This window comes from Eptatretus burgeri, chromosome 14 (genome assembly GCF_056783735.1).
Source record: "Eptatretus burgeri isolate ZD-2024b chromosome 14, Ebu_testis_v1, whole genome shotgun sequence".
NCBI classification, from domain to species: domain Eukaryota; kingdom Metazoa; phylum Chordata; class Myxini; order Myxiniformes; family Myxinidae; genus Eptatretus; species Eptatretus burgeri.
Window position 1 is genome coordinate 39616045 of NC_140974.1, and position 72089 is coordinate 39688133.

The following is a 72089-nucleotide window of genomic DNA, read 5'->3' on the forward strand; positions in this document are numbered from 1 at the left end:
GATCGAAATATTGGTCTAATTATCCAATTTTTGATAATAAAAAAACATGGGTGATTTCTTCATGAGGAAGGTCAAGTTAATATATAAATAACCAGAAAGTTTTGGGTGTCATGGGACCTTTAATGTTGAGGGTGGTGGGCTTGGAATCCTTGAATCCTGAGTTCAAATCCCCCTTGCTGTTGAATTAATACCAGGTGGGGTTGACTCTGCCTGTCATCCTTCCGAGGTCAGCAAAAATGAGTGCCAGCATGCTGCTGCTATACTGTGTCGGAGTGGTGACCCGTCCAGGATTGTGTCGAATAGCCAAGGAGACTGCTTCGGCAGCACCAACGTTCTGCAGAGTATGGTCCCAATGGATGAAAAGGCCAATTTGGGCCAAAATTTCTAAAATCCTCAATTTTCAACCGATTGACTTGAAATTTGAAGACCATTTGCACATGAGGTCGCTGAACTCAACCACCTATTAATTTTGAGGTCAACTTAAACCAAAAGATCAATGTAGGCCAAATATATAAAATCCTGAATTTTAATCCGATTAACTTGAAATTTGAAGAGCATTTGCACATCAGGTCACCAAATTCAACCATCTTTTAATTTTGAGATAAACAAATGTCAAAAGGTCAACAAAGTCCAAAAGGTCAACAGAGGCCAAATTTGTAATATCCTCAATTTTACTCCAATTCACTTGAAATTTGAAGAGCATTTTCATATCAGGTCACTGAATTCAGACACCTATTAATTTAGAAGTAAACACAGGCCAAAGGGTCAAAATAGGCCAAAAGGCCAATTTGGGCCACATTTTCTAAAATCCTCAATTTTCATCCGATTGACTTGAAATTTGAAGAGTATTTTCATGTCACGTCGCTGAATTCAAACACCTATTAATTTTGAGGTAAACATCGGCGAAGAGGTCAATATAGATCAAAATGTCCACAGCAGCCAAATTTCTAAAATCCTCAATTTTAATCCAATTAACTTGAAATTTGAAGAGTATTTGCACATCAGGTCAGTGAATTCCACCACTTATGAAGTTGGAGGTAAACATAGACCATAATGTGAAAATAGGCCAAAAGGCCAATTTGGGCCAAATTTTCTAAAATCCTCAATTTTCATCCAATTGACTTGAAATTTGAAGAGCATTTTCATTTCAGGTCACTGAATTCAACTATCAATTAATTTTAAGATCAAAAGGTCAAAACAGGCCTGATTTCTAAAACTGATAGGGCCAAAAGCTAAACATATCTCAAAAAGTTGTGGATGAGTTATGACAAAACAAGGTGGATGAGTTGAATAGGTGACAAGAACAAGCGGATTAGATTTTGGTTCAGATCCAGCCCATCAGTGGCATACAAAATCTGAACAATTCCACCTGGCAAGGTATGTGCTCTACCGAGTGCCATTCTACTTTGTGCTGTTTTGCCAAGTTGTCACTCCATGAGTGATTTTTCATTTGTTTGTTTCTCTGTCTGTCTGTTTCTTTGTCCGCACAGAACTTGTGTTTTTCTCCACAACTGCTTGGCGGATTGAGACAAATTTTTCACCATAATTTTCACTTACGTTGAGTGTTTTAGTGATAATTATGATGTCATAGCTCATGTGGTGTGGCAGCCATGTTCGGAAAACTTTGGACCTCTGTACCTGAAACTACACCAAGGAAAAATTGAACATTGGCATACCGCAAGTACTCCTCATCGGGAATAAGTGTGATTTTTTATGATGTCATAAGTGTCTTCGTTATGATGTCATAATTGCATATGTACAACGCCACATCTGATCAGTATGAAAACTTTTGAGGGTCATCTTGGGATAAAATGGTCCACAGAAAAAAAAAAATTGATGACATTGCTCATGTGATTCAGCAGCCATATTGTTTTTTTTGAAAACTTCAAATTTCTTCCTCTCTGAAGTGGCACAACAGATTGAGGTGAAACTTTACAAGTACAACTGCCTATCTATGATGAACAAAATATGCCCAAACATGATATCATGGGTCACATGGTTTGGCAGCCATATTGGATTGAAGAAAAATATTAAATAATGTTTTCTCTGGAACCGCTTAATCATTCGATGTGAAACTTAAAAATTATGATCAAGTGAGGATGTGGAATAAACGTTTTAAATTTTATCCTGATTGACACATGGACTGTCAACCAGAATTATTTCATTTTTATCTGGGTTCTTTTTGATTGTTTTTTTTTTTTAATTCAATAAGGCTCACTTGGCTGTTCCTGGATTGGTTTAAGCAGTTATCTTCACTATTTTTTAGAGGGGGGGGGCACTTTTGCCAATAGAAAATCAGTGTGGGAGCCGCCACACCACCTGCAGGACTCCATAATGGCTGCTATTAGACCCTGTCTTCACATACTCTTCTTCGCTGTGGTTAACTGGGCTGCAAGCAGAATTGTTTGAATACTGCAACTATATCCTGAGTAGTTATGTTACTTTTATGCTTCACGTTGGAACACTCATATGAAACTATTGGGTAAATTTGAAAGTATTTTTGGTGGATTATGATGGGGTGATTATGATTATGATGGATCAGCTGCACATCAGTGGGCAACACTTTAGGCCACCATGAGGCACCAGTGGCTCGTGGGCCATGCAAAGAAGAACATGGGGCTTGAGGGTAGAGGAGTAGCAGCTAAAATGCGATTCCTATCCAGGTTCCTCCTGATGACTTCATTTTTGTTTTTTGCTTGGTTGGGTTCCTTCCGATTACTCCAATGCAGGACTGGACCTATTTGATCTTCCATTTCATATGAATTGAATATATTTTAATTGGTGCACGAGGAAGTGACCACTATATTCGTTATGGGTGTGTGTCTGTCTGTCTATACCGAGCATAGCTCCGTGGGTTGTGATCCGATCTTGATAAAATTTGGGTGGGAGGTTTATATCATGATCTAGTTGTGTTTTCCTGAGAATGGGCATGCTGCGCCCATTATGGGCAGAGCCACGCCCAAAAAACATGTGTTTTTAGGGGGTAGCCGGTTTCAAGTGACATCTTCTCCGAGGGGGTTTGACGAATCTGGCAGGGGTTTCAGTATTTGGTTAGCCCAATGGCACCACACGGAGCTCGATTTTTCATTTTCGTCCCAAGGTCAAGGTCACAAGGTCACGAACTTAAAAAATGTCAAAAAAAATCAATAAATTGGGCATCGAGCTCCTAAGGTTTTCAACTGTTTCGAATGAAAGTTGGTATGCAAGTAGTGCTCTTCGAGTACTACAACTTTCATCATTTATGTTTTTCCGGATTCACGCCAGTTTGCCCGTGGCATCCCCTCGAAGGTCAAAAAATAAAAAAGGTGAACCATGTACACTGTACATTGCTCGTGAAACATCGCCGTCTCCAGACTTGTCCCATTCTAAATTCAATTGAATAATAATAAATGTCATGGGTCAGGGCCAGGTGTCTGATCAAAGCGGGATTGCATCAAAGCAGGACGTCTTGGTACATGGTCATCACTGCCAGCACTTATAAAGTGGCAGTTCTAGTTATGTCTCAATAATTATGTAACAAACTAGTACACAAACACCATACAAAGTACACCACACAAAACTACACAAATAACACACAAAACAAATCCTGGTGAGGGTCTGCATGTTTGATTGCTATTTTTCTTGTTTTTCACTTGAATTCCACATTTAAAGAACTATGTTTAAAGGTCAGCCTTTCTGCTTCTCCTTTTCATGTACTTTATCCGAACGGAAATTGGAAAAGACGGCGTTTGCCACGCAAGAGTGGAGGCTACTCATCCGGTGATTAAATATGCTGAGTGGGGAAACCAATCATTACCTTTAAATGTGAAAAAGATTTCACTGAAGCTTTAATGAAGTTGGGTACACCTGGAATGTATGAGATCAATAATTGCTGCAGAGATAACACATTACCTTGGTATAGCCAGGATAGAGGTGCAGGTGTACAGTTGGTTTAAACTTTAACCTCAGCAGTGTATGAGCGATCGCTTTTTCCTTTGTCCTTTCGGCTGATTCAAAAGCAATGTTATTATATATCAATCGGGTGTGCTTTAGAAAGGTTATGTTATTTCTCTTTGTTAGTTTCAAAGCTAAATACACCCGATTTCCGAGCCATTTGCCCTATTAACGTACTTTCTTAATTACCGAGCAACATTTTTTCCACCCTTCACAAAACGTTGGCAGCTATTTATCGATAATGATAAATGCCAGTCAGTGTGTGTGTGTGTGTGTGTGTGTGTGTGTGTGTGTGTGTGTGTGTGTGTGTGTGTGTGTGTGTGTGTGTGTGTGTGTGTGTGTGTGTGTGTGTGTGTGTGTGTGTCCTTCATCACCCGAAAACCATGAAACCTAGTGGCCTGAAAGTTTGCATGCATACTAAGAAAACTCCAGAAGAGTGCATGAATGAAAACTGGGTGTTTGGGTTCATTAAACACCCCTTTTGAAGATAATTAACACCCTTATTTCATTATCCTTTATCAAGGATCATCCTTGGTCACCTCGGTGACCCTCGCTGGGGTCTTAATTTTAACACCCTGGTAATATCCCTGGATGGCTATACATTCCTCACTTTTCTCATCCTCACTCCCCCCCCCCCCCATACCCCATACACCAAATGGAATTGAGCAGTTGGTGAGCTTCACAGATTTATTTAATCAGCCATGTGTTCCATTACCAATCAGCTTGCTATCGCTTGGCAGGCTAGCCGTTTCTTATCAACCGTTTCGTAGTGTGCTTGCTTGAGTGCATTCGCCACTTTGTGAGCACTCTACAATATTTGCATGCTCATTGAATAGATTGATTGACTGGAATGAAGTCGCCTGCGTTTTTCCCCGCCTTGTCATGTGTTGCGGCGTGCGGTGGCAGGCTCACTGAAAATGTGTAATTTTATTTTACACCACGTTTCCCCTTTTTATACAATCTTCTTTCATGATACTGTTGCGGATTCACGCCTGCCGGCGTGCGAACGGCCACGTAACTCGAATCGCGGCACGTCACCCACCGGACGGACAATCCCGTCGTGACCCTCTCGGACTAACGCCGGGAACTAGTCACGGGTGGGCCTTTCGGCCTCACCACGATGGTGCCAATCGGCCCCCCGCGTGGGATAGGGTTGCTCGCCAAATTCGACCTACCTAAGTACCCACACGGAGGGTAGACCGGGCGATCGCACCTCGCCGCAGGTCGACTTCGGACACGGGCCACTTTAAGCGACCCGTTCCGTACTATCGGGAAAACCAAGCGGTGTTATCGTCAACCTGGACGGTTCGATTAATTATCGGGCGTTTTAGCCCACGACCAACCCTTTACGTGAAGTAAGATGGAGATTCAATTAGAGAAAAGACGAAGCGAAACGGGAGAAACAGTTCAACATAGAGCACATTTATTTCGCGATGGCACACGGATAGCACACATATACAATTATACACCAAAAGCAAATGTAAAAGAAGAAGAAACACACAATAATGCACAAAAAGCAAATGTAAAAGCAAAACACACAATGCAGATCTAGCACCGACTACCGAGCACACGGCAACACTTATACAGTTTTACTTCACAGACGGCGCCGACAACACATATACTCAAAGCAAAAGAAAAGGACCACCCTCAAGGATGATGGGGGCAGACGGGCCTGGGGCCGAGACCGCGTCAGGCCTACCCGTCTGATGATGAGCCGCAAAATGGCGGTGGCGCCCCGACTCCGCGGGCCTCGCGGACAGTGTCTGGAATGGGGTGGGAACGGGGCCCCCTTCTCGCACTATCTCAGCGCGGGGGGAAACAGGAGGGGGTTGTTGATGCTCGGGGGAAGGAGGATATCTCCCTGACTCGGGTCCCGCGACGAGCGTCTCCACCACGACCTCGGTCGTGTTGCCGGCCTCTCCTCTCCGCAGCTCCCCGACTCTGACACGAGCACCCCCTCGACTGCCTTCGCCGCCGCCACCTCTCCAACACTCCACAGCTCCGTCCAACTGCCTTCTCCGACTCCTCTCTTGACTGGCTCTTCCCAACTCAACTCCGAACTGAACTTGACTGACTCAACTACGAGCGAACGCGGCCCTTTATAGCCCCCGTAGCCTCGCTCCTTCACCTTTGACCCTTTACCTCTGGCTGGCTCCCCATTGGACAGAAGAAAAGTGGGCGTGAATGCTTTTTGATCCGCGAATCTGCATATAGCGACCACACTCCGACGCACCTGGAGGCGGGGCCAAATCGCCCCACGCTCGCCGATAGGACGGAACAGAAGTGGGCGTGAGTCGTTTTTGATCAGTTTTCTTCGGAAAGGCTGTGCCTCTGCACCCGCTGCTCGGTTCGCGCCCTGCACGAGTCCAGTATCGGTGCCCACAAGCGGCGCGGGAATGACGGTGATGCGATGGTTGCGAGGGCGAGTTGTGACGGTAAAGGTCGTGGCTGTTGTTGGGAAGCGGCGTTGCGGTTGGTGGTTGTTGTGTGATGGCTGTTGAGACATGGTTGGTGGTGGTAGTAATGGCGGCTGGTCCAAAATAAAGATAGTAAAAGAAAAACGGCTATCTAGAGGGATCGCAGCCCCAATGAATGACATTTATTCTCTCTAAACAACGGGTTTGGGCCTAACTACACATATACTTACAGAGATATCTCACCTAAGGGACCTGAATGGTGGTTTGCGAATTTCGTCAACCACAACACTACCCCCTCCCCTTTTTACAGACTCGTCCCGAGTCGTCAAATTTTCGTGTGCCATCATGTGTAGTTTTCCCCTAGTACATTTTACCTACGGATCCCTGAGTGCGACATTCATGGTATTCGTGTCCCCAAAATAAATAACCTGAGGGCTGAGTAACTACCTAAACAAACCCACTCACACGGACGACTTAAATAAAATTGCCGGCGCTAAGACAAACATGCCGGGGGCGCACTCATATTTACAGTACATCTTAACCTTAACTTACAAATTTTACACTAAACCATGGCCCAGGATCACTGAACTCTGCAAAAAGAAAGCAGTTAGCAGGGAGCCAGGCTGCTCGCATGCAGTCTCTGGCTCAAACAATGCAGGTGACAGGGAACGTGGCCGGCTGCTCACTCGCAGTCCAAGGCCTTCCCTTTTTAACTGAACGCAGTGAACCACAACGGTGCATGGACTGCACAAACGTAGTCTCCGTTCCAGCTCAAGTGGCACACGCAATGAACACAACGAATGGATCGATGAATGGATGGACGCAAACACGGTGCACGGGCCGCCACTGCAGGCCCGTGTTGTAGCTGCCAACAGGGCAGTTCTCGCAGCTTGCAAACTGTTGCTTTCTGATCCTGGCGCACATGGCAATGAACAGGGGGGGAGGCAAAGCAAAAATTGAACGGGGCTGGTGAACAGGGGCAGTGGGCATGGCATGGCAAAGGTGATCAGGCAAACACAGCCTGCAGAACAAGGCCGCTGCAGGCAAACACAGCCAGCAGATGAACTGGCCGGCACAGGCCTTGCAGAAAACAGCTGCAGACGATCCGGCCGGTACAGGCCTTGCAGCACAGCAGCTGCAGCCGATCCAGCCGGCACAGGCCTTGCAGCAAAACAACAGCTGCCGATGAAGTTGGCCGGCCTCTGCCTTGCAGCAACGCAGCCAGCAGATGAAGCTGGCCAGCCTTTGCCGTTCAGTGGAGGTTGGTGGAGGGAATGCGGTGGTGCTGGCCACTCGGAAGGCGGGCTCAGACCTACCTACCTGTCTCCCTCCCACCTATCGCCTTTGCCTGTCACTGTACATACCCACTCCCTTAATTTGTAAAACCCAATTTAGCCCCAACTTTTTTTTTTTTTTTTTTTTTTTTTACTTCCCCACTATAAATCGTCCCCTAACCCCCTTTACTGTCCTTGTTCGGCTAACCTATCCTGTCACTTAGCCTACTCCCAACCCCTACGTTTCCTTCCCGGAGGGGAATAAGGGAGAGCTAACGTCCTGTGCCGAGGCCCAACGAAGCCTCAGAATGGCCTCCCCAGACTTCAGCGATCTATAACAGAAAGTGGGTCCAGCGGCCCACAACGAGAGTGAGGGGATGGATGGTGCGGAGGGGCACACTTCCTATTCTACCCTATCCATTTAACTGTTAAACTATCCCGGGGCTTTCAACAAGCGCCTCTCGCTTAAACTATTGGTTCTAACAACCCAGATTCCCGTCGCCTGTGTTGGTGTCCTCACAATTTCGGGCCTCGCCCCCCAATTTTCTCTCCGTGCCCTCACACGGTCTCATGGCTGGGACACGTGGCTCCCTTTGGCAGGCACGACCCTCTGCCGATTCTCCGACGATGGCACCCCCGGGCACTACACTGCCTCCGAGCCTACCAGCTCCCTAACACCGGGGAGTGCCCCCCATGGCACCTCCCCTGAAACGCACACGTGGCAGGCTGGCTTCCCAGGCCCCTTTCCGAGGGTCACCCGTGCCCACAACACTGCCCACGCGGATAATGGCGCCCCGAGCCCCCGCACCAAGCAGGCGCACCCGTGCCCACTACGCTATCCCGGCCCCCCCATGGGCCCTTGGCCTACCACGGCCGACTAGCCTGGTGCCCACTCAGCGATACTCACTTTTCGCAGCCACGCTCCCAGCCCGTCAACAGGGCTCCTGCACCCCTCCAAACGGGTTTCGAGCCTACATTCACACCAACAGCAAAACGACTTCCATATTTGTTAATTTGACTAACCCACTAACTCAGTCTACACTGACCCCGGGGTCCCTTGGGCGGGAGTCACTCCTCCCCCCAATCACTCATCGCACCATGCATTCCCCATTTGCTCCATACACACAGACCCGCTGGCCTCACTCACTCAACATGTACTCACCTCACAACTCACCAACTCTTCAACACACACACCGCTGAACTCTGCCATCCTCCTAACTACATCCCCGAACTAACTCGTGCTCCCACGTCGTCCCTTAAACTACAGCACGTTCCTTTTAACACTACGTAGCTAAGCTACGTCCCCACTACACATTCACTGTCTGTCACTGTCTTCTAAATCATAAAAATCATTTTATTTCCCAACCTAAATCTGGCTACAATCCCTCTAACTAATCCATTCCACGGACTCCATGAGGACTTACCCCTGCCCCATGAAGTCGGTCTAACTAAGCTAACCCTTCCCCCTAACTAGTTTCCATCCTGTGCCCTGGACAAGGGGGTCTTCCACCCCTTGCCCAGGAATCCTGTGCACCCGAAAGTGAGGCTTGCTTTTTTTTTTTCACATGCGCAGCACCAGCGCGGCAACTCACAGCTCGCGCACTTTGCACCTGCCCGTGACGTCATGCAGCTGCACGTGTACCTCGTCCCTCCTTGGACGGTACCATCCGGCAGGGATACCCCTCCTGCCGGATTCCAACCCCGCGTGCAGCCATGACGTCACCGTGCGCATAAAAAAACACAAGCCCCACGTCTCGAGGGGTTCCCCACGCGAACACACGTGCTTTGCCCGTTGGAGCTTAACACACACGATCGCGTGGAGAACCCGTCCGGTCCAAATCCGAAATCCTGCCTAAACTTTGTCCGTCCGCGGGATCGGCAAATCCACCGCGTGCGTTTCCGGACCATGACTTCACTCTCGCAAGCGAGCACGTGGGGGCCTCGTGCGTTGCACAGCACGGACCTCGTGCTCACTGCTGGGTGAACCCGGCACGGTCCCCGAAACAACTACAGCCGCTACCCGGCTTTCTTTCCTCTCATGTCGCCGTCGTCGCCATTCGACCCACGCACACCTGCGTGTTACGACGCTCACACTCCACACCATTATATTCACCCCGGGAGACGCGGCTGCATGCTCACGCATGCCGACCGACATCTCCCTTACACACAACGACCTTGCACACGCTGTCTCTCTCACGCATACCACCTCCCTCGCACACGTGGCTCCACTCACTCGCGGCCTTTCACTCACTCGTGCCATTTCCCTCACACAAACCATACCACTCACACACGCGGGGGCACTCGCCCGCGGTGCCTCACTCATACTGGCCGTTTCACTCACACACACGGCCTCTTCCACTTGCGGTGCCCCTTTTACACACGGCGTGCTGGGAAGCACGTACTCCGGCACAATCGCCACCACACCACTCACACACGGGGTCGCTTCCACACAGGGGGACGCACTCACACAGGGACAACCACACTGGGGATTCGTGTCCCCACAAGGGTCTCCGGGGCCTCTATACCCCCCAAGCTCGGCGTGCACCCGTCCACAGCACTCGTCCCCTCAACCTCGCAAAGCACGACCGAACTCACCTGGTCGTGACTCGCCTCAAGGGGGCATACTCCCTCCCCTCGTTCCTGGAGGAGGCTATCCCGCTGCTCGCACTGGGTCCCTACACGCTCCGCGAGCTCACCCTCATCGTCCTCCACTACCTCCGTGTGTGTGTGCGTCACTTACCCCGTCTTCATCGTGTAGTCTTCCCTCTATCGTTCCCATCTCCCGTGTCCTTCACCCTTTACCTCCCTTGTCTCAACTATTATTTCTGTCTCCTCCCTTGTTATCTCCCTCGTGCACGTCTCCGTCACCCCAATTAGTTTGTCCCTCTCCGTTACCGTCACTTTTTTCGTCACGACCCTCGCCCAACACGTCCCCCGAATTATTTTTTTCTTACCCGCCTCCACCGCGGGCCCGACAGCCGTTGCACTCCCTCCCAGCTCGTTCGCTCCCCCACGTGGAGTCGCCATTTTGAGCTCCCCAGTTACTGCCTTCATGCCCGCCTGCAGGCTTCGGCCCATGTTCCGCGTCTCACCCCGCAGCCCTTTCATTTCTTCCTTCATTTGTTGTGTATTCACGTTCATTTGTTGTGTATTCGCATCCATTTTTTCGTTCATTTGTTGTGTATTCGCATCCATCCTCGCTGTCATTGCCGCCAGCATGGCGCATAGCTGGGCCATGTCGGGTGCGCTTGGGTGAGCCGTTTCGGCAAGGATCGGGGGGTTTTGGTGGAGAGGGGGTGGGGAGGTGTCATACACCGCGGCCGCACCTATTTTGGGCTCTGGGTTCAGTTGGACGAGTTCGTGTTCCTGCACATCCAACATTTCCTGCACGGGGATTTCATCCTGGACCATGGATCCTACATTACTATTACACATACCTAATCCACCCGGCACCCGCTCGCCTTGAGACGCCATCTTGTTTCTCGTAAAGGGTTAATTTAGCTCGCTCGTAATTTGGAGGGAATCGGGGGTCGCTCCTCTCACCCCTGGACCGATTCCCGTGAATTTAGCTGGAGACAGGAGAGCCAGTTTTCCCGCTCTCCGATACCAGTGCCGCGAGGAGGGCGATGAGTTTATATTGCATGACCTGACACCAGTGTTGCGGATTCGCGCCCGCCGGCGTGCGAACGGCCACGTAACTCGAATCGCGGCACGTCGCCCACCGGACGGACAATCCCGTCGTGACCCTCTCGGACTAACGCCGGGAACTAGTCACGGGTGGGCCTTTCGGCCTCACCACGATCGTGCCAATCGGCCCCCCGCGTGGGATAGGGTTGCTCGCCAAATTCGACCTACCTAAGTACCCACACGAGGGTAGACCGGGCGATCGCACCTCGCCGCAGGTCGACTTCGGACACGGGCCACTTTAAGCGACCCGTTCCGTACTATCGGGATAACCGAGCGGTGTTATCGTCAACCTGGACGGTTCGATTAATTATCGGGCGTTTTAACCCACGACCAACCCTTTACGTGAAGTAAGATGGAGATTCAATTAGAGAAAAGACGAAGTGAAACGGGAGAAACAGTTCAACATAGAGCACATTTATTTCGCGATGGCACACGGATAGCACACATATACAATTATACACCAAAAGCAAATGTAAAAGAAGAAGAAACACACAATAATGCACAAAAAGCAAATGTAAAAGCAAAACACAATGCAGATCTAGCACCGACTACCGAGCACACGGCAACACTTATACAGTTTTACTTCACAGACGGCGCCGACAACACATATACTCAAAGCAAAAGAAAAGGACCACCCTCAAGGATGATGGGGGCAGACGGGCCTGGGGCCGAGACCGCGTCGGGCCTACCCGTCTGATGATGAGCTGCAAAATGGCGGTGGCACCCCGGCTCCGCGGGCCTCGCGGACAGTGTCTGGAATGGGGTGGGAACGGGGCCCCCTTCTCGCACTATCTCAGCGCGGGGGGAAACAGGAGGGGGTTGTTGATGCTCGGGGGAAGGAGGATATCTCCCTGGCTCGGGTCCCGCGACGAGCGTCTCCACCACGACCTCGGTCGCGTTGCCGGCCTCTCCTCTCCGCAGCTCCCCGACTCTGACACGAGCACCCCCTCGACTGCCTTCGCCGCCGCCACCTCTCCAACTCTCCACAGCTCCGTCCAACTGCCTTCTCCGACTCCTCTCTTGACTGGCTCTTCCCAACTCAACTCCGAACTGAACTTGACTGACTCAACTACGAGCGAACGCGGCCCTTTATAGCCCCCGTGGCCTCGCTCCTTCACCTTCGACCCTTTACCTCTGGCTGGCTCCCCATTGGACAGAAGAAAAGTGGGCGTGAATGCTTTTTGATCCGCGAATCTGCATATAGCGACCACACTCCGACGCACCTGGAGGCGGGGCCAAATCGCCCCACGCTCGCCGATAGGACGGAACAGAAGTGGGCGTGAGTCGTTTTTGATCTGTTTTCTTCGGAAAGGCTGTGCCTCTGCACCCGCTGCTCGGTGCGCGCCCTGCACGAGTCCAGTATCGGTGCCCACAAGCGGCGCGGGAATGACGGTGATGCGATGGTTGCGAGGGCGAGTTGTGACGGTAAAGGTCGTGGCTGTTGTTGGGAAGCGGCGTTGCGGTTGGTGGTTGTTGTGTGATGGCTGTTGAGACGTGGTTGGTGGTGGTAGTAATGGTAGTAATGGCGGCTGGTCCAAAATAAAGATAGTAAAAGAAAAACGGCTATCTAGAGGGATCGCAGCCCCAATGAATGACATTTATTCTCTCTAAACAACGGGTTTGGGCCTAACTACACATATACTTACAGAGATATCTCACCTAAGGGACCTGAATGGTGGTTTGCGAATTTCGTCAACCACAACAATACTATCCGTCACTTCAGCCGAGATAGACACATATAAAAAAAATTAAACGTTTCGTTTTTAAAAGTTTCTTCAACTATTTTGTTGGAGTGCTTCCTCGAGTGCTCTTCAAGCTTCGACGGGGATACCACGGCATGGTTCTATCATGGGACATTACCAGAGTAAGGGAGGAAAAATAAATGAGATGATTGCAATGAGTAAATATACCATCAGAGATGGGGAATCCCCCGCCATTGAATGAAAAAGGTCATACATATTCCAGATAATGAGGGAGGTGAATTGGAAACAAGACACCATTTGGTCATCATCTCAAAAAAGTTCCCCAGGGGTGAGGAACGCAGAAACCAAAAATAACTGAAATCAGATAAGCGGTTTTCCATTTATTACAAAAAACATTTTTTTCAAGATGGCCGCTCCAGTCGGCCATCTTGGATCCGGCCACGACCAAAATCAATAGGGTTCTTCCTTTTCAGGTGGTACATGTGTGACTCAAATTTCAAATCGATATGGCGAAAAAACATTTTTTTTCAAGATAGCCGCCACAGTCGGCCATAACCAAAATCAATAGGGTTCTTCCTTTTCAGATGGTACATGTGTGACCCAAATTTCAAATCGATATGGCGAAAAAAAATATTTTTTCAAGATGGCCACCCCAGTCGGCCATCTTGGATCCGGCCACTCCCAAAATCAATAGGGTTCTTCCTTTTCAGGTGGTACATGTGTGACCCAAATTTCAAATTGATATGGTGATCAGTTTATGAGTTATCGCACTCACAGCTATAAATGTTGACACCCGGACGGACAGACGGACGGCCGGACGACCTGGGTGACAACAATATCCCCCTTTCGCCACGTGGCGGGGGATAAAAAATGTTTTCAGTTGCTACAAAGCAATGAATTGCCACATCACAACAGGATAGCCGAGAGGTACACACGCTAACTCAAAGCTGTCTCATAGAGCACAGTGCTTAAAAAGAAAATGTTGCCGTTTCAGTGTGTTTTATCATTCCTCCTTTCCCCTCACACTGCCTTCCCTTTCCCTCATGCTGCCTTCTCTTCCACTCACACTTACCTCCTCCCAAACCCCATCCCCCTCCATAATCCCCGTTCCAACTCACTCCCAACCCCCCTCCAGGAGTATATAGCAACGTTTGGTGAGGCGTCACTCTCCCCACCGTCACTCTCCCCACTTACCTCGCTCTTCCTCCCTTCCAAAGTCCACCACCCCCCCCCCTTTGCCCCCACCACCCCCCTCCTCTCTCTCCCCCTCCCCTTCCCTCCCCTCCATCCTCTCTCTCTTCATTTCCTCTCCTACCTCCCCTCTCCCTTCATTTCCTCCACTCGGCTGGAGTCGAACCACCGATCTTCCAGACTAAGAGCCGATGCTCCAACCAATAAGCCACTGAGTTTGGTCAGAAATATCTTGTCATTCCGAAGGTATAATGGCAATTTCAACTTCAAAATATTAAACGTACTAAACGAAACGGGATGTTATGTCCCATCCTGCTTAATTACTCCAAAAAGCACATAATGGAGAGAAGTGCATAAAACAGAAATAAAGATACAGTTTCTGATTTGTGTCCCTGTGACACACTAATTGTATCTTGGATGTAGACTATCAGTAGTTCATCGAAAGACATTTTGTATAACTGATGGATGTGATGCGTTCCAATTGGATTTATGAAGGGAGGGTGGGCAGGACCTGAGGCTGAGATCCCAAGCTGATTCATTGTTATATAAGGTCATATCATGTGGATCGCTGTATTCAGCAAGCAACTGCATTAAAGGAGTTTGAGACTACAGACAGACAGGCACGGACGAGCAGAAGGATATGGACAAATTCAACACCTCTGAGTGCAAGCTTGCTTGGGGGGCAGATTATCAGCATTCTTTCTCACCGAGTACTTATTTAAGTTCTCACTTTGGGCCGCTGGGGACATCAGAACGACAAGGTGAACAGGTTGTCGCCTATTTCCTCCTCGAATGGCTGCATGAAACCTACAGCTCAGGTGAGAACCACAAATCCTCAAATCCCGAGTTAATTGAAAGATAAAATCTGTCATGAACATGTTATGATTTATCATGTTATTCCTCCTTACTATGACAATAACAATACTGAGTCGTTCAGATTCAAGTTCAAGTGTAGTTGTGTTTTGGTTTTCTTTATTACCTGTGCCACCAAAGTTGGACAGAGGTTATGTTTTCATCCCTGTCTGTCTGTCTGTTAGTTTGTCCGTCTGTGATTCTTCACCATTTTTTTAAGTGATTCTTCACCACTGTGCCAAAAACTATATATGGTATGATGTCTCAAAAGTTTTAGACGGATTCGGACGAAACTTGATGGATGAGTTGGGTGGACTACAAGAACAAGTCAATTTGATTCTGGTTCATCTCCAGATCCAGATCTGACCAATAAGTCGGATACAAAATGTAAGCCGTTGAGCCTGGTGGAGGATTGCATGCTACCGAGAGCCATTCTAGTTTAACCTTGAAACGCGACATTGAGCTTTTCACTCTGTAGGCCAAGAGCATTTGTCAAAATTAAACAATCACTTTGGACAAAAACAGTTCAAAGCTGAAGTTTTTCAGGAGAGCTCAAGAAAATCATATGCGCCCCCCCCCCCCCACCCCGTGCAAAGCTCCACATGTTCCACCCTGTGGCGTTTTCAAAATTCAAGATGCCCGCCATCAAAATTCACGATAAATGAGAAAACACCAAAATCGTCATAACTGCTCAACCACAGGCTTAGAACAAGGATTTCAGTGTGAAAGTCCATGTTTTGGAGTATGCTGAATTCAATGAACCCATAGAATATTCATTCTGAGTTCAGATAATTCGCATAAATCCAAATTGGCCACCAAAACACCCAATAATTGGCTCAGTCAGCATAAAATTTGCAGAAACATCTCATAATTATCATAAACTCATACGTATCCGTAAAAAAAATTTTTTTTTTAATTTCATAAATAAATATTCAAACCGCGAGCAACAAACAACAACCACACAGGCCGTTTCTTCGCTCTCGCGTTCCCGTACGTGCGTGGCCCGGAAGTTCGCATATTATTAGCAGTTACGATTATTCGCAATTTAGTTTTAATACCCAATTATTCAATTAGCGCCAACGTATTTTACTCTTTCGCAATGTCGTGGCAAGGAAAAACAAAAAGAGAAGAGAAGAGAGAGAAAAAAAATTTACTTCCTGGTTCGGAGCGTACCAGCACTCTGATGTTACCGAAATGTATGCACCGTCTAATATGAAAACGATCATAACTTGGGGCATTGTGTATATCTATAAATGCGCACAAGAAATCGAGAAATTATTAGAATACACGAAGTCATCATTATCCGGAAGCCCGTACGTTGTAACCCGTAATGGGGAACGCGGCTGAGCTTCCCTTCCCCATCGGCCACGTCCACGCAACAACGTGTCTTGTCATTGGTTTGGTAAATAAATGGCCATAACTTGGGAAGCACTTGTCCGATTAATATCAAACCTTGAAAAGGCACATCCTCAGGTCCCCAGCAATATATCTGGCAAGTTTCAATTCGATCGGACCAGTGGTTGTCGAGAAACAGCGGTCACAGACACACATTGCTGGAATTATAGATAGATATAATATGACCACCATGCTCGAGTTCATGTGAGTGGTATTTTCCACAAATATAATATTTTCACAGATACATCCAAACTAATAAGTGTGTTGTGTGTTGTGTGTTGTGTGTTGTGTGTTGTGTGTTGTGTGTTGTGTGTTGTGTGTTGTGTGTTGTGTGTTGTGTGTTGTGTGTTGTGTGTTGTGTGTTGTGTGTTGTGTGTTGTGTGTTGTGTGTTGTGTGTTGTGTGTTGTGTGTTGTGTGTGTGTGTGTGTCACTGTTTGTGTCTCCTCAACAACTCCAAAACTACAAAACTACAAAACCTATCAGCCTGAAACTTTGCATACACACAAAGTAAACTCCAAGGAAGTGCAGGTGTGAAAATTGGATTTTTGGGTTAATTAAAAACCCCTTTTTGAAGATAATCAATAGCCTTATTTAATTATATCCTTTATCAGGCGAAACTTAGCCACCTCGCTCTCTGGGGTCTTAAGGCATATCCGAGGTAACCTCTCTGGAGTCTGAAGCTGCCATGTTTTTTTGCCTGCTCAACTTTGCCTTGACTTGGAACAGGTTGCAATGATTTTGTAACGACAAAGTTTTTTTTTTCACTTTCCTCACGAATATTATTAAATTGCTGTTCATCATAGCTACGAATTGCTGTGTCCATTGCAAAGCTCATAAACTCCCAGAGGCGTCAGCGTTCGTTGCTTTATTTCATTTCCGCACATGCGATCACCACAAGTATGTCTTAAACGAAGGAGAATTACAAAATTTAAGCTCCATAATCGAACTTACAAGCAGCTCCGACTCCAAGAAAAGTGTTCATTTGTCCAATTCGGACATATTTGACATTTCGGCCGTGTCCAGCAGGTGTACGTTTAAAGAGCAGGTTGCGGGTCACCAAACCTGTTCTGAAAATTTATCAATATGATTATATGTGCATTAAATAGTTCGATGCAAACTATTGTGGTTGCCTAACTATTGGTAAGATTAATGAAATTTAACTCCGAAGTTGTTATTTCTTGAGGCTGTTGAAAAAAACAGCCGCGTGCCATATATGGATGGTGACGTCACGTTCTCCAAAACAAAGCGGAAGCTCACTCTTTCATTGAAGAAGTGTCCAGTTGAGCGGGCAGTTCTTTCGCTTTTTTTGAGATTGCAACTGTCTTTATTATCCTTTTTTATTTTGAATTATTGTTGAACAAAGTTATTTGGATATTTGTACATCATGACTCATAATGTGTCGTCATGTTTTGCGAAAATGGCTGGAAAACGGGTAATCGCTCCCACTGATTCCTGAAGGAATCAAAGGAATCAAACATTCGCTGGCAGTGGATAAGATTTGTACAAGCCGGTAGGCGACGAGGGATTCGCTAGGATCGAAGCGCTGGATACGATGCTTTTCATTCTGACCGATCCACTGACGAAGATTCATTGCCAAGACATATTGGTTCACATACAATTGTTCCTCTGCCTGGCAAGATTTTTCCTATTGCGTATTTTGCCAACTGGCACTCATCAAAAATGACGGTAAATAGACACTCTATTTTTGAAGGACTACCATTTGAAAAATAATCGGTTTGCTGGTTTGTGCTGTGGAGCCTCGCGTTGCAGACAAACACACACACACACGGAAAACCCGATAAACTTCTCTCAATGCTCTTGTTTAGCCACACCTCCTGAGCCACACAATTTTTCATAAGCCACGCCCACTTTAAATAATAAATAATTGGAGGTGGTGTGTGGGTCATGGAATCGTTTTCGGTAAATAAATAAATAATTGGAGGTGGTGTCTGGGTGGGGAATAGTTTTTGGAAATAAATAAATAATTGAAGGTGGTGTGTGGGTCATGGAATAGTTTTCGGTAAATAAATAAATAATTGGAGGTGGTGTGTGGATCGTGGAATCGTTTACGGAAAATAAATAAATAATTGGAGGCGGAGTATGGGTCGTGGAATCGTTTTCGGTAAATAAATAAATAATTGGAGGCGGAGTATGGGTCGTGGAATCGTTTTCGGTAAATAAATAAGTAATTGGAGGTGGTGTGTGGATCGTGGAATCGTTTTCGGTAAATAAATAAATAATTGGAGGTGGTGTGTGGGTGGGGAATCGTGTTCGGTAAATAAATAAATAATTGGAGGTGGTGTGTGGGTCGTAGAATCGTTTTCAGTTAATAAATAATTGGAGGTGGTGTGTGGATCGTGGAATTGTTTTCGGTAAATAAATAAATAATTGAAGGTGGTGTGTGGATCGTGGAATCGTTTTCAGTCAATAAAAAAACATTATTAGAATCCACAAAGACAGAAATGCCGGTGATTCCATTTATTTTGGATCCTTTTCACTTTGGTCAATAACGTTTGGATCGAGGAGAGATTGAAGGTGGAACGACGGTGAAGTTCCTTACAAACACTGTATACACTCCATAAATGACGGCAAATAAACACCCGATTTTTGAAGGACTACCATTTGAAAAATAAAACCTCAATCAAAAATCGGCTCGAGTAAAATTTTCTAAATATGTCGAAGTATTTAATTAAGAAGTCTTGTTTCTCTACATTCAAAACTGAAGGACAAGTATTGAAAATACTGTACGCGGTTTTTCGGCTGCTGCACAGCAACGGGTGGTTGCTCGGCAACGAAATTCAAACGCGCACCTTCCCAGGAAATATTCCACCTCTTGGCAAAGTTTCATCGAAATCGGTTTGCTGGTTCGTACTGTGGAGCCTCGCGTTGCAGACGCAGACGCAGACGCAGACGCAGACGCAGACGCAGACGCAGACGCAGACGCAGACGCAGACGCAGACGCAGACGCAGACGCAGACGCAGACACAGACGCAGACACAGACACAGACACAGACCCGGAAAAACCGACAATCAGGAATACCTCATATTTTGCGAATCCAGCAAACAAAACGGGCGAATTTTCCCTGCCTTTTAAACTTTTAAACAATATCTTTGTGGAAAAAGCGCTGCGGCCTAACATCTAGTCAAGGCGCCCTTGGCCCTGCGCGCCATCGAACATAAACCTTATAAAATATCGGAATTTTACAAATTTCACAACTACCCAGTGTAAAGCATCATAAGCGACTGCAAAAACTGAAAACAGAATTTGAATTGACTTTAAGACGAACCCGCAACGTCGATCGAAGCAAAAATCTCAATTCACCACAGGAATTCACGGCAATTATTTAAAATTATTTTGTCAAAGTCATAAAACCGTAATATTCAGCCATCCACGAACAATCTTTACATAATCCGACAGCTTAACAAGTCAGGCATGTGATGCTAACCTTTATTGGGATGAAAAATGATTTTTAAACCTCATCTTTGTGGAGAAAGCGCCGCGGCCTAGATCTAGCCAAGGAGCCCGCAGCCATACGCGCCAGGCGCCCTCAACTTGAAACATTCATAACTCGACGAATAAAAGCTCAAATTGCACCAAACATACCTTATTCTTGCGAGCTCACGTTCCCTCCTGTTAGTGGGTGAACAATCCAACGCTTGGCGAATTCTGCTTCGCAATGATAGGAAGAGCCGACATCGAAGGATCAAAAAGCGACGTCGCTATTGACGCTTGGCCACCACAAGCCAGTTATCCCTGTGGTAACTTTTCTGACACCTCTTGCTTAAAACCCAAAAAGTCAAAAGGATCGCGAGGCCACGCTTTCACGGTCTGTATTCGTACTGAAAATCAAGATCAAGCGAGCTTTCACCCTTCTGCTCCACGGGAGGTTTCCGTCCTCCCTGAGCTGGCAGTCGGTCCTGCTACTTGTACACGAAATGGGCCGTTTTCTTGCACTTACAAGTGGCTCAAATTTATATGGCTCAGGGCCAGAAACCCCATCTATCTATAATTCCAGCAATGTGTGTGTGTGTGTGTGTGTGTGTGTGTGTGTGTGTGTGTGTGTGTGTGTGTGTGTGTGTGTGCGTGCGTGCGTGCGTGCGTGCGTGCGTGCGTGCGTGCGTGCGTGCGTGCGTGCGTGCGTGACCGCTGTTTCTCGACAACCACTGGTCCGATCTAATTGAAACTTGCCAGTTATATTGCTGGGGACCTGAGGATGTGCCTTTTCAACGTTTGATATTAATCGGACAAGTGCCTCCCAAGTTATGGCCATTTATTTACCAACCAATGACAAGACATGTTGTTGCGTGGGCGTGGCCGATGGGGAACGGAAGCTCAGCCACGTTCGTCATTACGGGTTACAACGTACGGGCTTCCGGAGTGATGACTTCGTGTATTCCAATAATTTCTCGATTTCTTATGCGCATTTATAGATAAACACAATGCCCCAAGTTATGATCGTTTTCATATTAGACGGTGCATAAATTTCAGTAACATCAGAGTGAGCTGGTGTGCTCCAAACCAGGAAGTAATTTTTTCTCTCTCTCTCTCTCTCTCTCTCTCTCTCTCTCTCTCTCTCTCTCTCTCTCTCTCTCTCTCTCTCTCTCTCTCTCTCTCTCTCTCTCTCTCTCTCTCTCTCTCTCTCTCTCTCTCTCTCTCTCTCTCTCTCTCTCTCTCTCTCTCTCTCTCTCTCTCTCTCTCTCTCTCTCTCTCTCTCTCTCTCTCTCTCTCTCTCTCTCGCCCCTGCTGGTCGTTGGTGAGTCGTGCATGGGTGTGGCGTCATGGCAGCTCTGTGTGTGCAGCTGTGAGTACTGTGCTGTGTTAGTGTTGTTTTTGTCCCTATTTCGCTTCCCTCTGTGTCCCCGTGCGTGTTTCTGGAGTTTTTTCCCTGTTTCCCTTCCTGCTGAGACGAGAGAGAGAGAGAAGGAGAGCGCGCACGTAGGTGCTTTGTGGGTTTTCAGCTTGAAACCTTCGGGTTTCTGGGCCTACTTTTCATCTGCCTTGTTTTCATAGGCCTGCCGTTTATCGGTGGTTTAGCTTCTTCCTTATACTCTTCCTTTCCTTATACTTTCTTTATTTGACCCCACTTGCTGGTTGCTTGTGACGGTTTTCCTTTGTTAAACTTAAACTTCTCTTATTTTGCTTTAAGCTATGGCACAAACGGACGTTTGCACAATGTAGTGTACGAGTCACTCACTCGGAAAAATGGAGTGACAATTACTCCACCTGATGGAGTTAGTGTTGAGAACGTGGTGATGGCTCTGGGAGAGCTCGTAGGAATCGAGAATGTTCTCGCCGCTTGAAAATGAGCCAACGTGTCGTGGTTTTCTTGTCGGAGGAGCGACACGTGGCTCAGGCGGTCGAAACCGGTCTATCCATTTCCGCCGGACGTCTTCGTTAACGTTAGTTATCTCGATACGATGGCGGTAAAATTAACACTGTCTAACATCCCGCCCTTCTTCTCGAGTGAGGAGATTGTAGCTGCATTAAGCGTTTTTGGCACAGTTGTGTCACGAATCTCCATGATTCCACTTCGTCTGCGCTCTGACGCTTCGGTTCGCCACATCATGTCGTTCCGTCGTCATTGCTATATCATTCTAAAAAACAACGCTCAATCGCTCAATGCAGTTATGACTTTAAAAAATAAAAACCGCAATTACCAGATTTATATCGCAACGGAGACCACAACTTGTTTTATCTGTGGTGAATCGGGACATTTAAAAAGCGATTGCCCCAAGAATATATTAAGTGGAATATCTAGTGTGATCGAACCCATTGAGACGAATAGTGGTATATCTAGAGTTGGGCACGTTGGTGACGCTTCAAACTCGAACAATCTGCCTGGGCCGTCGAGAGTGGAGGTAAATCCCCCCCTGACAGATGACGAAAGCTTCACCGTTGTTCCTTCAAAAGGAAACATAAATTGAAGCATTTAAATGATAACAATAGTCAAGATGTGACGGCGAGCTGTGCAAAAAGATTATGGCGCCGGCTGCCGAGAATAATGACTCGTGTTTGGAAGCAACAATAGATGCTCTTTTAAAACGAAAAATCGATTTGATGTAATTGCTCCAGAGGATGATGACTTTTTGTCGGTGGGGTTAGTGAACATGAGGAGGAGATTGGTTTGTGCAGCGGGAGCTGGTGACCTACTCCCATAGTCACAGGCACCTTGGATATTAACACCGAATCCACTGTAACCCCCCTCCCTGAAAAGACCAACAGTGAAATGTGTACCGTTTCTAAGTCACCAATTACTCCAAACCTGGTTGAATCAGGGTGTAAAGCTTCAACTAGTGAAACACCAGGTTCATCTCAAGCGGAATATAACGTTCTTTCCATTAGTATTCTTCCTCCTGCGCGTTTTCTTCACCCTCCGACTCCTCCTCCCCCTCCCCCCTCCACTTCTAATCTTCTTCCTCTTCCCACCCTCCACCTCCCCCTATTCCACCTCCCCCACTCCACCTCCCCTACCTCCTCCCTCCACTCTTCCTTCCCCGACTCCTCCGACTCCTTCTCCCCTTTGGAAGCGGAATGTGAGGCTTCCCTTATTAAACCATCAGCTCCATCTTTGGAGCATAACGATAATGTAATGGACACCAATCAGTACTCGGATTATGATTCGGACGGGGACTCATCACTTGCTTCTTGTGGCAGTGCTGAAGCATGGAATGATCCAGTTTCCCAAGATTCGGAGAGTGTGACCAGTGTTCCACCTGCCGATATCATAAAGTTTCTTCATGACACCTTTCGTAAGAAACATGTTAAAATTAAAAACTTTTTCCCTGACTTATCCGGCTTTATAATCTCTGCGAAGCTTTTGCTCCTCAAAGCCGGACAGCTTGGTGTGACGGAATCACAAGTGTATCGACTCGGAAATGCATCCTCAAAGCAAAGAATGAGCTGCAGACACTGACAGACTAAGTTTTTGACACACCCAAACTCAATGTTAGCCTATGGCCTTCTCTATAGCGAGTTTAAATATTAATGGGGGACGCTCCTCCATCCGTAAAGCAGAAGTTAAACAGTTTGTTGAGACCAATCACATTGATGTTTTGCTTTTGCAAGAAACAAGATGTAGCTCCTCTTGTGCAAGTGAATGGCAAAGGATAATGAGGGGAAAATGGTTTTTTAGTAGTCTGGAACACCCAAGGGCTGGGGTGGCTGTTTATTTACAACCTTCCTTTTGTAGTCCCAGTGTTGTTTTTAATGAGATTATCAAAAGGGTATTTGATTTCACTCACCTTCACGCATAATGGCTTTAAACACACCGTACTGAATGTCTACGCACCTAGCGATAGCACAGAGAGACTCGCCTTTTACACACACTTAGAAACGTCTCTTGTACACATTGATTTTTGATGGACTTGTCTGCTTGGGTGGAGATTTTAACTGCACGATGGACCCCACCATTGATCGTAATGGAGAGGAGCCGCACCCAGCAAGCGCAGAAAACGCCTTGTTGGAGAGCCTTGTCCAAGTTCTCCCTGGTTGATGTGTGGAGAATCCGCAATCTTTCTCTCCGCCAATACACGTGGAGTCGGTGTTCAAAAGGCCACGTATCACTTGCAAGATTGGACCGTTTCTACATCAACAGTACCTTTTAAATGTTGTGAGCAATATGGACATTATTCCGAGCGGCTTCTCAGACCATCACATTACGTCGCACCGGATTCACCAACCAGTTCGGAATCGTGGTGCTGCCTACTGGACCTTCAACGCAAGCCTCTTGGATGACCAACTGTTTGTCGATGCCTTTGGTGTGTTCTGGAGAGCTTTGCTCCAACGTAAAACTTCCTTCCCCTGCCTTGGAAAATGGTGGGACAACGTCAAAGTGCAAATAAGATCCTTTTGCCAACAATATGGAGCCTACCACACCAAATATGACTCTGCCCTTCAATCCTTGCTTGCCAAAGAAATATTATATTTGCAGACCAACCTCTTGGCCTCAAATCATGAAAGAACTAACCTCTTGCTGGCGAAGAAAAAAGCTCTTCTCGCTGGACTTTGTGCAAAGCAAGCCAGAGGAGCGCTGATTCGTCTCCGACTGGAGAATTTGTGCTACCTGGACACCTCCTCTAAGTTCTTTTTTGGACTGGAAGATCAAACAAAGAGAAGTCAGCAGATAACTTCAGTAAGGACAAAGGAAGGAAGGATAACACACAATCAAAAGATGTCAGAGCCTCACTCAGACACTACTTTACTGAACTTTATCATGATCCGAAAATTGACAACAAATGGTAACAGTGCTGACTTCTTCCTTACCTACCTTGTCAAAATCTGCAGTTCTACAAATGGACAAGGAAGTAACTTTGGGAGGAACTCCAAGCTGCTCTTCAAACTCTACCCTCGGGTAAGGCCTCCGGCCTGGATGGAATTCTGCGGAATTTTATAAAACCTTTTGGGACCTCCTCGGACCAGAACTACTTGAGGTTATAATCGACGGTCGACGATCAGGCTCACTGCCATTAAGCTGCCGGAGGGCTGTCTCGCCCTTATCCCCAAAAAGGAGACCTTCAGCAACCACACAACTGGCGTCCCCATCTCATTACTCTGTGCAGACTACAAAATATTTTCCAAGGCCCTTGCCAACCGCCTTAAAGCCATAATCGAGGAGATCGTACACCCAGATCAGTCTTACTGTGTCCCGAAGAGGACAATTCATGACAGTATCTTTATTGTGCGTGATATAATTGACATCTGTTCTCTTGAACAAAGAAATGTCGGGTTGGTGTTCTTAGATCAAGAAAAGGCCTTTGATACCATTGATCATTTTTATCTTTTCTCTGTTTTACGGGGTTTGGTTTTGGGGAAAATTTTATCTCTCATGTGCAGTTACTGTATAACAACACTTTTAGTCTCTTAAAGGTTAACAACATTTTATGTCCCCCTTTCCCGGTTAATAGAGGCATTCGTGCCCTCTTTCTGGCCTCCTGTACTCTCTTTGCGATTGAGCCTTTACTCGTTCGGTTGCGTGCACATCTTCTTGGTTTCCTTCCTCAACCAATGGCGAACCCGTTTAAAGTGATTGCTTATGCAGATGATCTTTGTGCAATCGTTCATTTCCGAATGAGGACGTCTCAGCCTTGGTCCGTTGCATTCATGAATTTGGTTTGGCAAGTTCCACAAAAGTGAACTGGGGAAAAAGCAGAGCTCTCCATCTTGGTCCACAAAATGGCGCCATTCCTCCGACTCTTCCCGAGAAATTTAAATGGGAAAGGGATGGAATTCTTTACCTAGGCGTCTTTCTTGGAACTGAGAACTTCATTTTAAAAAAACTGGGAATCTCTAATAATTAAAACTGAGAGACGTTTACGAAAGTGGAAGGGCTTACTTTGTCAACTCTCCTATCGGGGCCGAACCCTTGTTATATCAACAACCTTGCAGCATCAATGCTTTGGCACGTTTTTATAGCACTGCAGCCCCCAGATTTGTTTCTTAAAAAATTACAATCAATTCTTATTGACTTCTTTTGGGGAGGAAAGCATTGGCTCCAACCTGGTGTGTTAAACCTGTCTGTTGCTGAAGGAGGACAGGGGCTGATTGCTATTACCAGCAAGGTGATGGCTTTTCGCCTCCTTTCGCTTCGCAGACTGCTGTACACGGACGTCTCGTGGAAGGCCTTGGCTCACTGCCTGCTTCGGCAGGCGGGGAAACTCGGCCAACGATCAGCAACTGTTCCTTATTGACACCAAGAAAGTTGATATAGCATCAGTCCCCCTGTTTTATAGAAGCATGCTGAAGGCATGGCAGGCAGTCACTGTTCGCCGGAAATAACAATGACTACTCCCTGGAAATGTTTTTAAATGAGCCTATCTTTTTAAACCCCATTTTTGAAGAGGTCTGCAGCAATTATATTCTTGTGCAGAAGTTTATTGATGCTGGATGTACGAAGGTAAAAGATCTCAGAACTCCTTCTCCTTATAAGTGGAAGCCTGCTGCTGACGTCGCTGTGGCCACTGGAGTGAGGTCCATTCGACCATGTGGGAGAATCTTTTCTGTGATTCTGCTTTCAAGCAAACTAATCTGAAATGGATTCCACAGGTAGAAGCTAACCTTTCTTTATCCTACATCCCTTTCCAGAGCTTTTGCTTCATTTTTCAAAGGTTTCACCTCCTTTAAAATGATGGAAAAATCTTCTGTTTACGCTTTGTGTGTTAAAACTCTTGTTCCCGATAGACCTGCGGAACCACAAGCACATTGGGGGAGAATGCTTCAGACCACTCATTCTACTTCGATCAACTGGCATGTTATGTACAAGGCACCCACTGCCAAGCGCTCCGGAGATTTGCAGTGGCGACTGGCACATTACATTTTACCATCCAATGTTTTATCTCATCGTATATGTCCCGATAACACAGAATTGTGTCCCTTCATGCGGTGCCACAGAAACTATTTTTCACATTTTTATTGATTGCTCAAGGTTGGCACCCCTTTTACAGTCTTATCACGTGCTATCCGAGGACTCGGCCTAACTTTTACTTGTTGTGGTTTTGTTTACGGTTTTAGCATCTTCCACCAGCGTAAATACGAGTGCCTGTTAGCAAATTATTTGTCCTCTGAAGCGAAGCTTGCTATATACATGTCAAGGAAACGCAAACTTCAAGATGTTTGTGATTCTGTTTCCGATGTTGTTTATCTCTTTAAAACCTTGGTCACAGCACGAGTGCACCTTGAAATTAATTCCAGTGATTGTACACTGTTCTCACAACAGTGGTGTGTGAACACATCCTTATGTGAACTTGTTGATGGTGTACTTACATTGAAGTTTTAATTTACCTTGTTTCTTTGTTGGGCAATGCTCAGGCATTTGCTTGTACTGGTATAACTTCTCTTGTTACATCATGATCCCAAACAATCAAGAGGCCAAAAGTGTCTGTGTCTCTCTCTCTGTCTCTCTCTCTCTCTCGCAGCACCGCACGTTACGCGCAAAAAAGAGAGCTGTTGCTCAGTCTCTGGCGGTACGTGTGGAGCCTGTGTTGCTTTCTCTCTTCTTATCATCTTCTCCTCTCTCTAATATATTTTTTGGGGGTGTTCCTCGTGTATAAATTGTTATCAATGCTTTATCGATTACTTGAAAATTGAATTGGTTTCTTCTCTTCTTTTTTCCACTCTTGTATATAATCCTTTGCTTTGTTGTATTGAATTTTTACCTTTTATACTTTTTTGTAATAAAAGGACATAAAAGTCAAAAAAAAAAAAAAAAAAGTCTCTCTCTCTCTCTCTCTCTCTCTCTCTCTCTCTCTCCCACTCTCTCTCCCACTCTCTCTCTCTCTCTCTCTCTCTCTCTCTCTCTCTCTCTCTCTCTCTCTCTCTCTCTCTCTCTCTCTCTCTCTCTCTCTCTCTCTCTCTCTCTCTCTCTCTCTCTCTCTCTCTCTCTCTCTCTCTCTCTCTCTCTCTCTCTCTCTCTCTCTCTCTCTCTCTCTCTCTCTCTCTCTCTCTCTCTCTCTCTCTCTCTCTCTCTCTCTCTCTCTCTCTCTCTCTCTCTCTCTCTCTCTCTCTCTCTCTCTCTCTCTCTCTCTCTCTCTCTCTCTCTCTCTCTCTCTCGCCCCTGCTGGTCGTTGGTGAGTCGTGCATGGGTGTGGCGTCATGGCGGCTCTCTGTGTGCAGCTGTGAGTACTGTGCTGTGTTAGTGTTGTTTTGTCCCTATTTCGCTTCCTCTGTGTCCCGCGTACGTGTTTCGGGAGTTTTTTCCCTGTTTCCTTCCTGCTGAGACGAGAGAGAGAGAGAAGGAGAAGGCGCACAGTAGGTGCTTTGTGGGTTTTCCTTGAAACCTTCGGGTTTCTGGGCCTACTTTTTCATCTGCCTTGTTTTCATAGGCCTGCCGTTTATCGGTGGTTTAGCTTCTTCCTTATACTCTTCCTTTCCCTTATACTTTATTTGACCCCACTTTCTGGTTGCTTGTGACGGTTTTTCTTTGTTAAACTTAAACTTCTCTTATTTTTTGCTTTAAGCTATGGCAAACGGACGTTTGCACAATAGTGTACCTCACGAGTCACTCACTCGGAAAAATGGAGTGACAATTACTCCACCTGATGGAGTTAGTGTCGAGAACGTGGTGATGGCTCTGGGAGAGCTCGTAGGAATCGAGAATGTTCTCGCCGCTTCGAAAATGAGCCAACGTGTCGTGGTTTTCTTGTCGGAGGCGACACGTGGCTCAGGCGGTCGAAACCGGTCTATCACGTTCCGCCGGACGTCTTCGTTAACGTTAGTTATCTCGATACGATGGCAGTAAAATTAACACTGTCTAACATCCCGCCCTTCTTCTCGGTGAGGAGATTGTAGCTGCATTAAGCGTTTTTGGCACAGTTGTGTCACGAATCTCCATGATTCCACTTCGTCTGCGCTCTGACGCTTCGGTTCGCCACATCATGTCGTTCCGTCGTCATTGCTATATCATTCTAAAAAACAACGCTCAATCGCTCAATGCAGTTATGACTTTAAAAAATAAAAACCGCAATTACCAGATTTATATCGCAACGGAGACCACAACTTGTTTTATCTGTGGTGAATCGGGACATTTAAAAAGCGATTGCCCCAAGAATATATTAAGTGGAATATCTAGTGTGATCGAACCCATTGAGACGAATAGTGGTATATCTAGAGTTGGGCACGTTGGTGACGCTTCAAACTCGAACAATCTGCCTGGGCCGTCGAGAGTGGAGGTAAATCGACGCCTGACAGATGGCGAAAGCTTCACCGTTGTTCCTTCAAAAGGAAACATAAATTGAAGCATTTAAATGATAACAATAGTCAAGATGTGACGGCGAGCTGTGCAAAAAGATGGCGCCGGCTGCGAGAATAATGACTCGTGTTTGGAAGCAACAATAGATGCTCTTTTAAAACAGAAAATCGATTTGATGTAATTGCTCCAGAGGATGATGACTTTTTGTCGGTGGGGTTAGTGAACATGAGGAGGAGATTGGTTTTGTGCAGCGGGGAGCACACGTGACCACTCCCATAGTCACAGGCACCTTGGATATTAACACCGAATCCACTGTAACCCCCCTCCCTGAAAAGACCAACAGTGAAATGTGTACCGTTTCTAAGTCACCAATTACTCCAAACCTGGTTGAATCAGGGTGTAAAGCTTCAACTAGTGAAACACCAGGTTCATCTCAAGCGGAATATAACGTTCTTTCCATTAGTATTCTTCCTCCTCCCCGTTTTCTTCACCCTCCCACTCCTCCTCCTCCTCCCCTCCCACTTCTAATCTTCTTCCTCTTCCCACCCCTCCACCTCCCCTATTCCACCTCCCCCACTCCACCTCCCCCACTCCTCCTCCCTCCACTCTTCCTTCCCCGACTCCTCCGACTCCTTCTCCCCCTTTGGAAGCGGAATGTGAGGCTTCCCTTATTAAACCATCAGCTCCATCTTTGGAGCATAACGATAATGTAATGGACACCAATCAGTACTCGGATTATGATTCGGACGGGGACTCATCACTTGCTTCTTGTGGCAGTGCTGAAGCATGGAATGATCCAGTTTCCCAAGATTCGGAGAGTGTGACCAGTGTTCCACCTGCCGATATCATAAAGTTTCTTCATGACACCTTTCGTAAGAAACATGTTAAAATTAAAAACTTTTTCCCTGACTTATCCGGCTTTATAATCTCTGCGAAGCTTTGCTCCTCAAAGCCGGACAGCTTGGTGTGACGGAATCACAAGTGTGTATCGACTCCGGAAATGCATCCTCAAAGCAAAGAATGAGCTGCAGACACTGACAGACTAAGTTTTTGACACACCCAAACTCAATGTTAGCCTATGGCCTTCTCTATAGCGAGTTTAAATATTAATGGGGGACGCTCCTCCATCCGTAAAGCAGAAGTTAAACAGTTTGTTGAGACCAATCACATTGATGTTTTGCTTTTGCAAGAAACAAGATGTAGCTCCTCTTGTGCAAGTGAATGGCAAAGGATAATGAGGGAAAATGGTTTTTAGTAGTCTGGAACACCCAAGGGCTGGGGTGTAGCTGTTTATTTACAACCTTCCTTTTGTAGTCCCAGTGTTGTTTTTAATGAGATTATCAAAGGGTATTTGATTTCACTCACCTTCACGCATAATGGCTTTGGAAACACACCGTACTGAATGTCTACGCACCTAGCGATAGCACAGAGACTCGCCTTTTACACACACTTAGAAACGTCTCTTGTACACATTGATTTTGATGGACTTGTCTGCTTGGGTGGAGATTTTAACTGCACGATGGACCCCACCATTGATCGTAATGGAGAGGAGCCGCACCCAGCAAGCGCAGCGCCTTTGTTGAGAGCCTTGTCCAAGTTCTCCCTGGTTGATGTGTGGAGAATCCGCAATCTTTTCTCTCCGCCAATACACGTGGAGTCGGTGTTCAAAGGCCACGTATCACTTGCAGATTGGACCGTTTCTACATCAACAGTACCTTTTTAAATGTTGTGAGCAATATGGACATTATTCCGAGCGGCTTCTCAGACCATCACATGGTCGCACTTCGGATTCACCAACCAGTTCGGAATCGTGGTGCTGCCTACTGGACCTTCAACGCAAGCCTCTTGGATGACCAACTGTTTGTCGATGCCTTTGGTGTGTTCTGGAGAGCTTTGCTCCAACGTAAAACTTCCTTCCCCTGCCTTGGAAAATGGTGGGACAACGTCAAAGTGCAAATAAGATCCTTTTGCCAACAATATGGAGCCTACCACACCAAATATGACTCTGCCCTTCAATCCTTGCTTGCCAAAGAAATATTATATTTGCAGACCAACCTCTTGGCCTCAAATCATGAAAGAACTAACCTCTTGCTGGCGAAGAAAAAAGCTCTTCTCGCTGGACTTTGTGCAAAGCAAGCCAGAGGAGGCGCTGATTCGTCTCCGACTGGAGAAATTTGTGCTACCTGGACACCTCCTCTAAGTTCTTTTTTGGACTGGAAGATCAAACAAAGAGAAGTCAGCAGATAACTTCAGTAAGGACAAAGGAAGGAAGGATAACACACAATCAAAAGATGTCAGAGCCTCACTCAGACACTACTTTACTGAACTTTATCATGCTCCGAAAATTGACAACAAAATGGTAACAGTGCTGACTTCTTCCTTACCTACCTTGTCAAAATCTGCAGTTCTACAAACGGACAAGGAAGTAACTTTGGAGGAACTCAAGCTGCTCTTCAAACTCTACCCTCGGGTAAGGCCTCCGGCCTGGATGGAATTCCTGCGGAATTTTATAAAACCTTTTGGGACCTCCTCGGACCAGAACTACTTGAGGTTATAATCGACGGTCGACGATCAGGCTCACTGCCATTAAGCTGCCGGAGGGCTGTCCTCGCCTTATCCCCAAAAAGGAGACCTTCAGCAACCACACAACTGGCGTCCCATCTCATTACTCTGTGCAGACTACAAAATATTTTCCAAGGCCCTTGCCAACCGCCTTAAAGCCATAATCGAGGAGATCGTACACCCAGATCAGTCTTACTGTGTCCCGAAGAGGACAATTCATGACAGTATCTTTATTGTGCGTGATATAATTGACATCTGTTCTCTTGAACAAAGAAATGTCGGGTTGGTGTTCTTAGATCAAGAAAAGGCCTTTGATACCATTGATCATTTTTATCTTTTTCTCTGTTTTACGGGGGTTTGGTTTTGGGGAAAATTTTATCTCTCATGTGCAGTTACTGTATAACAACACTTTTAGTCTCTTAAGGTTAACAACATTTTATGTCCCCCTTTCCCGGTTAATAGAGGCATTCGTCAAGGGTGCCCTCTTTCTGGCCTCCTGTACTCTCTTGCGATTGAGCCTTTACTCGTTCGATTTGCGTGCACATCTTCTTGGTTTCCTTCCTCAACCAATGGCGAACCCGTTTAAAGTGATTGCTTATGCAGATGATCTTTGTGCAATCGTTCGCTCGAAGAGGACGTCTCAGCCTTGGTCCGTTGCATTCATGAATTTGGTTTGGCAAGTTCCACAAAAGTGAACTGGGGAAAAAGCAGAGCTCTCCATCTTGGTCCACAAAATGGCGCCATTCCTCCGACTCTTCCCGAGAAACTTAAATGGGAAAGGGATGGAATTCTTTACCTAGGCGTCTTTCTTGGAACTGAGAACTTCATTTTAAAAAAACTGGGAATCTCTAATAATTAAAACTGAGAGACGTTTACGAAAGTGGAAGGGCTTACTTTGTCAACTCTCCTATCGGGGCCGAACCCTTGTTATCAACAACCTTGCAGCATCAATGCTTTGGCACGTTTTTATAGCACTGCAGCCCCCAGATTTGTTTCTTAAAAAATTACAATCAATTCTTATTGACTTCTTTTGGGGAGGAAAGCATTGGCTCCAACCTGGTGTGTTAAACCTGCCTGTTGCTGAAGGAGGACAGGGGCTGATTGCTATTACCAGCAAGGTGATGGCTTTCGCCTCCTTTCGGCCGCAGACTGCTGTACACGGACGTCTCGTGGAAGGCCTTGGCTCACTGCCTGCTTCGGCAGGCGGGGAAGCTTCGGCTACGATCAGCAACTGTTCCTTATTGACACCAAGAAAGTTGATATAGCATCAGTCCCCGTGTTTTATAGAAGCATGCGGAAGGCATGGCAGGCAGTCACTGTTCGCCGAAATAACAATGACTACTCCCTGGAAATGTTTTTAAATGAGCCTATCTTTTTTAAACCCCATTTTTGAAGAGGTCTGCAGCAATTATATTCTTGTGCAGAAGTTTATTGATGCTGGATGTATGCGAAGGTAAAAGATCTCAGAACTCCTTCTCCTTATAAGTGGAAGCCAGCTGCTGACGTCGCTGTGGCCACTGGAGTGAGGTCCATTCGAATTATTGGGAGAATCTTTTCTGTGATTCTGCGCTTTTTCAAGCAAACTAATCTGAAATGGATTCCACAGGTAGAAGCTAACCTTTCTTTATCCCTACATCCCTTTCCAGAGCTTTTGCTTCATTTTCAAGGTTTCACCTCCTTTAAAATGATGGAAAAATCTTCTGTTTACGCTTTGTGTGTTAAAACTCTTGTTCCCGATAGACCTGCGGAACCACAAGCACATTGGGGGAGAATGCTTCAGACCACTCATTCTACTTCGATCAACTGGCATGTTATGTACAAGGCACCCACTGCCAAGCGCTCCGGAGATTTGCAGTGGCGACTGGCACATTACATTTTACCATCCAATGTTTTATCTCATCGTATATGTCCCGATAACACAGAATTGTGTCCCTTCTGCGGTGCCACAGAAACTATTTTTCACATTTTTATTGATTGCTCAAGGTTGGCACCCCTTTTTACAGTCTTATCACGTGCTATCCGGGGACTCGGCCTAACTTTTACTTGTTGTGGTTTTGTTTACGGTTTTAGCATCTTCCACCAGCGTAAATACGAGTGCCTGTTAGCAAATTATTTGTCCTCTGAAGCGAAGCTTGCTATATACATGTCAAGGAAACGCAAACTTCAAGATGTTTGTGATTCTGTTTCCGATGTTGTTTATCTCTTTAAAACCTTGGTCACAGCACGAGTGCACCTTGAAATTAATTCCAGTGATTGTACACTGTTCTCACAACAGTGGTGTGTGAACACATCCTTATGTGAACTTGTTGATGGTGTACTTACATTGAAGTTTTAATTTACCTTGTTTCTTTGTTGGGCAATGCTCAGGCATTTGCTTGTACTGGTATAACTTCTCTTGTTACATCATGATCCCAAACAATCAAGAGGCCAAAAGTGTCTGTGTCTCTCTCTCTGTCTCTCTCTCTCTCTCGCTTGGCACGCACGTGCAAACGCAAGGGGCTGTTGCTCAGTCTCTGGCGGTACGTGTGGAGCCTGTGTTGCTTTCTCTCTTCTTATCATCTTCTCCTCTCTCTAATATATTTTTTGGGGGTGTTCCTCGTGTATAAATTGTTATCAATGCTTTATCGATTACTTGAAAATTGAATTGGTTTCTTCTCTTCTTTTTTCCACTCTTGTATATAATCCTTTGCTTTGTTGTATTGAATTTTTACCTTTTATACTTTTTTGTAATAAAAGGACATAAAAGTCAAAAAAAAAAAAAAAAAAGTCTCTCTCTCTCTCTCTCTCTCTCTCTCTCTCTCTCTCTCTCTCTCTCTCTCTCTCTCTCTCTCTCTCTCTCTCTCTCTCTCTCTCTCTCTCTCTCTCTCTCTCTCTCTCTCTCTCTCTCTCTCTCTCTCTCTCTCTCTCTCTCTCTCTCTCTCTCTCTCTCTCTCTCTCTCTCTCTCTCTCTCTCTCTCTCTCTCTCTCTCTCTCTCTCTCTCTCTCTCTCTCTCTCTCTCTCTCTCTCTCTCTCTCTCTCTCTCTCTCTCTCTCTCTCTCTCTCTCTCTCTCTCTCTCTCTCTCTCTCTCTCTCTCTCTCTCTCTCTCTCTCTCTCTCTCTCTCTCTCTCTCTCTCTCTCTCTCTCTCTCTCTCTCTCTCTCTCTCTCTCTCTCTCTCTCTCTCTCTCTCTCTCTCTCTCTCTCTCTCTCTCTCTCTCTCTCTTCTCTTCTCTTTTTGTTTTTCCTTGCGATGACATTGCGAAAAGGCAAAATACGTTGGCGCTAATTGAATATTTGGGCATTAAAACTAAATTGCGACTAATCCTAACTGCGAATAATATGCGAACTTCCAGGCCACGCAGGTACGGGCACGTGAGAGCGAAGAACTCTCTCTCTCTCTCTCTCTCTCTCTCTCTCTCTCTCTCTCTCTCTCTCTCTCTCTCTCTCTCTCTCTCTCTCTCTCTCTCTCTCTCTCTCTCTCTCTCTGTGTTTTTCCTTGCGATGACATTGCGAAAAGGCAAAATACGTTGGCGCTAATTGAATATTTGGGCATTAAAACTAAATTGCGACTAATCCTAACTGCGAATAATATGCGAACTTCCAGGCCACGCAGGTACGGGCACGTGAGAGCGAAGAATCTCTCTCTCTCTCTCTCTCTCTCTCTCTCTCTCTCTCTCTCTCTCTCTCTCTCTCTCTCTCTCTCTCTCTCTCTCTCTCTCTCTCTCTCTCTCTCTCTCTCTCTGTGGTTGTTGTTTCTTGCTCACGGTTTGAATTTTTTTTTTTTTTTTTTTTTACGGGCACGTACTCGTCGTCTAAATTCCCATCATCCTCCGACTCGTCCTCGGCAATAACGGAATGAAAACACTCAATTTCATCGCCGCTGAAATCACACTCTGATTCGCATCTCGCCATTGTTTACACTTTACACGCTGTTTCCGAATGTTCACGAAGTTTTCGGAGAACGTGACATCATATCATCTTCGGTAACTTCCCAGGTCGAAAAACCAGTTAAAACCAGTACACATTTTCAACTGGTCTCTATTGGTTCTAATTGGTCTTTAACTGGTCTCTATTGGTTTCAACTGGTACCAGTTAAATTCAGTCAGAATTCCAATTTCCCAGTTGAAAAAACCAGTAGCTCATATTTGTACCAGTTAAAGTCTTACTGGTTCCAGTTGATACCAGTTGCAATGTACTGGTCCCAGTTGATACCAGTTGCAATGTACTGGTCTCCCAGTTGATACCAGTTACAATGTACTGGTCCCAGTTGATACCAGTTAGTTAAATACAATTGTATTTCAACTGGTAATATATCACTCTATTCCAATTTCCATATTAAAACCAGTAAGAAACCAACTGGCTTTACTGGTACCAGTTGGCTACTGGTTTTCAACTGGTACCAGTTGACCAGTAAGCTACTGGTCTTTACTGGTTTTTTGACCTGGGTTCAGGACTGTTTTTCGATCACTGACAAAAGTTTTGACTTAAAAGTTAATTTTAGCATATTTTGAGTTTTAAATGTAAGAAAATAATTGCCGAACGATTAATTATTAATGTGCTTACAGCCTTTGAATCACGCGAAGTCATCAGTGACCCAAAACCTGCTCTTTGATATGACGGTTCAGTGATTGCCAATTGCGTGCCAAGAGAGCCGTTCCTGATCAACCATTTCGTTTTAGTGCTTAAACCACTCGGTGAGCACTCTACAATATTCACACTGTCACTCAACACTGCATATAGATCGACTTGAACAAAGTTCAGGACTATTCACCTGCATTGGCCACATTTTGTACTGCGTGCAACAGATGGTGGCTGCCTCGCTGAAAATGTGAAATTTCATTTTCCGTGACGTTTCCCGTTTTAGATGACGTTATACGACCCGTCACTTTGGCAAAGATAAATACAAAATGAAAATTAAATATTTCGCTTTTGAAAGTTTCTTCAAACGTTTTGTGCATTGTGTGGTAAAGCCACGTGGCACATTCTTCAACATTTAATTGCCATACCGTGGTTCGACACGAGAGGTAGAAAGGTAAAATAAATTATATGATCACAATGAGAAAAAAATATTTTCAGTTCTGAAGTAAGGAATCGCCACATCACGGCAGGAAAGCTGAGAGGTACACATGCTCAGTTCGTAGCCTGGATTCGAACCCCAACCCAACTCTAAACTGTCCTGGCAGGGCGATTCATCACTGTGTGTCGTCTCTCAGATGGACAATAAAATGGGCGTCACATCAGCCAGAATCCCTCATCCCTCTTTCCAACCCCACCCCCGTCTCTCTCTCTCTCTGGCCCCTCCCCTATCCTCCCCCCCCCTGTCTCTCTCTCTCCAGACCCTCCCCTATTCTCTCTCTATCTCTCTCTCTCTCTCTCTCTCTCTCTCTCTCTCTCTCTATCTCTCTCTCTCTCTCTCTCTCTCTCTCTCTCTCTCTCTGTGTCTGACTCTGTCTCTGTCTCTGTCTCTGTCTCTGTCTCTGTCTCTGTCTCTGTCTCTGTCTCTGTCTCTGTCTCTGTCTCTCTCTCCACTCCTCTATCTCTCTCCCAACCCTTGCCCTGGTCCCACATCTTTCCCTACTATTGAAGGGACTGTAGTATGTACGAATCAGATTCAGAGCCAACCGGTGGGGTGCAAAGGTCACTGCATGTACCAGGTGTTGGTTTTGAATGCTGCCGCTCCAGGTCTCAGTGTGTGTGTGTGTGTGTGTGTGTGTGTGTGTGTGTGTGTGTGTGTGTGTGTGTGTGTGTGTGTGTGTGTGTGTGTGTGTGTGTGTGTGTGTGTGTGTGTGTGTGTGTGTGTGTGTGTGTGTCATTGAATGGTATCTACATATGCGGGTTTCAGAATGTGGAATGGTGTCCTCCCAGGGTGGCCTCAAAGTATCCACCTTCATTTCAGTGAGTGGTCACGATTCATGGACCAAACTGTGAAGTTTTCTGTTCTCAAAGTTTTGTGTCTCAAAGTCTATGAGGGAGGGGGGTAGCCTCACAAAATATGCATTTGCTTTATTCTCAGAAAATACAAACGAAATTCCAATGAAACTTGACCACCATCTTCACTTCCCATGCTGTACTAAAGTTTGCTCATGACATTAAAAAATTGGGGTCGAACGGGTTCTGCGGGGGGGGGGGGGGGGGGGTTCCCCAAATATGTGTTTGCTTTCTTTTCTGAAACCACACACACACACACACACACACAATTTCGATGAAACTTGACCATAACCTCTTTATCACCCATGATGTACCAAGATTTGTTCATGACATTAAAAAAAAATTCCAAAGGTATTTACTTTCTTCTCCATGACATATTTTGTCATATCATCCATGCCTACCAGTGATTGATGCAATAAAGGTAAATTAAGAGAATGGAGGGAAGAAGAAACATTCTAACAGTTGGATTTCTTCGGCACGGTATGAATGAAAGGTCGAAATGAGAGCAGTCTGTTGAAAATCCTCTATTTCTCTATTTGGAAAATCCTCTATTTCTCTTTGCCGACGACTCCACCCTCTGCCGTACCATCTATCATCCCTCAGACCGGCAAGCAGCAGCTTCTTCGCTCACTGCAGATCTGGATAAAATCACAAACTGGTCCAACACGTGGAACATATCTTTCAATCCAGACAAATCTCACACTCTCACTATGTCTCTTCGAAAGGACCGTTTACAAAACCCCCCCCCCCCATCCACTTTCTCAACAATCCTCTGGAAGAAGTCTTTTCTTTCAAGCTTCTAGGTCTCACTATCTGCCATGACCTTTCCTGGGAAAGTCACATTTCCAACCTCGCCTCAAAAGCCAGTCGCCGACTGGGAATCCTCCGTCGTGCTAAGTCCTTCCTCGGCCCTCTTGAGCTCCTGACCACTTACAAAGCTTTTGTCCGTAGCCTGATGGAGTACTGCTCTCCCCTCTGGGCTGGTGCTCCTGCCTCCCACCTTTCTCGGCTTCACGCTGTCGAAACCAGGGCATTTAAGATCATCGGCATCTCCCGCAATGAAGCTGAGTCTTTGGGCCTCTCACTCAATCACCGCAGGTTGGTCGGTGGTCTTTCTGTCTTCTACCGACTCCTCTCCAGCCTTGCCCCCCCTGCTCTCTCTGCGATTTGTCCCCCACCACATTTCCACAGGGCGCTCAAGGTCCGCCAACAACCCCCTTCTGGTAAAACTACCAAAATCACGAATCACTGCTCATCTTCACTCTTTCATTCCTCTTTTTTCCCGCCTTTGGAATAAACTTCCTCACTCTATTCTTTCCCATTCTTCCCTCCAGGCTTTCAAAACAGCTGTTCACCACCACCTCTTATCTTCCCCCATCCAAATCCTCGATCTTTTCTACCCCGATAATCCACCCAAGCCCACTTCCTTCATTTCTTCTGCTTTCCTTCCTGAAAGTCCCTGAAATGTCCATCTTCTCTTCGCCATGTTACCCGTCCCATCCCCATCCCTCTCCCTTCCACAGTTCACCTAATGTGTCTGTTCCCCAGTTTTGTCCCTTCCACTCCCGCCCCTCTTGTCTCATTCCTCCTTGCTGTGAGTTGTGTGTTAGCTCTCATACGAGCCTCGACCAAGGTATACAAAAAAAAAAAATAGAAGAAGAGTGGTGAATTATGATGCAGTAATGAGAACCACACGTGTTAAAGAGGAAGACGAAGCATTGTAAGAGATCGTTTTATTTTTATTATTTTTTGTTTGAGAGTTTTCATCAGATTAGATAATGGAGACTTGGAGAGGTTGAAGAAAATATCGTGAGGTGAATGGTGAATTTGGATAGGTAAACGCAGAGGGTGGAAACAGATTGCGTAGTTAAGGGAGAAGCACGTGGTTACGGGAGGTGTATAGTCAAAATTGAATTTATTTATTTACTTATTTTAAATAAGGATTGCGTAAGGATTCGCATTTCGTAAATAAGGATTCGGAAAAGGGAATGTTGAAGTAAAATCGGAGAGTTGTATGGTGAATTTAGAACGGTAAACGCAGAGTGAAGCTGCTAGGTCAATGAAAAGTAACAGGAAGATGGTAGAGAGAGACACTTGGTTTCAGGTATAAAGATCAAAAGAATACAAGGAAAATCATTATTTTTTGATGGATTTTTGAAGATTATGTAAGATTCGGGAATGGGAGGTTGTAGGAAGAAATCGTGAAGGTAATAGTGAGAGTGGGTCAGCTCAAGTCGAAGAAAGATGGTGTGCCGGCAGAAGGAGGGATGTGAAGAAGAAGAAGGATCAGGACTCGTGGGTATGCAGAGAGGAAGGTAGTTTTTTGGGTTTTTTTTCCTTTAAATTTAAGACAAGAAACAGTGTTGAGTTGGGAAGGATGGGGGTGTTCGGAAAGTGGGGAAAATAGGAATTGAAGGTAATAGGGAGAGAATACAAATAAAAACGATCATACACGTCGAGGGGAAGGATGGGAAGGCCTCAAGGAACCCGGTTAGACAAGGTCGAGGAAAACTCACAAAATAGCACGATTTTTGAAACAAAACCAAATTAGGAACACTCAGTCACATGTCGGTGAGAAAATTAACAGTTAAATGGGACAAAAATCGATCGGATACTTAACTTTGAGAAAGTCGGCAGAGAGCCCTGAGAGAACCTGCCGTTGCTGCAAACCCAGAACCTGAAGTCCAATTTTGGAGACATCTCCCCCTTCCTCTGCCATGGGATGCTAACACACGGGATTTGTCTGTGCTCAATATCTAAATGCTGAGTGTGAAGCAAGGAAGCAGCATTTATCTTTTTAAAGCCTTTAGCACAAGTCGACTCGGGTCAGAATTCAACCGTGAATTCATACTCAGAGCAAACACTCCAATGACAATGTCACTGAGTCTGGCAATGGATTCTCAGTTTTGACCTTGGACTTCTCTGGTGCAATAATTTGGAATCGAGTCACCATTGCTGCGACATGGAGAAATGAAAAAGTAATACGAGATACAATAATCCAAGATGTGGCACAAATGTTTCTAAAATTCTTCAAATTAATATGAGGGAGGTGAATAATGTCATACATAAAAAGGCAGGCAGAATTGCATGAATAAATCACTGCGTAAGTTATAATTGTTGTCTCAAAACGTCACAGTACCTGTACTGTATATTTACCCCATATGATTATATAACAGAGGATGCAACGATAACCACGTTTTTGATTCGATCGTTTGCATTTTTCCCTATGACCAGTCCCTTATTGAAATGGGAAAGTAGGATTATGATCTCCAGCACTAACCCTTCAATTTCTGGTGACCTCAGGTGCAGTGACAGGTTGGACAAATGCCTTGTGTGCCCCCAGATGCAGTGAAAGGGAGCCGCCTGCTGGATGTTGGCACTGGACCCTCACTGTATCAGTTTTTTTCAGCATGTGAGAAATTTTCCGAGATTGTGCTTGCTGAGTTCTCCGAGGCAAATCGTCAAGAACTGCAGCGTTGGCTCTCGAAGGACCCACATTCACACGACTGGAGTTCCTACTTACAGTATTCCTGCAAGCTGGAGGGACGCAGGTTCGTATTATGTGCTACCTTCCTTCCTTCATCACCCATTTCCATTTCACCTGAGGCTCCCTGCAATGTCCAACGTCCAGTCGGATTGTTAAATTTACATGGTCCGCTATCTCGTAATGATTTCAAATCGTAATCACATGCACTCTGTGTCAAAAAATGTTCGGCATTTGCCTATTCGAACTACGAAAATGGTTCCTATGAAACGTTGGTACTCTGGACTGGCAAATCTAATGGTTGCAGGTTCCAAAGGAATGTACTCATTACTCACAATATGGATTCTATGCTTCACCATGATGACTGTTTATAGCTGGGTCAGGATTCAAACCCAGGCAAGACAGGTCAGAGGCAAGTGTGCATACCTCAAAGGCATAGGCTATCCCACCCGCTGGCCGTAGTACTATCCATGTTACACAAGCTTGAAACGCAGTATTCCGTCACCATTATTTCACAACTACATGACTCTCATTCATCAGGTTCTCGCAAAAATTCAGGTTTGCCACTGGCTTCACACGAATTGAATACCGATAACATTTCCCACCAATTCCGAATATGGACTTCTTTGAAACAGGAACGTTTTGCTCTTTTGTTCTCCTTGGAAAACATCATATCATCGTTCATAAAATTACAATTTCTGAAGTGTACTCTTCTTCAATTTGCAATAGAATTGGCCTTAATTTGATCATCGATTTTTCACTTGTATTCTCCAGCTCCTTCTTCGATTCACCTGGCCCTCCCTTCTCTTTGCAGCTCTGAAGAGGAGAAGGTTGATAAGCTGAGGAATGCGATCAAGAAAATCATTCCCTGTGATGTCACCCTGCCAAACCCTCTACACCCCGAGGTTCTCCCAAAGTTCGATGTCATTCAATCATCGTTCTGCCTGGAGAACGCTTTGTCCGATGAGACATCTTTCCGCGGGGCACTACAAGCCTTGAGATCACTTTTGTTGCCAAATGGTCACCTCGTGTTAATCGGAAGTTTGGGGGAATCGTTTTACAAAGTTGGCTCCGTGTTGTTTGGTTCACTAACCTTGAGCGAGCAGGTTGTAAGGGATTCGGTTCAAGGTGCAGGGTTCTCCATCGGAACATTTAAAACTCTCGCTCGGCCGAAAGACCTCGAGGAGGATATGACTGATGTAACATCATTTTTCTTTTTGATTGCAGATAAAGTCTGAAGTCACCAATTTGCCCAATAATGTTTCATGGTTACTCAATGCCATTGAATCAATGTCTCACAAAGGATTAGAAAAGTAATAAACTTGCATTCTGAAATGAACTTTTGTTGGACCAGCAATTGTCAATAATGCTGCATATTCTGTGACATGTAATATAACCAATAGTGGGAAATCCGAATATCTATCAAAGGTCTGGAGCATACAGTGACTAGTATTAACATACTATCCTGGGTCTGTCGGTTACGTTAAACCCCTGATCAAAATTGTGGTGACAGGTGGTTAACACTGTCAGCCCAGATAGCCGAGCGGTTCTTCTTCAGAGGCGGACATGTTGATCCTCAGAGATTATGACGTGCGCGGGAGTGGTAGGGCGCAATGGTGGAGCGACGGGGGCACGGATGGATTGATGCACAGCACAAGGGCTTTATACTCGAACCCCACGACAAATACACGGACACATCAACTTAAAATAAATGCGGGAATTTAATGACAATATAAATATTTACAAGGGAATAATGCAAAATGTAATAATAAACGTGAGATAAATCAAAGTGTAAGTCAAGTCGCTTCTGCACACAAACTTAAATACAGACAAGGGGAAACGAAATAAAAGAAAATCCGAGCCAGAGATGGTCTTTATGGAACTTGCAATCGAGGCGTTTCATCCTGCACATGAAGACGCACTCAGAAATGGTGCTGAGCCGCTCTCGCAGCGGGAGAGAGCGATGTTCACCTTATCCAGCTGTGTAAGTGTTCAATGATCAGCTTGGAAATGTGACTGTCTTTTGGAAGGAGTACTGGGTGACAACCTTCAAGATCAAGGTCGGCTCGTCAAAGTCCACCTCCAACTCAGATCATCTCATCTTTGTCGAGGAATGGACTCAATTTGTAGAGCAGACCCCTCTTCATAATGTTGTGAGGAGTCCAGTCAATATTCTAATCTGCTTTGAGGCTGGTTATATCTTTGCTGAAAGACTTATTTTGTACATTGTGGAGAAGGACTTTCTCTGGATTCCATAGTTATTCTCATGTTGCCAGTCTGAAAGGTTTACCATCCTTCTGGTTATCTGATTGACTGGGATCAGTGGTACCCTCCCTTCCAAATTTGAAGATATTTACCTTAATAATTAATGTTGCAACTGCCCTTCAGATAGAGGGCCAAGTGGAGAAGTGAGAGAAACATTCGTAACCAACGTCTTGTCCATTTTCTCTGGAGGTCGAATGGTGTGGATTGACGGTGACCTTTGCGGAGAGGATAAGGATTTGATCGTGCACTTGCGGATCTTCTTAATCGAGAGGAAATTATTGACTAGCTCGAAGATATCTACACAATCTGCATCAGGGAGCGGTCTGACTACGAAATAAACTCTGGCTCTGTGAACCAGAAATTTATTCTGAGCTAGCTGGCTGTTAGTGAGTGTGAACCGTCAGCAGGGTTCTCATCTGTAGGGGCGTGACACCTCTAACTAGGAGTAGACACATTGTGTATCTTGTGAAGTTGATCTGCTACTTCCATGTGGAAGCATTTTGACTCATTTGAAATGTAGCCTAAGACTACCTTGCTATCTGTGTAATAGGTCAGGTCAGGTATGGAAGCATGCGCCGGAGCAGCACGTCGCTGCATCCACTTTTCACTGGTACTCCAGGGGCCATCTGGCCATCCCCAGGAAGATGCCTCACGCAGCCCTATCTCCTTAGATTCCGACCAAGCTGCTGCAACCACAAGGCATGTGGTCGGATCGTTGGTCTTCGCTCACGAGGCTCTGTCGCTGAGAGAATCTGGAGAGCAGCATCATTGGAAGGAAAACAAGCCAAATGTCCATACAGCCTCGGTAACAAATCTCATCCGAGTTATTCTCAGAAACCTCAGGTCCTTGGTCAGAGTTCAAGTCTCGTATCCATAGAGCAAGCCTGGCAGCACCAAGGACTGAAAGACCCAGACTTTCATCCTCCTGCATCGGTACTAACAGTGCCACAACCCATGATTCCGTGAATCAATGAACTACCAAGGCCCAACCCAGACATATATTGACCTCTGGCTCACAACATGCGGAAACATGAATATCACTGCCAAGGTAATCATATAACTTACCAAATACAGCACTGGAGTATCAAGAGGAACAAAGAAGCAAAGATGAAGTCATCAGGAAGAATCTGAATCGGATTCAGCTGCTACTCCTCTACCCTCAAACCCATCCAGGTGTAGCAAAGTGAACCTTAAAAAACTATTTGTAAGATTCTCCCCTCATAGACAAAGAAAAAGAAAGAAAGAAAGAAAGAAAGAAAGAGAGATGAGAACCAGACATAAAAGAAGGGCTATCTAAAATGAATACTAATGAAATAATTGTTTCGGGACCACTATATGTTGTGTGTCATTGCCTCCGGGGGTGGGGGTAAGGAGGTGCGGGGGGGGGGGGTCGCCGTCTTTGCAGAGCCGCAACAATATCAAGTGAATCGGTTGAAAATTGATGATTCGTCACCTTGACGTTTGACCCTTTGACCTAATGACCTCAAAAACAATCGGCTTCCAGCTTGTCACTATGTCTACCTCTACCAGGAGGTTAAGTTTAGATTCCCACGAAGATCAGAGCACAAATGTGACCTACAGGTGATTGACATACAAAGACAGAATAACAGACCAGACCCAACAATAAACTGGAATTTGGATGAAATGTAAAGTTTAACTTTTATATAAAATATCAAAGAGAAAGAAGAAATCTATTGACATTTCTCTTGAACTGAGACAGGTTAGGATTTAGGGGGGAATTGCAGGATGCACTGATGCAGGTCAAATGACATTATTGTTGAAATGATGCAGGTAAAGTACGATGTCATTGTTGACGACTTTGCATCCAGGAAAAGCAGAAAGGTGAAATTGCATACGCTGCTGTTTGGTGTGTGTCGTTGGTTGTTATCTCCATTTGCGGGTTTCAGTTGGTGGAAAGAAGTCCATCCAGGTCTCGAAGTATCCACCTCCACTTGAGTCAGGGGTCACAGTTCATGGACCAAGCTGTTCAATTTTTGTTGTTCGAGTTTTGTTCCGAGAGCTCTTTTCAGAATCGTCACCGAACTACATCCAATTGTAGTTTGTTTGTGGTAATATTCCCGGGGATCGTTTTGAAAATCTCGGTGAAGTTCTTCTTTCTTGTTAGTCCCCTTCCACAGTTTCACCAGAGGCTTTAATGTCCCCCTTCCTTTCACATATTCAACTGAAACTTGGTACCTGGCATTAATATGATGAGTTACAGAACAAGATAGTGTTTCAGGACGTTTCGTCAATTTTACAGAGTTAAGCCCCTTTTTAAACATAGAAAAATCATATATTTTACATGGGTCATTGTTCAGCTCTCCTGACTCCACCCCAATATTATTACACTTTGGAACCCTTTAGCATTACCCTTTAGAATTACTTTTTAGAATCCATGAGAAATGCTTTTTTATAACCCTTTAGAACCCTTTAAAATTACCATCACAATTACCCTCAATAACTTTTCAAAATTACCCTAATGAACCCTTTAGAAGTATCCTTTAAAATTACCCTCTAGAACCTTTTGGAACCCATTACAATTACCCTTTAGAATCACTATACGGGCATCACCCTCCAGAATCGCCCTTTAGACCCCATTAGAATTACTGTTAAAATTCCCCTTTAGAACTCTTCAGAATTACGCTCTACAATTATACTTTAGAATTAGCCTGTGAAACCCATTTGAATGACCTTTTACAACCCATTAGAATTACCCATTAGAATTACCCTTTAGAATTGCCCTCTCGAGCCCTGTAGAACCCATTATAATTACCCTTTGAAATCCTTTGGAATTACCCTTTATAACCCCTTAGAATCCCCCTCTAGAACCCATTAGATTTCCCCTTTAAAACGCTTTAGAATTACCCTTTGGAACCCATCAGAATTAACCTTTGGAACCCATCAGAATTAACCTTTGGAACCCATCAGAATTAACCTTTGGAACCCACCAGAATTAACCTTTGGAACCCACCAGAATTACCCTTTGGAACCCATCAGAATTACCCTTTGGGACACTTTAGAATTACCCTTTGTAACCCAACAGAATTAACCTTTGGAACCCATCAGAATTACCCTTTGGAACCAATCAGAATTAACCTTTGGAACCCACCAGAATTACCCTTTGAAACCAATCATAAATACCCTTTGGAACCCACCAGAATTACCCTTGAGAACACATCAGAATTACCCTTAAAACCCGTCATAACTACCCTTTGGAATCCTTTCAAATGACCCTTTAGAACCCATTAGAAGTACCCTCTCGAACCCTTTCGAAGCCTACCCTGTTTTGGCAGGTCAGGCCAGATCAGATCTGTGACTTGCTACAGGTATCATGTAAATCTGCACTAACCTGTTCCATTGTCGAGTTGTCGGCGACTAAACTGTCTTCCCCACCAGGTTTTTTGGTGAGGAGGGTGTATGGATATGTACACCCAACAGGATGAAGAACAAAACCTGTCAAAGGGTGGAGGAGCTCCTTGTGAGCCAATGGACATCCATATCTAGTGCCCAACTGTGTCTGCAGACGTCCACCTGCAGTTGGGTTACTTCTTATAAGGAGGTTGGTGGCAGGACTTGCACTCCGGCTACCATAAAACACTTCATTCCGCAAAACATTCCAGAAGCATTAAAAAAAATCTGAAAACCCACTCAGTGGGAGTACCTCCTGTGCAGCTTCTCTTCGCAGCACAGCTCACCGGATGACGGGATTGGGGCAAAGCCTTCAGGACCCCCAATCTTTGATGACAGGAGGGAAACCACGGGGTAACATTCCCGGGTCAGATTGAGGGAGAGTGTGTCGGGGTGGTGCTGAGGTGTCGTCCACCAGACGGTGGTCCCCTTGGGTTAACCTGAGGCTGTCCTTCGGGGGGTGCCGGGATTGTCCGATCCCAAAGAGAGGATGATCACCTGTCTCTGTTATCATCTGAGCTCAACCATTTGGACATCGGTATTGCAGCATTCTCTGAGCTTCGGAGACCGGATCGTGGCGAGATCACGGTGGGTGGTTACACCTACTTTTGGTCTAGTCGCTCTGATGGTTACCATGCCCAAGGTGTTGCTGTAGCTGTGTCCAATAAGCTGACCCCAATGATAATTGAGGTAACACCGGTGAATGAGCGTATTATGAAACTAAGGATTCGTCACTCCTCGGGTGTCATTTCGCTGTTCTCTGTTTAAGCTCCGACTGAGGCAAGTGATCTCACCCTGAAGGACGCATTCTATGCCACGCTCGAGTCTTATCTGTGGTTGGTCAGTGCTCAAATACGAGATACGCTTCTATCTTGGGGGATTTCAATGCATCGATTGGAACTGATAGGGATGGTTATAAGCCTGGTGTTGGCTTAGTGGTTAGGGTGGCGGCTTTGGATCCTAGGGTCCTGAGTTCAAGTCCCGTTGGCGGCTGAATTAAATACACCAAAAGGTTGACTCAGCCTGTCATCCTTCCGAGGTCGGCAAAATGAGCACCCGTGTACTGGTAAGGGGGACACTGCATCAGCAGCAGAGCCGCGTCCCAACCAATTATGCAACCAGCAGCCACAGGCTGCACTCGAGAGAGAGAGAGAGAGAGAGAGAGAGAGAGAGAGAGAGAGAGAGAGAGAGAGAGAGAGAGAGAGAGAGAGAGAGAGAGAGAGAGAGAGAGAGAGAGAGAGAGAGAGAGAATGGTTATGAGGCGTGTGTTGGTCCCCATGGGTCTGGAACAGTGAACCAGAATAGCACTAAGTTCCTTGACTTTGCAAGAAGTCATGGAATTAGGGTGGCTGGTTCATGGTTTCAGCGCCCACAGGCTCATCACTGACCTCGGTATTCCAACGCTGGTGGTGTGGCAAAGGAGGTTGACCATGTGCTTGCTGATGGTTTCTGGAGGATGATCCAGAACTGCAGGATCTACTGGAGTGCTCAGTTCCTCAAGACTGACAACCGACTTGTTGTAGCAACTCTTAAGTTGCACTGGAAATCCAGGAGAATGGTACCATCCCAGCCTAGGCTGGATGTTTGCAAGCTCAAGCATGAGAGGGTAGCTGAGGAGTTTGCAAACAGGCTGAGAGGAGATTTTGGGGGGTCTGGGTGCTTTAGGGGATCCTGAGGAGTTGTGGAGTGCCGTCAAGACCACCGTCCTTGATGTTGCAGGTAGATGTCTTGGAACTCACCGAAGGGAGAAGAAGAATTTTCTCTCAAGGGACACTGGATACCATTGACCAGAGTTGCAGAGCCAGGCTGAATGGCAGAGCTGAGCTATTCAGGGAGCTGAGGCATACATCTGCATGTGCACTAAGGGTGGACAAGGAGGCTGATGTGCGAGGAATCTGTGAGGGGGAAAGAGCATCACCTGTGGTCATGATTCTCATCCTGCTTACACGGGAATTTTCGCATTGCGTTCGTCCAAGCCCATCCCTCGGTGTACTGCAGTTAGAGCAGAGGGTGGTCGGCTCTTCACAGAGGAGTCTGAAGTGAAGGCTGCTGGGCCAGTTACTTTGAGCGGTTGTACCAGGCTGATCCAACAGCTGTTGAGTTGGACGTCAGGGGTGTTACAATCCCTGTTGCTGATCCTCCAATCGACTGTTGTCCATCTTCGTTTGTGCAAAAACTGGCTGTGGTGAACCAGTCGAAATTGGTTAAAGCTCCAGGGATCTGTGGCATCCATGCTGAACTTCTCAAGACTGGTGGAAATGCTGCACTCATGTTGTTGCATGCAGTTCTGTGCTCTGCCTGGAACACAGGCATCATCCCAACTGATTGGAAGAGGGGCTTTATTGCCCCTCTCTGGAAAGGGAAGGGTGATCGCCAAGACTGCAACAACTACCGAGGGGTGACGCTGTTCTCAGTGCCGGGCAAGGTCTTTGCTCGGTTAATTCTTGAGAGGGTTCGCCACCATCTGCTTGAGCACCAGCGTCCAGAGCAGTCAGGCTTTACACCAAAGATGTCAATAATTGACAGTATCCTTGCTCTTTGGGTCCTGACCAGATGCAGACGAGATTTTCGGCAGGGGCTACTTGCAGCCTACGTTGATCTCTGTAAAAAAAAAAAGGCGTTTGATTCAGTGAATCGGGATGCCCCTCAAGGATTCCTAGTCTTCGTGGGGTGCCACCAAAACTGATCGATCTGATGTTTGAACTATACTCTGGTACTGAGAGTGCTGTGAGATGTTGTGGTACTATCTGTGACTTATTACAGTTGTTGCTGGAGTTCCTCAGGGGTGTGTACTAGCCCCCACACTTTTCAGCACTTGTCAGCAATCTCTGTGTGTGTCTGTCTGTTTGTCTGTCTGTTTGTCTGTCTGCGACCGCCGTTTCTCGACGACCGCCGGTCCGATCTCATTCAAACTTGCCAGGAATATTGCCGGGGACCCGCAGACGTGCCTTTTCAATGTTTGATATCGATCGGCCGAGCGGTTCCCAAGTTATGGCCATTTTACTGCTTTTTCAGTGTTGAAAAGGTGTATATATGGCAGCTGAAGGTGTCGTTCCACCTTCTCACCTTATCATGCCACTTTTTTCCCAAATTATTAATAAGCGGACGACCACCAGTCCGATCGGATTGAAACTTGCCAGGAATATTGCCGGGGACCCGCGGATGTGCCTTTTCGAGATTTGATATCGATCGGACGAGCGGTTCCCAAGTTATGGCCATGTATCTGTGAACCAATGACAGGACACGGTGCTATGACGTCACGAATGACGTCACAATGTTTATTTAATTAATTAAAAAGGGGTCGAGAGAGGAGGGGTGAGAGAGAGGGCGCATCACAATTCTTCTTCTTCGTTTGATATGACGTCACAATTGATGCTGGGGACCTGATACTGCAGACACGAAGCTGCACAAACTGGCACGCACCTATGGGCCCGCCCCTACGGGCACGCACTAGTCTATCAAAAATTCCAGCAATCTCTGTGTCTGTCTGTCTGTCTGTCTGTGACCGCTGTTTCTCGACAACCACTTGTCCGATCTAATTGAAACTTGCCAGTTATATTGCTGGGGACCTGAGGATGTGCCTTTTCAAGGTTTGATATTAATCGGATAAGTGCTTCCCGAGTTATGGCCATTTATTTACCAACCAATGACAAGACACTTTGCTGCGTAGGCATGGCCGATGGGGAAGAGATCCTCAGCCGCGTTCCCCATGACAGGTTACAACATACGGACTTCCGGATAGTGATGACTTACTGTATTCTAATAATTTCTCGATTTCTTATGCGCATTTATAGATAAACACAATGCCCCAATCCAGTCGTCGTTTACGAGAGCGAAGGAACGGCCTGTGTGTTTGTTTGAAAGTTTTTATTAGTTTTTTTTTGCACGCACGGCACGCACGCACTTACGGTTTTTTTTTTTCTCCTCTTTGTGTTTTGCCTTGCAACGACATTGCGAAAAGGCAAAATACGTTGGCGCAAATTGAATAATTGGCCATTAAAATGAAATTGCGAATAATCGTAACTGCGATATGCGAACTTCCGTGCTACGCACGTACGGGCACGCAAGAGCGAAGGAACGGCCTGTGTGGTTGTTGTTTATGGCTCGCGGTTTGAGTTGGTTTTTTTTTTTGCTGCATATACGGCCATGCACGTACGGGCGCGCACAAGTAATTCAAAACACGTCACTGCACTGTAAAACGTGCGGAGAGGAATACTGTGCTGTAAATGAAGGTGTTGTGATACCCTCCTTACAGCATTGTGAGTAGGGTGAATATACTGGTTCTGGCTCACTTTTCCCTATGTAAATGAATGAGGGATTTTCAGCGATTCCCTTTTTTTTTTCCCTAAAAATAAACCCCCTTTTTATCCCAAGGTATATTTATTTGTCTCCCCTTTTAACCTAGGGGCTCTCTATTCAAATAACCCATACAACAAGATAAAGATTTGTTAAAGGTGATTCTAAAGAAATACCTGAAATGTCTAAGCCCCGGGACACTCTTTATCAAATAACCTATGCATATTGTTTAGCTCACTCATTGAACCTATAAAGATTTGTTCATTCTCAAATTCCTTCAATAGTTTAATTTTCTTTGCACAATAATCCCCATCTAAAATATTGAAAAACAAAACATTTGAATCTTTATATTTTTTAAGATACCCCTTTTGTGCCATTACGAAATGATAAACTTCTCTTAATGCTCTCGTTTGACCACCTCCTGAGCCACATATCATTTTGAGATTATAGTAAATTGTTTTTTCATTGTTCAATTGATAACCATCAAAGTTTTCAGTCCATTCAAGGATATTCATTTTTTTTCTTTACATCCTCTAACTTACTAGTTTTTAAATTGATTCGCTTATTTGTTTTATTTACCTTTGTTTTAGTTATTTTTTCAATAAGACTTATTTGATATTTTTCACATTCATTATGTTTTCCATTTATATACCAAGACTGAGATTTTCTCCACTCTTTAGTTTGATTAATACTTGGTTTAACCATTTATATATTGCGAAAAAACGCGGCGGTAGCCCTTAAAAACCCCTAACCCATCTTTCCATTGTTAAAACACAATCTATTCTATTCACTCTATCATACAATATCCATATGGAACACAATCTATTCCATTATGTAAAATAAATCTCTTATCATCAAAGGCTCCTAATGCCTTTTTATTTACTTCTTCACTATATATATATATATATATATATATATATATATATATATATATATATATATATATATATATATATATGTTATGTTTATAATTTCTTATTGTATTCATTTTCCTATATTCTTCTTTCTTATTCATCAAACAATTACAATAATTTCTAAAAGTTATTGTTTTCTTACATACCAAGAAATATTACATATTTCTTTATTCCCTTTAACCTCATCAATCTGATCACCATACTTATAAGCATATGCCTTTGCTCTCAATCCAATAAACTCACTCATTACTTTTCCACCCAACTCATCCTTAAACTTACCAATAACCTTTTCATTCTTTTTGGAAAATAACTCACTCTTCTTGCTGAAATTACTTGTATCATATACTCCAACATTTTTCTTCATATCTTCATAAACATCATCAGTTTTTATATCTAGGATAAAACTATCAGTGTCCATATACAACAATGAAACATTTTCACCATACTCTTTCTTCAAGTCATTATACAAATAATCATACATCAATATCTTTGATAAATCAAGAACTGCTGTTCCAATATAAATTGGTTTATCCATTACAATACTTTCCTTTCTCATATGAATTGCAGAAAAGTTCTCTGAAAAAACCTCTTCTCTCTCAAAACTTGGTTTATTTATCAATCTCGAAGCTTCTTTCCAAGATGTTGCGAATCTAATGTTTTGCCTGTTTCTAACATTTTCTATAGTCTTTCCAAATACAACATTATTCATTAATTTATAAAAGTCCCCTTCAAATTTTACTTTTGTATTTGCTCTCATAACTGTATTGAATTGAATATACTTTTTCACCCAAGAACTTTGTTTAAATTTTAAAACTCTATGAATTTTAGCTACTCTCAATCCTTCTCTCAAAAACTGTTTTAAGCTTCTCTGATGCAAAACATATCCCTCTTTATCATAGAATGTTGTTAATAACTTTTCTGTTGATTTGCCTTTAATATTAAAACTTTTATGATAATCACTGAACCATTCTTTCTTTGGGGTTTTTCTCACATGCAAAAGGAAGGTCTTTATGCTTATTATGAAGATCACTCGGGTACCTCAAATTTTTGAGGTTAAAATCTTGAATGACACTGGCTCACTTAAAATTAAAATGACAAAACCAATGTTGAAAAAATATTCAATAAGAGAGACGAGTGGAGGATTTCTCCCATTTCTAATTCCTTTATTTGCTGGTTTAAGTGCGGTTGGAGCATTGACGGGCAGTATTTCAACAGCGGTGAAAACTGCCAATGAAAGGAAGGCTCAACTCCAGGCTCAAAAAGAATTGGAAAGACATAACAAAGAGTTGGAGAAACAAATTAGTGGAAGTGGTGTAATTGTAGATTTTGCTGAAAAACTTGAAGGTCTGCCTGATAAAGCGAGATTGTTAGTTGGAGATATGCTTTCTTCTATAGCACAAGTAGGTGTAAAATTAACGAAAAGAGGTAATGGATTATATCTTTCTAATAAATAAATGAGCATTGATGAGTGGTTGAAAGAATTTGGAAAGAATACAACATCAAATTTACAACTTGTTAAATATTGTAAGAAATTAAAAATTCATAATGTGGTTATTTGTATGAGAGATGAATTAACAAATGTGCCGAAACATACAAAGAATATTATTATGAACTTAGAAGATAATAATGGGAACGGTTATCATTGGGTTTGTATTTTTAATAGTCAACACAAATATTATTTTGATAGTTTTGGTCTTCCACCACCTGTTGAAGTCATAAAATTCTTACAGAATGGTGTTTATCAAACATTTCAAGTCCAAGAATTAAATTCTAAGTGTTGTGGTCAATTATGTCCATATGTGTTATTTCAACTCAACAAAAATAAAAATTTTTATGATATTATTTTTAATCTAATATAAATGACTTATGTTGGTAAAGATGGTTCTATCTTTGGTGTATCTCAAGAACTGGATATTGATTTATCAAATTATTACACAAAGGCACAGGCTGAACGACATAAATATAATATAACCAAAAATATTAACATGAAAAATGCTTATAAATTAAAAAATTATCCAACCCCAACTGAAGCGAATGACTTGGTGAGATTAAGCGATTTATCACAATATATATACTTAAATAAAACGGCTGTGTATTCCAAAGATACAGAAGTGTTGATATTATCTCCAGGTCATACAGAATTCACACTTCGAATTAAAATAATTTTTTATAAAGAAGGGCGTATCGTTTGTATGAGAATAGAACAATGGGGGTATGATATGAATGATTTAGGGTACAATTGGTCATTTAAAATTAACCTCGAAGACCTGGAACAATTAAATCAGTCTCGTAAGGAACAATATTATCCACTTGGTATCGAGAATGAGTTTTGTGGGGCTACGATTAGTAAACAACAAATAAAAGAATTTAATAAGGGTAAATATAATAATGGTTTTGCCCTTGTTTATCTCATGAAAACAGAAAAAACAGGATTATATATAATAAGTAAGGAAATACAAAATGATTTAACTATGGGAAGATGGGGAGGTGTTTCGTGCCATAATATTATTCTAACATATATTTCTAATACGTAAATGACAGCAAGAAGGCTTCAAGAAAATTATCATTTCTGTGTTCAAGCATACCTTCAAGAAAAGGGTATTCGGTATTTTAATAAATATGTTCTACAACATAAGAATGAGGTATTTTCAATAAAAGATTGGCATTATGCTGATGTTGATAAACCGACAACTTTAGATTTAATTAGAATGTTAAATAATGAAAAAATTATAAAGTTAAGAAAAGGTAAGGCTCTTTTAGAAATTCAAAAGAAATTTTATTGGTTTCCTGTTGTAAAAAAATTATTTTGGATACAGGAATAACAAGAAATCCTGATGAATATATGTGTAATATTCTATGGGGTGTAAGCGATTCAAGGATAGTAAGGGATGAGGAAGGAGTTGAAGAAGAGAGGGAAGAGGAGGAAAAGGAGAAGAAAGAGAAGGAGGAAAAGGAGAAGAGAGAGAAGGAGGAGAGGGAGGAAAGAGAGAAGAGAGAGGGAGGAAAGAGAGAAGAGAGAGAGGGATGAAAGGGAGAAGAGAGAAGAGAGAGAGGGATGAAAGGGAGAAGAGAGAAGAGAGAGAGAGGGAGGAAAGAGCGAGACTAAATAAATATGAAAATATGGAAACCAGTGAGATTCAAAAAAGATTGGTGGTATTACAGAAAATAACTCAACCCACCGAGGAGGAAAACAAAGAATTGACAAGTCTATTTGCAATACTTTCGACATCGACAAGATATGTATTTTAATTCAAGTTTTTCATTTTTTTTTCTTAAATAAATGGAGGAGAGAGTGAAGGCATTTCTCAGGATTCTTTATGTTTTAAAAATTAAGATTCAAATGTGCATGTTGGAAACTAAAAAGGTTTTTGCACTCTGCAGGAATTTTTCTCATAAATAAATGAGTTATTGTCTCAAATGTAAAAAGAAAACTAATACTAAAAATATTTCATATATTAAAAGTAAAAATAACAGGGTTATACAAAAAGGTATATGTTCAGTGTGTGGTTCAAAAAAAAATCAATTTATCTCCAAACACAAACTCGGAGGAGATATACAAAAGTTTTTATCAGGAAGTAAATTTACAACTACTGGAATACCAGGAGAATTACATCTTCCAGGGTATTCTTTCTGTGGTCCAGGCACAAACTTAGATAAAAGATTAGATGAGGCAGACAATCCTAAATCCAGGAGTAAGCCTATCAATAGAGTTGATGAAGTGTGCATGAGACACGATATTGATTATGGGAATACCACAACGTTGGAAGAAAAGCATGAAGCCGATAGAGAAATGTTGTATAATTTGTCTCTGATACAAAATCCAATGTTGAGAGAAAAAGTTGATCGGTTCATTGTGAAAAAGATGATCAGTGCTAAATTGAAACTTGGACTTTGAAATTCAAAAAACTTATAGGCTCTAATGATGCCATTAAGACTGAAGAGCAATTAGCTGATGAATTACATAAACCAATATTCACAAAGTTTCAGAGAAGGAAAGTTTATTCCAAGGAAGTTGATTATATCTGGTCTGCTGATTTGATTGAACTTAATAATGATAAGGGGTACAAGTATGCTTTAACCGTTATTGATTTGAGGAGTAGATATGCGTGGGTTGTGCCATTAAAAAACAAAACAGGTAATACTCTTATGTTAGCCTTTCAACAGATATTTAATAAAAGTAAGAGAAAACCTAAAAAATTGTGGACTGATGAGGGTAGAGAGTTTTATAACAAGACAAGACATTTATGAATTTTCTAAAAAATAACAGTATTACATTATACAGTACCTTTAATGAAGGGAAGGCAGTTGTTGTTGAACGTTTTAATCGTACCTTAAAAGAGAGACTATATAAAAAAATTCACACAACTCGGTTCACAACAATGGTCATCTTTTATTCAGGATATTGTGGATAAGTATAATGACACGATTCACACGTCAACAAATATGAAACCATCAGAAACATTTACAAAATTAAAATATGAAAAAGAGATTAATGTCAGAAAACCTAAGTTCAAAGTTGATGATATCATAAGAATATATAGGTGGAAATCTCATTTTGAAAAGGGTTATACTAAACGATGGACGAACGAACTTTTTTAAATTGTTGATGTAATAGATACGGTTCCTTGGACTTACAAGATATATGATTTGGAAGGGGAAGAGATTTTAGGTTCATTTTATTCACAGGAATTACAAAAGACAAAACTAAGCAGATAATACTCATGGGAGCAATGGGTTGTCCCTTCACTCCCTCCTACTATACACCGTTGTGGACACTCGAGGGCTAAGTCCGAGGTGTATAACAGTATATAATGTGTGTCAAGGGGGGACGTTCTTAGATCTGTGAACCCCAAACACAGAATCCTCAACTGAATAGTCAAGGCTTAACTTTGTTTGTTCGTGTGTGTGTGTGTGTGTGTGTGTGTGTGTGTGTGTGTGTGTGTGTGTGTGTGTGTGTGTGTGTGTGTGTGTGTGTGTGTGTGTGTGTGTGTGTCCCAACCCTCACATTCAAAATCTCAACCCCAACTCAATCCTCGCCCATCACAATGTCTTTTTCAAAATGAGATTTCCACATATATATATATATATATATATTATTTTTTTTACGTTTTTTTTTTTCTTCTCTTCTTCCAATTCTGTCTTTTAAGGCTTTCAGGTTTGATGACGTAGAAAGGGGGAGTTAGCCTGCACTTTCTTCCCAGAACTAACAATGTATATTTTTTTCTCTTCTTCCAATTCTGTCTTTTAAGGCTTTCAGGTTTGATGACGTAGAAAGAGGGAGTAAGAATTTTCTTGATAGGTTTAGATCCTAAAGAGTGGTAGCATTTCAAGTCTTCAAAATAAACCCAACTTTCCAAGTCTCCAAGGTATAACCAGATTCCTGTTGAGTTTCCAACATATTTATCACATTGTGAGTTATCAAGCCAGAACCCACATTTCAAGTCTCCAAAAATATAACCATCTATCCAAGACTCCAAGGTAGAATCACAATTTCCAGAAATATAGTGGGTTTCAGTGATAGATCTCACATAGTATAACTGTGGATCATCAAGGAAATCTCCATTTTTCCAATTTTTATGGGTTTCAGTGATAGATCTCACATAGTATAACTGTGGATCATCAAGGAAATCTCCATTTTTCCAATTTTGATGGGTTTCAGTGATAGATCTCACATAGTATAACTGTGGATCATCAAGGAAATCTCCATTTTTCCAATTTTTATGGGTTTCAGTGATAGATCTCACATAGTATAACTGTGGATCATCAAGGAAAACTCCATTTTTCAAAATGTCTGAAAATTGTGAGTCTCCAAGGTAAAACTTGTATTCTGGCTCATCAAGGTATAACTTGTTCAGGGGTATTGTCTTGATAACTCACAATGAGTACTATTGTTGCAAAACTCTTTTTCAGGACTTTGCTGGTCTCCAAGGTATAACTCTTTGGTTGGATCATCAAGGACGAACTCATTCTGTGGGTCTTGGTCGCTCATAAGGTCTTCAACCAAGTCAACAATTTCGCTCCAAGTTGTAGCAAAAGCAGTATTTTCATTTCGTATTTCAGATACAATTTCCTGTGAGAGAAAATAATAATGTATTAATTAAGTTATTTAATTATTAAACGAGTCGATGTTTAAAAGGAACTAAAAATAGGAAAATAAAAATCTTACCTCAACAGATAAGAGGTTTGAATCCAGTTCATCAACTTGAAGGTTTAGTTCCATACAAGTCAGAGAGTTCCAAGGAACCCCAAAATCATCCCACTCAAGGTCTTGCTCGTTCTGTCGGTCTTGGTCGCTCATAAGGTCTTCAACCAAGCCAACAATTTCCCCCCAAGTTGTAGCAAAAGCAGTATTTTCATTTTGTATTTCAGATACAATTTCCTGTGAGAGAAAATAATAATGTATTAATTAAGTTATTTAATTATTAAATGAGTATGCTTCAATCAAAGTTCGAAAATAGGAAAATAAAAATCTTACCTCAACAGATAAGAGGTTTGAATCCAGTTCATCAACTTGAAGGTTTAGTTCCATACAAATCTGAGAGTTCCAGGCAAGCACACAGCACACCATCACCAGCAAAAAAAAAAAAAATGTTTAAAATGGAGCCTGGGCTTGAGGCTTTTATAGGGAAAGACTGTTGGGTGTGGTTTCCTGTGGAAATTCCCTGGTGGAATTTCATAACATGCTGGAAACCATTTCATAACATGGAAACCATAGAAACTGAAACATGCTGGAATTTTCTAGTGATTTCTTTGTGAGTCAGAGATGAACTTCTCCGGTTTCCGGTTTTGAGCAGCAAGAGGTCTCCTTCGGGGCTCCCTGCTGACTTTCTCAAAGTTAAGTTCCGGTTGTTATTTGTCCCGTTTTAACTGTTTAATTTTCTCACCTATATGTTAATGTGTGTTCCTAGTTCGGTTTTGTTTCAAAAATCGTGCTATTTTGTGAGTATTTATGTCGACGTTCTTACCTGGTGTTTGAGGCCTAGTCCTAGGCTTGAGGCCTACCGGTTCCACTCGGTGTTCGATCGTTTTTTTTGTTTGTTTGTTTTTTCTCCCCATTACCTTCAATTTCTATCCTCCCATTACCTTCAATTTTCATCCTCCCCACTTTCCAAACATCCCCCATTCTCCCAACTAATCTCTTTCTTATCTCAAAAAAAAAAAAAAAAAAAAAAAAAAAAAAAAAAATATACCCAACAACAACAACAACAACACGCTCACCTTCTCCCGATTCTGCTACTTCTTCTTCCTCTTAACTTCCTCCTCGTCTTCCTCGATTTTTTTTTTTTTTTTTTTTTTTTTTTTTTTTTTTTACACTTCCATGACCTAATCTGTTGAACTCTCTCATACATTAATATTACAACAAAAACGATCTTATAATGCTTCATCTTCCTCTCTCACACATGTGGTACTCTTTACTGTTTCACAATGCACTACTCTTCTGCTATTTTAACAGACTGCTCTCATTTCGACCTCTCCTTCATTCCTTGCCTAAAAAATCCAACTATTACAGCGCTTCTTCTCTCCATGCTCTGAATTCGCCTTCATTGCATCCATCAAGAATTGTGTTAAATCCCATCTCTGACCTAAAACTTTTAAAAACCACAGTTTGCCATGGATGCTCGCTTTCCATCAACCATTCTTTTTTCCAACTTCAGTGCCAACTCACCCCCTCACCCCTCACTCTCACTCTCAAAGCAACCATCCCACTCTTCTCCCTCCAAGCCTCCCTCTCACCTCTTTCAAAAATTCCCCCTCACCTTTCTCCCACCTTTCATCCCCCTCACTCTTCCTTCTCTAAGTTGCCCCCCTCTCATCCACCAACCTGCCTCCCTCCACTGCCCTCTCACCTCCATCTCTTCACTCCACCTTCTCAAATCCTCAACTGCCATCTTCCTTGTCTCTTGTCCCCCCCCTCTCCCAGCGCGACAGAGGCCTTTCTCCTCCTCATTCAGCCCCCTCCCCTCGCTATTCTGCAATACCCCACACTCCTTCAGCAACCCTCCTTACCTCCCCCCCTCTTCCCTCGTCCTACCCTCCCCCGCCCCCTCCACCTCCTGCACCCAAAGCCTCCTCCCCTACCTCTTCATTAAAAGTGTGGACCTCAAATATCCGGGGCCTTCGCTCAAACCTTTCAGATCTTTCCATACAGGTTGCCACTGACAAACCAGACATTATCTGCCTAACAGAAACTTTACTCTCCCAAGACGTGTCTGACTCCCAAGTATCTCTCCCTGGTTACTCCCTCTTACGGTATGACAGACCTGAGTCTCGTCCTGGTGGAGGTGTTGCTCTCTTCATCAAAGACTCTATTCCTCACTCTCCCTGCACTGCTCTCACTCCCCCACACCCCCAGGAATACCTCTGGCTTCGGCTTCCCCTCCACTCCCACCTCATGTTTATATGTGTACTGTACCGTCCACCGAACAGTGATGACTCCATCTACACCTCACTCTCCGAAAACATGGACCATCTTCTATCTTCTCATCCAAACTCTCTCTTCCTCTTATGTGGCGACTTCAATTGTCATCACGCCAGTTGGCTAGGTGTGGGTACCTCTCTCACCTGCCATGGGACATCAGCAAAAGCTTTCTGCGACTCATTGGGACTGACTCAATCGGTCAACTTCCCGACCCGGATCTCAACCAATGGTACTCCATCTCTTCTGGATCTGATTTTGACAAATTTCCCTGACAATATCTGCTGCTCTTCCTTTGCTCCAATTGGTTCTTCTGACCACGTCCTTGTTAAAGTGGACATCTCTCTGGCTGTTATCAGAGAACCACCTCACCGCCGTCGAGTCTGGCATTTCACTCAAGCCGACTGGCAGGGTCTCCGAGCAGCCATCAAACTTACAGACTGGTCTCCTATCACTACTTTCTCAAACATCAACTCATCCTGGGAATTCTTTCAAAGAAACTTGCTCTCCCTCATGCACAGATTTATCCCCTCTCGTGTTCAGTTGTCTTACCCTTCCTCCCGCCCTTGGTTTACTGAAGCTTGTGGCGAGGCAGTTGTCCTGAAACAACTTGCCTTTGCCTCATGGAAAGCAAACCCAACTGAGGGCAATCTCAGTTCTTTCCACAAAGCTCGGAACAAGTGTGTATCTACCCTCAGGAGAGCCAGAAAACAACATCTTTCTCATCTCAAGTCTGAACTCTCAAACCTCTCTCCCTCCTCAAAATCCTGGTGGCGTTTAATCAAATCTGTTTCTGGTGTATGTTCCCCCTCCATCCCCTCCCTTACCTCAAATGGCCGCACTGCTGATTCCACACGTGATAAAGCTGAATGTCTAAACTCGGTGTTTGCAGCTAAATCTTGTGTCCTAAACCCATCACTATCTCTACCCACTTTACCCAGTCGCACCCAACTGTCCCTGGACTCTGTATCCTTTTCTCCTGACAAGGTGGAGAGCTTGCTTTCAAACCTCGAGTCAGATTCTGCAACCGGTCCAGACGGCATCAGCCCACGTGTCCTCAAAGCCTGCTCTTCTGCTCTTGCTCACCCTCTCTCTGTTCTATTCACCCTCTCATTTTCCCAAGGTCATCTGCCATCTGCTTGGAAATCTGCTAACATCACTGCCCTGCATAAAAAGGTGCAAAAACAGATCCCTGTAACTATAGACCAATCAGCCTTCTCCCAATCATCAGCAAGGTTATGGAATCCATCATCGCTTCAGACATGAAATCCTTCCTCTTCTCCAATGGCTTGATTTCCAATCATCAATTTGGTTTCAGACCAGGTCACTCTACCCTAGATATGCTGCTACTGCTCTCCCATCAATGGATGGAGGTCCTCAATGCCAGACAGGAAATCCGAGCCGTATCCCTGGACATATCACGTGCTTTTGACACAGTCTGGCACCCTGCCCTATTCACCAAACTCTCTTCCCATGGTATTCAAGGCCATCTCCACTCATGGCTCGCAGACTTCCTCTCCTGTCGCAGTCAACGTGTGGCCCTAAATGGAGTTCTTTCATCCCCTCTTCCTGTGCAGGCTGGAGTTCCTCAAGGTAGCGTTCTGGGCCCTGTTCTTTTTCTGGTTTTCATCAATGATCTCTCGGACTCTCTGGAAAATCCTCTATTTCTCTTTGCCGATGACTCCACCCTCTGCCGCACCATCTGTCATCCCTCAGACCGGCAAGCAGCAGCTTCTTCGCTCACTGCAGATCTGGATAAAATCACAAACTGGTCCAACACGTGGAACATGTCTTTCAATCCACACAAATCTCACACTCTCACTATGTCTCTTCGAAAGGACCGTTTACAAAACCTCCCCATCCACTTTCTCAACAATCCTCTGGAAGAAGTCTTTTCTTTCAAGCTTCTGGGTCTCACTATCTGCCATGACCTTTCCTGGGAAAGTCACATTTCCAACCTTGCCTCAAAAGCCAGTCGCCGACTGGGAATCCTCCGTCGTGCAAAGTCCTTCCTCGGCCCTCTTGAGCTCCTGACCACTTACAAAGCTTTTGTCCGTAGCCTGATGGAGTACTGCTCTCCCCTCTGGGCTGGTGCTCCTGCCTCCCACCTTTCTCGACTTCACGCTGTCGAAACCAGGGCTTTTAAGATCATTGGCATCTCCCGCAATGAAGCTGAGTCTTTGGGCCTCTCACTCAATCACCGCAGGTTGGTCGGTGGTCTTTCTGTCTTCTACCGACTCCTCTCCAGCCTTGCCCCCCTGCTCTCTCTGCGATTTGTCCCAACCACATTTCCACAGGGCGCTCAAGGTCCGCCAACAACCCCCTTCTGGTAAAACTACCAAAATCACGAATCACTGCTCATCTTCACTCTTTCATTCCTCTTTTTTCCCGCCTTTGGAATAAACTTCCTCACTCTATTCTTTCCCATTCTTCCCTCCAGGCTTTCAAAACAGCTGTTCACCACCACCTCTTATCTTCCCCCATCCAAATCCTCGATCTTTTCTACCCCCGATAATCCACCCAAGCCCACTTCCTTCAATTCTCCTGCTTTCCTTCCTGAAAGTCCCTGTAATGTCCATCTTCTCCTCGCCATGTTTCCCGTCCCATCCCCATCCCTCTCCCTTCCACAGTTCACCTGTGTCTGTTCCCCAATGATTTGTCCCTTCCACTCCCGCCCCTCTTGTCTCATGCCTCCTTGCTGTGAGTTGTGTGTTCGCTCTCATACGAGCCTCGACCAAGGTATACAAAAAAAAAAAAAAAAAAAACTGGAAATGATGTAAGAGTAGGTGGGCGGGGCTTAGGAAAAGTGGGCGTGGCTTATAAAAATACCTCATGAAAAGTGGGCGGGGCTTAGCAAAAGTGGGCGGGGCTTAAAGTGGGCGGGGCTTATAAAATCCACAGAAAAGTGGGCGGGGCTTAGAGGAAAGTGGACGTGGCTTATGGAATACCTCGTGAAAAGTGGGCGGGGCTTATGAAAAGTGGGCGGGGCTTAACAAAAATAACCTGTGGCTCAGGAGGTGGTCAGATGAGATCATTAAGAGAAGTTTATCATTTCGTAATGGCAGAAAAGGGGTATCTTAAAAAATATAAAGATTCAAATGTTTTGTTTGTCAATATTTTAGATGGGGATTATTGTGCAAAGAAAATTAAACTATTGAAGGAATTTGAGAATGAACAAATCTTTATAGGTTCAATGAGTGAGCTAAACAATATACATCGGTTATTTGATAAAGAGTGTCCCGAGGCTTAGACGTTTCAGATATTTCTTTCGAATCACCTTTAACAAATCACATTACCACTTTAGTACTTGAACAAATCTTTATCTTATTACATGGGTTATTTGAAAAAAAAGTATCTCCAGGTTAAAAGGGGAGACAAATAAATATACCTTGGGATAAAAAGGGGGTTTATTTTTAGGGAAAAAAAAGGGAATCGCTGAAAATCCTCCATTCATTTACATAGGGAAAAGTGAGCTAAAACCAGTATATTCACCCTACTATTGTGGAATCAAATATTTTGAATATTAATTGTGCTTTGTCACTGATTCATGGACTTTCGAATAATTTTCCTCAACTATTGACCAAAAATTTAATTTCCTGAAATTATACGCCACATGCTTTAATGTTGTATTTTCCTTTTGATAAGTACGTATTTTTATTTTGGTCATTCAAATTCCATCCGTCTTGATGGTGACTTAAAACGGTCCAATATATGGTTATCGTGGCGGTATAGTTCGCAACGGTAACCGTTGTGGCTTTGTTAATTATAATAATTTGAATATTTAAAATTATGACATTTATACACGGCAGTTTTAAACGTGTTGTTCATATTTGAAAGACTGCGTCAATACAAGATTGAGATATTGAACTGTTGTTACAAATGATAATCGAAAATGATGAGCCATGATTTATTTCAACTTCCGGTTTCACTTTCATCGGTTCGTCATGACAGGTAATATCCGTGCAGGTGTCCAGGGATGCTCTGACCTCCGTCACCGAAGGTGGAAGGAGGTTTTGTTTTACTGTCTTTCTTTGTCTGTTTGTGTGCACGATATCTCCAAAGGTTGTGGACGGATCCGGAGGAAACTTGCTGGGCAGGTTGGGTGTGTGACAAGGACGAACTGATTCGATTTTGGTGAACATCCCGATCCGGATCTGGTTACGAGAATTATTTAATTTTATGTGCTCCTTCGCAGTCGGATCATATATTATCTTAAGTGATATGATGTCTCAGGTGTGATCTTGTCTGCTGGCATCGCTTGGTGGACGTTAAGGATCCCAAGATGTCTTTTGTGAAGAGTAGGCGAGTTATCTCTGGCACCCTCAAAGTACAAATTCTTGCTCAAATCGCCTTCAGTGAAACGCCAGGCCTGGCCAACTGGTTCGTGAAAGACTTTGATGAGGAAACATTCCCTGGAGGAACCCACAAGGGGGGATTATTGGATTAGTTGTGGCATGTGAAGGTTCTTACCGATTGTTGGACCATCACATATTGGGGAGCCAGTGGTGGGGTTGACAGTGACTCCATAAATTGTTTTTTGCGTTGGGAAACCATGTCGTTGCATTGGCCTTGGCTTGTTTTGTAACCTGGACATTATGCCATCCTTATATTTTAATTGGCAGGTGCCCCTGCATGATACAGCGGCCCACTTGAAGTGCAATTGTTCATAGTCTAGTTCTTTTTGATCAGGAATCAGGAATCAGGACAGTCATAGTTTGAAATGGAGAACGTTTATGCTGTTACCCCCTTGCTGACCCTTTTTGTTTTTACAAGGTTTTGTTATTTTATTTTATTGCTATTTGTGGACCTAACTTGCATTGAAAAAGTATGCCATTGATAATTTCCTGTTTCTAGGTGACATGTGGACATAACAGAGACGGATATTGCAGCTGGTGGCAGCCATGTCTGCATGTTGTGGTCCTTGTGTTCTCTCCTGCTGCTTCGTCCTCATCGTGGCCTCTGTTGCTGCTCTCATCGGAGCATTGGTATCTCCTACATGGAGGTCTTGGCAGCTTGGTGAATTTGGAACTGAAAGTCCCAAACTGGTGATTGTATATGAAGGCCTGTGGTCTCGGTGTGTTGGCTATGACAGTGGCGATTGCATTGTCGATGATCCTTTGTGGCCCCGAGTCACCGACCGGCTTGACATGCGACTCCTGCAGCTTTTGTTGCCTCTCGCTGCATTTGCGGCTTTCCTGGCATCTCTGTTAAACATCGTGGGTCTCTGTCTGGTATGCAACAGCCAGAAAGCACCGACTGCTGCGGATCATTCTGCTCCCTCTTGCTCAACGAATCCTGCTGCTTTCCAGATACTTGCAGCCATCCTATTGGCTTTGGCCACTGTATTAGGCCTTCCACCAACTATATGGGCTGTTCTTGGGGGAGTTGGTGGACCACAGGCTCTGCCAGCTGGTGGTGCAGGCTGGTGGAATGGCTATGCCATATATTTGGCCCTGGGGGCACTCGCAGGTTGCTTTGTAACATCGGCAGTCCTTGCATTCTGGTACTGCACATGCCGCCCTCTGCCAATGTCCTACAATGTAGTCCCTAGCTGGTACCCACTTCAGGTCATTCCATCCACTTGGCAACCACCACCGTCATCTGTGGGTTATGCAACTTCACGAACAAGCTCACGGATGTTGCAGGGTGCAAGTTAAATAGGAAGACCTGTGCTGTAAAAATGGTTTTTTTGTATCCTTTGGTGAATTCTTCTCCTGCAGAGTGAAGCAGTTGAATCGTAATTAATGGAGCGGTTCTGATTCACTAATTGAAGCACAGAGTGTTGTTTTGTATAAGGAGTCGGGTCGGATTGTGCTTTTTATCCACAATGGGTGAACCTGCGAGCAGGTCAAGTTGGTTCTGTCAGATAAAACAAATGGGTGCAAATAATTTAAAGTGTGTGTGTGTGTATATATATATATATATATATATATATATATATATATATATATATATATATATATATATATATATATATATATATATATATATATTGTTACAGTTCTCTGATCCGTATGCATACAACATACAGTTGTCCTGAGTCAGTTATTCCATTAATGTACGTGTAGTTAGGTCCCTACCTTTTGTTTAGTGGGAAAGCAAGGGGGTGCATTGTGATGCACTATTAGTGAGGATTAAATAATCATTTTTCCCCTTTTATTTTATTCCCTCCTTTTTCTGAGGTAAATTCATCTCGCTTGCTGCCCTCGTTTCGCTGGCCACAGCGTGCCACCGTCTACCCGCTGTATCCGGAGTCTCGTTTTCTGAGGCAAAATCCCGACGTTCGCTATGGAAGCCGCATCGGCATCCACCTTCCCAAACCTAGACACGCATGGTGTGGGTGGGCCAAACTAGCGTCTGGCCGAAACCTGCCCAGAAAGGCGGACCACATGAAGGCCCGATCCAATTGAGATGCTCGGATCGGACGATGATGTCGGTTTCGCTATGGCTCCTCCCTGAGCTCCCTGATCTATAAAGTACGGAGCAATTATTAGAGTTGGGGTGAAGTTGGTTGTTGGAGATCGGAAGGAAGAAGTCTGTGGTTGTTGGTAGATCGAAGGGGTGAAGTTGGGGTGGATGGAAAGGAAGAAGTCGGTCGGAGTTGTTTGATGCGAAGGTATTGAGTTGAATGGGAAGGTTGTTGTGGGAGGCTGTTGGAAGGAGAAGTGCGAAAGGGAATTGAAGGAGTTGTTGCGAAGGTGTTCCAGCTGCTTGGCTCTGCTTAAGTCTCACCTCGACGGCCAACCTACTGGTCCCCACCGACACGACCTCGACCTCGACCAAACCTCTTGTCTGGTCCTGCTACTGCTCAACTCTCGCCATTTTGGACTCCGCTCTCCTCCACTCAATCTCCTGCTGCAGACACAATTGCCACACGTGCGGCTGTGGATCGAACTGCACAGCTTTTGTTGGGTGCCACACCACGGAGCATCCCTTCCCCCGAAACGCTCAGGTACCAAAAACTGTAACCTCAACTCTCTCCCTCCCTGGCTGCAAAAGTCCTTTGCCTTTCATTGGGTTTACTTTGTCTGAGAGTGTTGGCACCTGTCCGTTAGATAAGCCTATATTAGATCTTTTATTGTTGTGATTGTTGCTTTTATTAATCTCGCGTCAAGTCTGCACTGTGTGCTTTTGTAAATTGCTTATATAATTGTCACACCCCACACCTCTCATCTTTCCCTGCATTACATCCCCAATAAACCTTTTGTTGTGCCACATGCTTTTCCTCGCTTTTTGTAAATAAATAATAATTGTAGAAATGTTCCCAGCTCACCTTTGTCTTTTCCTCCATTGGTCCAGCATGGTTCGGATCTAAGTTTAGCCGGGTCTTTATTCCCAACAATCCGTTCCTTCTTGCCGGTACGTCCTTGGCAGTGCCGCTCGGCTGCATCCGATCCGGAAAGGTGATCCGTAGTTGGTAGAGTGATCCAGTTTGGACAAGGAGTACTGAGGGTGTGGTTCTCTGGTGGTTAAACCACGTGGTTAATGAGGTAACCTGATTCTAGACAGGAGGACCCTAGGTCACGCGGTTGAGTTATTGGCATCCACGGTCGGTTAAGCGACCCGCCGCGTCACGGAATTATCCGTGAGCGACAGCCTACAATTCCGGGGAGTATGGTGGGAATCGACGTAGCTTTCCCCCACCTAGTGGTCTTCTCACCCGACCCCACTGGCCCGCAACAGTTTGGTGTCAGCTGAGTGGGATTGACCCATAAAAATTTACGGGATTCAAACCCACAACAATTTGGTATCTGGAATGAGATTCGAGCCAGGGGTGTGCTTAGCAACCCCCCCCCAACCCACCCCCACCCCTTTCCCCCAGAAATTAAGAGCAGGATTCAACTTTTAGGTAATATCGGTACGGACCATGGCAGACCAAGACGAGCTGGTTCAGGTGGGTTCTGAAACAAGATTAGAGGAATCCATGGCTCAGGACAACACCTTTGAGGGAGATCTTTCCCTGTAGCCATACCCAGAGGGAACATTGGGGGCAACAGTGACTATGCTTGAGGACCCCCTGCATCAAATTTCCCCCACGGAGGACCGAGCGATCCCTATCGGATCCACACCCGATCATAGCAGATCGGCTTCGCCAAAGCCATTTGACATGAACCAGTTGGTGGAGATACTAACACAAATGAAGGGGAATATACAAACACAAATGGCAGAGGTAAATGGGAATACGCAAGCACTGAATGGGAGATTTACAAAACCGAATGGATAGGAATACGCAAGCACTGAAGTGTGATATGCAAACACTGAAAGGGGATATGCAAAACGTGGGAATAAACTTACAAACACAAATGAAGGCGGAGCTGGCAAAAGTAAATGGCGAAATGCGAAACATGGATCGGAAAATGATGGATGAGATCAGTTCTCTACATGAGGAAATGACCGAGTTGAGGGGGAGTGTGGAGGTTGTTCGGACCGCGATGATGACGAGCAAGGTCGAGGTGATGAGTGAAGCCCCGATCGTCAAGGGAGAAACCTGTAAAATCGGAAAGGGAGAGACAAATAGCCAGGAATTGGGCATGATAAAAGACACAGAGATCAAAAGAGATGAATGAATTGAACAAAATAAAAGAGGAGCACACACAAATAGAAATGAGAAGGGACATTGAGATTGAGCATGTGAAATGTTTTGAGACCCAGTGCAAGGATCAGGTTAACCTCCCACAGGAACAAGGGGAGACGATATACTCCCTCGAGGCAGACCGTGACTAGGTGAGTCCAGTAAGGCTGTACGAGGTAGAGCGGTTGCATGGTGCGAAAGAGCACATGCCGAGCTTTGGGGGGCTAGAAGCCCTGGGATCTCGTGGGCTAACACAAGCCCCCAGCGTGATTGTGTCGCAGCGGGAATGGAGTGCAAATGACATGGCATTTGTGAGTGCATGTGAGAAAATGGGACACGGACCGCCCCAGACGGGAGTCATGTAACGGACGGGTTATTTTGGGAACCGCACCGGCTCCGCGGGACGCTACATGCGAGGTCCGTTCCGTGTTTTGCGAACGGCCCAAGCGCGGGTGATTGTGTGATCGGAAGCCAGCCCTGAAACGTTCTGCGCCTGGTACAAGACCAGAGCGTGGACGGCTAAAATGGAGGCAAATTGAGGGATCGAGTAAATTTGGCAAGAGTATGGCCCCATGTGAGCACGTGTACGGGGCCTGACGTGCTGCGCCCGGCGAGAGGTGTTCGCAGGACACGCGGCGCGAACATCCTCGCAGGCGCATAGGAGCATTAGGGGAAGGGTTTAGCATTAGATAGATCGGCCTCATGGGGGTATGAACAGTCCTCCATGGGGCCCGGTAACACGAGATAGGGGGAATTTAGGTTAGGATTTAAAATGGATTGGGGACATGGACAGACATGGAACGTGTCATGGGGACGTAGATTAGCTACGTAGACTTAAATGGAACGTGCATTAGAATAAGGGATGGCGGGGAGCATGAGTTCGGGGAACGTAGCTTGTGGAGCATCAGTGTGATGTGAAAAATAAAAAACCAAGAAGATAAAACATGATGAGTGAATGTGGGTCAGCGGGCCTGAGTGTGAATGGAGTGAATGTGGAATGCATGGTGCAAACGAATGATTGTGGGGAGGAGTGAATCCCACCCAAGGGAACCTGGGGATAGTGTAATAAAAGGTAGTGGGTTCGTTAAATTAACGAAAAGGAGGTCGTTTGGTTGTTGGTGTTGAACGAAGGCACAAAACCTTTTGTAGGGTGGAGGAGACTATTGACCAGCTGGAAGCGTGGCTGGTGAAATATGCATACTGAGTAGAGGGCACAGAAGTAGTCGGCCAGAGTAGGCCATGGGTCCAAGCAACCGAGTTAGTGTAATGGGTACGGGTACCCACGAGAAAGGGACCAGGAGCGCCAAAATGCCACGTGGGCATCGATGGGGAAAATGCCAGGAAGGGCATTCCCAATGTTCATAAGGAGTCATAGGCTCGGAGACAGCCTCAGTGACCCGAGGGTGCCGAAGATCGAGTTTGACAGGTGGGTAGACCTGCCAGTTGAGCCACACTGCCCAGCCATGAAATTGTGCAAGAGTACGGGAGAAAATTTGCGGGCCAGGCCCAAATTAATAACGAACACCAACACAGGCGACGGGAATCGTGGTTGCTAGAACCGATAGTTTAAAGAGACAGGCGTGTTGAAAAGCCTCGGGTATAGATTAAAGTTTAATAAATGCTAGGATAGATAGGAAATGTGTACCCCTTCGCACCATCCATCCCTTCACTGTTTGTAAGCCGCTGGACTCACCTTGGAAATTTCTGAAATCTGTGGGAGTTATTCTGAGGCTGCATTGGGCCTCGATACAGATTCACTTGTCTCTTTCTCAATCCCCTCAAAAGGGATCTTGGGGATTGGGAATAGACAGTTTGAACAGGTTAGCCAAACAAAGACGATAAAGGGGTTAGGGACACACGTAATAATAAAATAAAATAAAAAAGTCGAATATAAATTTCGTTTTTTTTTTTTTCTTACAAGCTAATGGGGGTGGGTATGGACAAGGACAGGCATAGGCAATAGATTGGGGGGAGACTGTAGGGTAGGACCAAGCCCGTCTTCCAACCGGCCAACGCCACCACACTCCCTCCACAACCTCACGAGACCACACCGAGGCCGGCCAGCTTCATGTGCCGACCTGTTGTACTGTTGCATCTTACCTGGTCTGCATTTGCCATGCCTTTTTCTGCCTTTGCCTTGACTCCATTTGCCACACCTCCCCATGCCTTTATTTGCCTTGCCATGTCACTCAACTTACCATTTGTGCCAGGACCATCTTTGTGCAAGTATTTGCAAGGACTGCCCTGCAGGCAGCCGCGTTACCGGGGACTGCATTTGTGCAGCCCGGACATCTTGTGTATAATGGACTGTGAGACGGCGTGTGGCCTGCCGTATTAGGGTGAGTTTCCTCCAGCAGCCAGGAAGAATAATAAAAACCAACAAACAAAGAATCATTGAGGGCCCTGAAGACGCCTGATCATTGGTTTCCTGCTGCTGCACTCATCCCCGAATGTTGCCTTTATTGTGTTCTCTCAAGTCACAGTTCCTGGGCCATGGGTAATGTACATATTAGAAATGTGTATAGTTCTGACCCACCTTTTGTTTGTTTAGTTCCGGCAATGTAGTTAAGTTGTCCGAATGAGTCTGTTAGTTTAATTACACAACGCACTAGGTTATTTATTTTTGGGACATGTATTTAAAATGTCGCACTCGGGGATCTGAAGGTAAAATGTACGAGGGGAACATACACCTGCATGCCACACGAATGTTAACGACTCGGGTCGAGTCAAGTAAAAGGGAGGGGGGTAGTGTTACGGTTCTCGGAACCATATGCATACAACATACAGTTCTGAGTCAGTTATTCCATTAATATACATGTAGTTAGGTCCCTACCTTTTGTTTAGTGGGAAAGCAAGGGGGTGCATTGTGATGCACTATTAGTGAGGATTAAATAATCATTTTCCCCTTTTATTTTATTCCCTCCTTTTTCTGAGGTAAATTCATCTCACTTGCTGCACTTGTTTCGCTGGCCACAGCGTGCCACCGTCTACCCGCTGTATCCGGAGTCTCGTTTTCTGAGGCAAAACCCCGACGCTATGGAAGCCCCATCGGCATCCACCTTCCCAAACCCAGACACGCGCGGCATGGGCGGGCCAAACTAGCGTCTGGCCGAAACCCCGCCCAGAAAG

At 44.6% G+C, this 72089-nt stretch overlaps 2 protein-coding genes across 4 annotated transcripts; both read left to right on the forward strand.

Annotated features, from left to right (window-relative positions):
- Nucleotides 1–14772: 14772 nt before the first annotated feature.
- Nucleotides 14773–42428, forward strand: LOC147013004 (nicotinamide N-methyltransferase-like). The gene is made up of 3 exons (XM_085854428.1): nucleotides 14773–15023; nucleotides 40949–41156; nucleotides 41904–42428. Exons 1-3 carry the CDS (start codon nucleotides 14846–14848, stop codon nucleotides 42325–42327), a joined length of 810 nt encoding a protein of 269 aa, XP_085710554.1. The 5' UTR covers nucleotides 14773–14845; the 3' UTR covers nucleotides 42328–42428.
- A 21797-nt stretch (nucleotides 42429–64225) lies between these two features.
- CLDN12 (claudin 12) lies at nucleotides 64226–67651 on the forward strand. Of its 3 annotated transcripts, XM_085854436.1 has the most exons (3): nucleotides 64226–64339; nucleotides 64451–64522; nucleotides 65243–67651. In XM_085854436.1, exon 3 carries the CDS (start codon nucleotides 65290–65292, stop codon nucleotides 66043–66045), a length of 756 nt encoding a protein of 251 aa, XP_085710562.1. In that variant the 5' UTR covers nucleotides 64226–64339; nucleotides 64451–64522; nucleotides 65243–65289; the 3' UTR covers nucleotides 66046–67651. The 3 variants fall into 3 exon arrangements, with proteins under 3 accessions (XP_085710562.1, XP_085710563.1, XP_085710564.1); XM_085854437.1 differs by lacking the exon at nucleotides 64451–64522 and having other exon boundaries at nucleotides 64256–64339; XM_085854438.1 differs by lacking the exon at nucleotides 64451–64522 and having other exon boundaries at nucleotides 64307–64388.
- Nucleotides 67652–72089: the final 4438 nt, after the last annotated feature.

What these genes read in the sequence shown, in the direction of transcription:
- LOC147013004 (XM_085854428.1), top strand. Translation starts at nt 14,846, where the DNA reads ATGGACAAATTCAACACCTCTGAGTGCAAGCTTGCTTGGGGGGCAGAT. An exon ending in GCATGAAACCTACAGCTCAG is followed by an intron (nt 15,024 to 40,948) that starts GTGAGAACCACA and finishes GTGTGCCCCCAG; the next exon opens with ATGCAGTGAAAGGGAGCCGC. An exon ending in TGCAAGCTGGAGGGACGCAG is followed by an intron (nt 41,157 to 41,903) that starts GTTCGTATTATG and finishes TTCTCTTTGCAG; the next exon opens with CTCTGAAGAGGAGAAGGTTG.
- CLDN12 (XM_085854436.1), top strand. Translation starts at nt 65,290, where the DNA reads ATGTCTGCATGTTGTGGTCCTTGTGTTCTCTCCTGCTGCTTCGTCCTC.